At 42.0% G+C, this 72,089-nt stretch overlaps 2 protein-coding genes across 2 annotated transcripts; both read right to left on the bottom strand.

The window, feature by feature from the left end:
* Positions 1–28,664: 28,664 nt before the first annotated feature.
* On the bottom strand, positions 28,665–54,986 carry Tfap2b (transcription factor AP-2 beta). The gene is made up of 7 exons (XM_057751217.1): positions 54,880–54,986; positions 50,062–50,520; positions 45,335–45,395; positions 37,819–38,038; positions 35,836–35,954; positions 33,520–33,661; positions 28,665–30,691 (listed from the first exon to the last, which is right to left on the bottom strand). Exons 1-7 carry the CDS (start codon positions 54,958–54,960, stop codon positions 30,394–30,396), a joined length of 1,380 nt encoding a protein of 459 aa, XP_057607200.1. The 5' UTR covers positions 54,961–54,986; the 3' UTR covers positions 28,665–30,393.
* A 12,949-nt stretch (positions 54,987–67,935) lies between these two features.
* LOC130862048 (N-alpha-acetyltransferase 11-like) lies at positions 67,936–71,889 on the bottom strand. Its single transcript, XM_057751418.1, has 3 exons — positions 71,854–71,889; positions 71,216–71,329; positions 67,936–68,304 (listed from the first exon to the last, which is right to left on the bottom strand). Exons 1-3 carry the CDS (start codon positions 71,887–71,889, stop codon positions 67,936–67,938), a joined length of 519 nt encoding a protein of 172 aa, XP_057607401.1.
* Between the last annotated feature and the right edge of the window lie 200 nt (positions 71,890–72,089).

The following is a 72,089-nucleotide window of genomic DNA, read 5'->3' as shown; positions in this document are numbered from 1 at the left end:
AGAAGAAAGAAAAAGAGCCCAAGCCTGTGCAAGTCTACTCAGTACCACAGATGTCAACCATCCTTTGTCAACCATCCTTTGTTCAGTCTCAGAGCATCACCACCTGGGAAGCCCATGTCAGATTCACCATAGTCTTCCTAAAATAAAGGCTGAGGAGAAAGAAAAACTTCTAAAGAAGACAAGATATATCATTCGATGCTGCCAGTGAAGGTTTAGAATGCTTGTTCTTGACCTTCCTAATGCTGCAACCCTTTAACACAGTTCTTCATGTTATGGTAACACCTCAGCCATAAAATTAGCTATTTCGTAACTGTAATTTTGTTACTGTTATGAATTATGATGTAAATTTCTGTGTTTTCTGACAGTCTTAGGTGACCCCGTATAAGGGTTGTTCAACCCCAAAAGGGTCTCAACCCATAGCTTGAGGACAAACTGCTGATTTAGAAGATAAAGCTAAAGGGCTGCTTGTTAAACAAGTATAAAATGTACACAAACTTCAACACCAACCCTGCCCTTTAATCCAGAGAGTTACACTGCAGCTTTCAATGCAGAGCTGTCCTTCAGTTTTGAGTGTCCATTGCTACCCACTCCAGGGATGGCTACCCTAGAAGGTACCCCACTAGCTTTCCCGGCTGCTCTCAAACACGCTTCTTCTCCTAATTTCCAGTGTACTTATTCCATCTACAAGTAACATTGAACTAAAAAAAATCTATGGACCAGAGCTGTTCTAAATCCCTAAAGGATTGGGGGAGTTAGTGTCGCCTCCAAAAACACATTTGTACATTCTAGAAAAGACCCTCTGTGTCGGCTCCAGGTTCAAATTGCTAATTTAAGGAGTTTTGATTGTTCTGTAACAAAGAAGGGTAGAAACACCTCACAAGAAACTAATACAAGAAAACCATAGCAATACAGCTTCATTGAGGGTTTGTTTGCCAAAAGTTGGGGACGGAGTTTAGAACTGAAATTATCACCCTCCGGAGAATGAATGGACTAGTTAGCATGTATTTGGATGGCATTAACTCTCTGTGTGCTCTCTGTACTGGAGCTTGAAAACATGAAAAAATTTGTTCTTACAAACCTGCTCAACCTTATGGTGGAGCTTCAGACAGTCCATCATTTGCTCATATTTGAAATATTGTTATTTGTATATGTCGGTGTAGACAGAACTCATTATTGGCAGGAATTTTTTTCTTCTATAAAATTCATTTATACCTCTAGGATAAGAAGTGGAAAGTATTTTATGACCACCGCAGAAAAAAATAATAAAATTAAATTGGCATGTGGTAGAAATTGTATAAAAAAAACTCAAGAGAAAATAAGTAATGTCCAAAATTCCATCCGTTTCACTCAGGTATATATTTTTAGACAAAAAGTATCTATTTGCACACTCAAATAGTTCCTGAATTAACCTTTGATGACAGACTTCAGAGGTGGAACCAACTGACTTTTTGGAGCAGTCGGCACTGAGATGCCATTTAATATGAACAGTAAAGCAGTCCCTTTTTTTAACAACATCCTTTCCTTTTAACTTAGTGCCAAATAAACACAACTCCTGAGATGAAGATTTAATGGGGGGGGGGGGGGGAGAAACGTTTCTCAACAAATAGCAGAAGCATATAAGACCTGTCAGGAGTTAAGATACATCTCTCCCACCAGATCAGTAATAAATAAATGGGACCCTAGATTTTTACTGTGTGGCAGTAAAATGGGCCACACAGGCCTTCTCTCCTGGAACCTAAGTGGTACTTTAAAATCCATACGTGTCTTTAACACCTGTAATGGCTTTAGGATGCTCAGGGGTGTCTAGAGGAAACGGCTCTCAGGATTTTCTTACACACACTGTTGAAAATAATTTCCTGGCTGCTAGCTACCATGACCCAGAGGACTGCTTCAGGGCCAAACACCAGGGGTATTATTCTCTCCTCCTCTATTCTCTACATTGCCTTCTCTTTTTAATGTGTCTCATCAATTACCCCTATATAAATTCATCCTCCAGCCCTAATGATTGATATAAATGTTCCCGGTCCATGATAACATAATATACAGCACTAGCTTCATTTCATCTACAATTCTACATAGGTTTTGACTTGCATTAAGACCGCACATCACCTTAATTTTTCATATTAAATTCATTTCAAGAGCCGCACCCCAGGATCTCTGTCACATGACCTCTCATTTTCAGAACGATCTGTAAACACCGTGGCAATTGACAAACTGACCTGATAAGAAGTTGTTGTGGTTTGTGCCATTAATGCCAGCACTGTGGAGGCAGCTCCTGTGTCTGCAGAGACCACAAGAAACTGCTCATAGCACAGGAAGGGGACTCCTTCCCTCTGCTCCTGCTCCCATGCCTGTGAACGTTCCTCTGGATGGCTATGTTCTGATTATTACTGGCTCAGAGCAAACTGCCATGGAGCAGTACTCATTTCTTGGTGGGGGCATGGACAGAGAACAAGACAGGACCAGGATTTGTGTCTGGAAGCAGGAAAAGTCCATATTCCTTTTGAAGTCCCAATCTCCATTTCCACTGTGCTATCCAGTTATGTGGTTATTATGATGAAATTTAAAATACCTTATGGTTCTGCACCCTCATCACTATTAACCTGTAGCTCAATTCTATACTTTCCAATATTCACAACAATGGATAAGTCTAATGACTGCAAGTTGAGTGTATGATGTTCATTACAGTAACTTCCAATGAAATCACTGGGTGTTAAGTGTGTCTCACATATTTAAGTGGTCCTGAAGCAGCTAAGTAGGGAAAGACTCTCGGGACACCCAGTGAACAGCTTTTGATCAAGAGCTTCTGATGTCATGAGGGTTGTTGACAGTGCAATACAGGAAAAACAGGAAAGTAAATTACTTTGAGGTAGTGGAAGAGACATTCTTTAACTAGAACTCAGTCTGAAATTTGTTCTGTTTCTCACGCCTAAAACCCCTCAGAATGTTTAAAATCTCTCTTTTGCTACAGTAAAATAAACATATTTAGTTCTTAGCAACTATTCAATAACCAAGTGCAAAATGGTATCCAAACTACACTCCTAGGATTAGAGCGAATTCATATAGCATAAAAAAGAAAACAAATAGTTAAAGCCATAAAGACCACGAGGGAAGGGCTTTGTACTTCAAATGTAGACTCTGATGAAGAACCCAGAGGGACAAAGAATCCTATGGAATTCATGTGCAAATATGAAGAAAGGAAGTGATGAGATCTACATGGACCAATGTCATTTGGATGATATCAGTGTGGGCAGGGCCATGTAAATACCAGATAGTAACAGAACAAGCAAGCACCCAAACCCTAGTCCTGGGAGAAGCACCCTCCTAGACTCATCTGCTGCCTCCTCTAGATGATAGTCTAAATTGAAAAATAGAATAGACCAATATTTGGGTCACTGTACCCAAATATCTCTCAGAGTTTATCTACAGCTGATTTTGCAATACACGAGATTTTGCAATACACACGTGGATTTTTATTGTTCTTATCGTTTATCACCCACCTTTATTTTAAATAATTTCCATACATTTACTCCTTGATGTGTGGTGATACAGGGCCTTGAAGATGTTAGGTAAGCAGTCTAGCACTGAGGCCCATTGCCAATCCGTATGCTCATTTTCAGCAGTTCTGTTTGCTTAACATATAATAGACAGGATGCCACATAGCAAAGGCATGTATTTAATTTCCTTTGTGTTTACAATTTCATAGATGCAGTTTTCCATCACAGAAACCAGATATATTTATTTTATATGTATCAGACTGAAAGGGTTTAAACAGTAAATCAGGTACAATCTAATTATACACCATATAAAGACTTTAAATAGAAAAGGGATGTTGAACATTATTACTTCATCTTATAAAATGGTGAATTTTAAGCAAATTGACATTTCTACAATCATAATTATATTTCCTATACTCTTGAATCATCTAAGTTTAATAAGGAATATAGGACTTGATAGCATTCTTAACTAAATTCTAAACAAATTCTTATTTGTTAATAAATAGATTTATTTTTTGAAATTATTCTGTTCCTACCTCAGAATTAGTCCTTTTGGAAAAATTCATCATCCCACCATGAAAAAAAAAGGGGGGGGGTTAGAGATACAGGACTCAATTCTTCTGTAAAGATTTAAAATTTTAGAAAAACAAAAATCCATGCTGACAATGATACAAAAAGTATACATTTTATCTTGTTTTACAAATTATGGAATAATAGTATTATAAATAAAAGCTACAAATGTCCCCTTGTGCCTCCACTGCTTTAACCAAAAATTGTACTAAAAGGTAGCATGGTTGGGCTCATGAGCAGTTTTCCTGTGTCTTCAAGTACGAGGCACGAGTTCCCAATGGGGGAAAGATGAACAATCTACACCAATGAAACTCAGATAGTAGACAGGAGACATAAGGGATGGGCTGACTGTGACTTCTAAGAACCTCACGCTGACACTGAAAAGACAGATGGACAACCAAAGGTTGCAGTCATGAGTCACCACTTCACCGCCCACTCTATGTTCTGAAGCAGGCAATAGTTTAACTTCCGTCTTGCACTCAATATGGAACATCTTTTTGGTTGGCTGTTTCTTTTTCTCTAGGTGCCTGTGATAGTGTGATGGTTGCAGGCTTGCCTTCTGCATAGATCTTATGGGTAATCTCAGTCTTGGCTGTAGTCACAAATGCATAACTTCACCTGGATCCTTTACACCCTGTAAATCCACACTTTGATGAAATCCTTTTTTCCTTCCAAGACAATGTGCCCATTTCACAGTGTGCAACAGAATTCTGGTTGAATTCTGAAAGTGAACTTCAAGTGGATGCTGAAAGGGTGGATTCTTCTCCTGTCAAGCCAACATACATGCAATACTTCTTTTCATCCAAATGTCATTTTCAGTTCATAAATGCTTCCCTATTAAATAGCTCTTTTGAACTAATGCTGCATTAAAATTAGAGGGGAGGGGTTTACCCTATATCTGCTCCTCATAGAAAATGTTTACTCTGAAATCCTATGCAGAGACTTCTCTTACAGGTGGTGACTTTCACCAGTGCAGTTTATGAAGTGCTCTTATGTAAGTAAATATTTAAATCCCAAATGTGTTATTGGGTCATTTGAACCCAATCATTTTATTGCTCCTACTGACTTGGGGGCTTGAGTGATGTGCTCCTGAAGTCTTCCTTTCAATTCAGATAAGATTCTTTTGAGTAACCTTGCTGAAGGTTGACTGGCTTGGGTGGCTTCTCATGATCACGTTTACCTTTTGTTCAGCCTAAAACACTTCATAATCAGAAAACTCTGCTGTTCTTCTCCCATAGCAAGTTTAATCATTCGATAAACCTATATGGTGCTGGAAAACATCTTCGGATGTAAACTTGGTATCAAAATATACTACACAGCCATTTTTTCTTACCATTATAAGAATGGCCTAAACATGACCACAATAAAGCAAATTCCAATCCCATTTAATAATTTCTAAATTATTTATTTATTTAGAAATATTAATATTTCAAAATTAAAGAATGCTACACCAAATATTTCCAAATTATATATTTGTTTTAATTGGTAGGTTGATTTTTTTTTCCAGACAAGGTTTTTCTGTGTAGCCTTTGCAGGCCTAGAACTCATTCTGTAGAGCAGGCTGGCCTCTAATTTATAGATAATTGCCTATCTCTGTGTCTAGAATGATAAGATTAAAGACAGGTGCTACCACAGCCCACCCCCTCTCTGTTGTTGTTGTTGTTGTTGTTTGATTTTTGAGACAAGGTTTTTCTGCAGCTTTGGAGCCTGTCCTGGAGCTCAGTCTGTGTACCACGTTGTCCTTGAACTCACAGAGATCTGCCTGTTTCTGCCTCCCAAGTGCTGGGATTAAAGGTGTGTGCCACCACCGCCTAGCCTTTCTTAATTAGTGACTGATGTGTGAGGGCCCAGACCATTAGAGTTGGGGCAACCCTTGAGTGATGGCTCTGGGTTCTGTAAGAAGCAGAATGAGCACTCCACGAAACAGCACCCCTCGATGGCCTCTGCATCAACTCTTGCCTCCATGTCCTGTCCTGCTTGAGTTCCTATGCTGAGTTCTGTGGGTGATCAATGGTGATGTGGAAGAAGTCAAATAAACCCTTCCTTCCTCTTGCTGCTTCTGGTCATGATGCTTTATCAAAGCAATAGTAACCTTACCTAAGACAGTCATGTTTTAAATTCACCAATTTCCTTAATGAATCCATTGATCATAAATTAAACTTAGTTCCATTTCTGTTTCTGAATCTGTATCGGATCCTTGACTAATCTTTATTTTTCGGCATTGGTACTCTTTGGAAGGCATAAACAAGTTCTCCATAATGTTTCTAAATGTGGGTTCTTACAATGTTTCCTTGTGATTAACTTTGGAGGTATATGAGTTTCTCCATTGATAAAATTCCTGCTTTGGTAATTAAGTAATCAGTGGAGATGTGGCTTGAGCTGATAAAAATAACCTGCCTTTCATCTAGTCGAACTCAATAGTTTTAAGCTCCATTGATAACAATTATTTTAACAGTGTTTTTTAAACTCTCACATTATATATATATATACATATATATATGTATATATAGGCATCCTGCTATTAAGAAAAGTTTCATTCTAATATTTTTTATTGATTGATTTTTCAGTACAGAGTTATTTATTCTTTATTTGCCACCAGTTATAAGCAATTATTACTCTCCTGACTCATTTAGATTAGAAAAGTGTCTAAGATTTGGCCAGTGTGTATACCTTGAGTTAGTTATCTTTTTAACTAAGTCTCTTCTAACTGGGTGTGATGGCGCACGCATTAAACCCCTGATTTCAGCACTCAGAAAGCTGATATAAACAGGTCACTATGAGGTAAAAGCCAGTCTGGTCTACATAGCAGTCCCAGGCTACTCAGAGAGAGAGGCCCTTGATTAAACAAAAATTGTCAGTCTTTCTTATTGTAGTATTTTCTCAGAGCATTAAAATGCTAATGTGCCCCCTTGATTTTCCAAGAGAACATTTTATTAATGGCTTTAAGTAATGATTTTCCTTCTGAAGGAGCCTGTGGTGGGACCAGTTTTTGCAAGTAATTTTTTATGAATGATAAATCCATTGACTCTGAAAGAATATCTAATTTATAACTTAAACCAAGTTCTGACTTAGAGAATGAAGGAAAAATAAGAAATATTGACCAAAATCAAAGATGCTTCATTAGTCAGCTACTTTTTTAAAAGAGAGAAAGAAAGAAAACAACAACAAAAATCTTTCTAAATGGCTAGTCCTTAGCCTATTAATAATATCATCTAATTTCCAGAGATAATATCTCTGTAAAGACATTGTCATGAACGTTTCCTTGTCATTATCTTCAGTTGAGTATATATCAATTGTGTCTACAGATAAGATATTTGTTTTAATCAAATAACTAAGCAGATATTAAGTAGGGCAATGAGTTCTAGATGGTGAATTCTTTTTCCTGGGTACATGAACAGAGAGTCTGAAATATCCCTATGCAGTCAATTCCCTCGGGCTAAGTCTGACTCACATATTCTACATCAAGAGGTTTTAACTATATCTACTTAGAACGGGGCTCAGAAAACTGCATTTTTATTGGAAACCCAGTTGATTCCAATACAGGTGAGCCCTGCCCAACCCTTGGTAAAGAGTATTCTGCAGATGCATACCCTCTTCTTACAGAGTGTGGTGCTTTGATTTCCGGGAGCTGCTGTTCTAGGGAGCTTTAAACAACAAAATTTATTCCCGTGTAGCTCTAAAATTAGAGTCTTGGCAGGGTCCATTCCTTCTAGAAGTTCTAGGGAAGACTGAATTCACTGTGCAATTTTGTACTGATTGGCAGCAATCTCTGACACATGTCCTACTAAAGACACATCAGTTCAATCCCTGCCTGATTTTTTTAAATATCCATTTTATCTCTCTTGACTACTTCTTCCTTCTTTTATGATGTGTATTCATGTTTTGCCTGCATGAGTGGAGTACACTTCGTGCATGCCTACTTATCATGGAGAAGGCATTGGCTCCTCTGAAACTGGACTTATACATGGTGCAGGGAACCAAATCCAGGTCCTCTATAAGAGCAACAGATACTCTTAAACACTGAGTCATCTTTCCAGCCCCTTCTTGCCTATGTCTTATATGACTTCTCCATATCTTCTTGTGTTATTATATCTGTTCCTTATAACCATACACACGTTTGAGATTAGGGGAGCAGGAGTTGTTGGCAATTGAACTCAGGACCTCGCATATGCTAAGAGAATGTTTGATTCACCACAGAACCATAACACCAGGTTCCCACTGTTGAAGTTTAGGGCTCACTCTTATCCAGCATGATGAGCTCATCTTATATCAGATGTGTCTTCAATAACCTTTATACCAAATTAGAGCTCATTCAGGGCCACGAATTAACACACATCTTTCAACCCACAATTACACTAACATGGAAAGGTCATTTGTTTTCTTATATTTTCCTTCATATACAAACTTCACCAAATTATTTTCTCTTCCTCCTCTCTTACATACAAAACACAAAACTGGGTTCTTGATTGTTGGTTTCTTTATCCTGCCAGGGTCTCACTATGTAGCCCTGGTTACTCTGGAACGCTGTATGTAGACCAGGCTGGCCTTGAATTAATAGAGCTCCCCCTTCCTCTACTTCCTCAGTGCCTGGACTAAAAGTGTACACTATATGTCTGGCTACTTATTAGTTTTAATTTCACAGGAAGTGCTATTTAATGAGTGAAAAAAAATCCAGGTTGCAGTACGATCAAATCCTTTTCCATATATTAACTATATTTATCATCAATGCAACCCTAGAAGGCAAGTAAAATCTTATTTGAAGATTTATGCCTTAGTTTTGGCATATTTGAGAAATGCATAAGCCTAGCATGTAATGACTTTGTTTTCTTGATTTGAGATTAGCAACAGGCCCACCCTTTCTGAAATAACCATCACTGCTGAGCTGACTTGTTTTAGGGAAGAAGAAAGTAAAATAAATAAAATAAAAGCTTGTATCTGTGGAAACACGTATGTACAAAAAAATGTAAAGGATAGAGGAAGGAAAGGGTATAGGAGAGGAAGAAGAAGGGAAAAGGGAGAGGAAGGATAATAGAAAGGTAGAAGGGAAAAGAAAAAAAAACCTAACCAACCTAGCTCCAAACTGTACATTATTTTCAAATGTCTTGTCAACCTCCCCACCTAAGGACTAGCATAGCACTCCTTAGTTTGACTCTGTGATCCTCTGTCCCTCTGAACAAGGCAGGCTGTCTTTTTGTCTTTTCACTTTTTTTTTTACATGGAGTGTGTGTGTGTGTGTGTGATGTGCATGTTTCCATGTGTGGGTACACTGTATATCTAGGTATTCATGCGTCTGTGTGGAGACGCAATGTTGGTGTGAGATGGCTTCCTTGATCACTCTCCAAATAATATATTGACTCAGGGATTCTCATTTGAACCCAAAACTTACCCACTAAGCTAGTCTAGTTAGCCGGCTTTCTCTAGGGGCTAGCCATGGGCTTTCCTGTGACTGGAGTTTCATGTGGGCCACCACACCCACAAGGCTTCTACCTGGAGGCTAAGCTCTAATCCTTCAAACCTTGGGTTTTCAGTAGGTGCTTTACAGGGTGAGTCATCTCCTTAGCCTCTGTCTTCACCTATTGTAGCACTTACACTGGAGAGTTCATTGCTTTCTATATGGTAGAGATTATTAACTATGTTGAAAGCAATTAAATAGTTTTCTCAGAGTTCTAAAAAAATTCTTCAGCAAAATGTGAAGTATTTTGAATTTTACTCTTACCTTTAGAATTTTACTTTGGTTTTGGAAAGCCATTACCCTAAAATACACCATCTCCCTGTGTCTCTAGGATCTACATGTTTGACAAAGGTCACAAGAGCTACTTTGAAGTAGAATGTCTCTTATTCTGTACACACATTCAGTGAGATGTCCCTTATAATATTCTTTGTATTTATTTGTGATTATAGAGATGTCACCGGAAGCAAACTGTGAAAACAACAAAGTGTAGGTTTAGGTAGTTTTCTGACACCATCGCTATAAGCACAAAGAATAAGTTTTTAATTTTTTTAAGGTTTGTTTTTAAGTGTGTATGTGTGTGTGTGTGTGTGTATTCAACATGTATGATGAGGATGTATTCCACATGTGTGATGATGACGATGGCTTCAGAGGACAGAAGTGAACATCAGATCCCCTAGATCAAAATTACCAAATGGTTGTAGGATTCCCTGAAGTGGGGGCTGGAAATAATCTAAAGTCCTCTAGAAAAGCAAAAATTGCTCTTATCACCTGAGCCATCTCTGTAGTCCCTAGATTTTATTTTATTTATGTGTATAATTCTGTCTGTGTGTATATGTATGTATGTGTATATTCCATAAGAGTGCAGGGGCTCAAAGAAGTCAGAAGAGGGTGTTAGACCCTTGGAGCTAGGATTATAAGTGGTTGGGATCTGCCAATATGGGTGCTTGGAACTGAACTCAGGGCCTCTGGAGGACCTGATCTTAACCATTGAGCCACAACAAAAATTATATTTTACTTAGCCTGTATTCAAATGAACACTGAGCTTAAATCACCCTTTTCTCTATTTTAGTATGGTTGGTTTGGGGTTTTGTTTGTTTTCAGACAAGTCTCATGTCTCCCACGCTGGCCTCAAAGCTCACCATGTGTCTGTGGACAACCTTGAACTTGTGATGCTTCTACCTCGACTTTAGGAGTCCTGATATTGCATAGACAAGCAACATTTGTGGTTTTCTACAATGCCAGGGATTGAAACCAAAGAAGGTTTCATGCACAGGTGGCCAACCACCTAAGCTGTAGTCCCGGCCCTGATCACTTCTGAAAACCATTCACACTGTTCTGCTTTACCTGTGGACTTACGCTATGCAGCATTTAATTTGTGATAGAGAACTGGAAACCTTAGCCTCACTCAGGAAGTCGGGGGGCAAGAAGTAAAGCAGATACTTAGGAAGAAGAAAAAAAAAGCTCTCTTCCTCAAGATCTTATTAAATAACTGTTTGATTTCATTTAAATAAAATGATTTTAAAATCCCAAGTATTAAATTAGGTTTCCAACAGAAAGAGGTATTATTAATGTTTTTGTTTAAATGTTCATGCTTTAAACCGTGTATTCTTTAATTTCTTCCTTCTGCTCTCTTTTTTCTTTTCCTTTTCTTTCTTTTATTCCCTCCATTCTGATTTTTTTCTCAAAAATCATAAGTATTCTCCATCTTCCTATGCTAGATGACTAACTGCAAGAAAGAGTTACAGAGCATGGCTGCACATTCCATAACCCCAGCAGTTGGCAGGCAGATTTCTGTGAATTTGAGGTCAGTCTGGTCTCCATAGAAAGTTTGAGGCCAACCAGTGGGGAGACTCTCTTTCAGAAAAACCAACTGAATTAAAAATAAAAATAAAAAATAAGAAAAAAGCAAATGTTGTTTGTAACAGCACAGACCCCTTTGTCCTGAGTCCTCACCTTTGACCTGGATTCTCACACATTCCCACATATGTGCACACTCTCTCTCTCTCTCTTTCTCTCTCTCTCTCTCTCTCTCTCTCTCTCTCTCTCACGCACGCAGGCACGCACACACACACACACACACACACACTCCTCTATAATCTAATTGATTTCTTCTGTTTCCCACCTAGGTCACTGTAGTCAAATGGGTAAGTGCATTTTCTATTACAATTTAAAAGACTTTAGTCTAGTAAAATGCCTTTTGGCAATGAAAGGCCCTTCGGAGTGCCAGTTTAAAACCTTATTTAAATGTTTGTCCCTGAATTTTTCTCAACCTTTTTTTGTTCAATTGATCCTATGTACTTCGTAATATTTCAAAGAATTGGCTGTGAAGCATTAAGTGAGGGGAAAATATGGGAGGAAGGTCAGTGAGACGGCTCAGCATATAAAGGTGCTTGCCACCAAGCCTGAGCTCCCTCCATCACCAGGACCTACATGGTGAACAGAGTCCACTCGAGCCATTTATCCTTCGACTTCCACATGAACACTGTGGCAAATGTCTGTCCCCACCAACACACACATTGATTAATTAACTGATTAACTAATTAAAAAAAATACACCAAGGGGGCTGGAGAGATGGCTCAGCGGTTAAGAGCATTGCCTGCTCTTCCAAAGGTCCTGAGTTCAATTCCCAGCAACCACATGGTGGCTCACAACCATCTGTAATGAGGCCTGGTGCCCTCTTCTGGCCTGCAGACATACACACAGACAGAATATTGTATACATAATAAATTAATTAATTAATTAAAAAAAAATACACCAAGACACCCTCCTAAGCTGTTGAAAGTTAAAACAAATACAAACATTCTCGTCACTACATTTTTCCACAGAAGATTTTCCACTGAGTCCAAGTAAGGCCCAACCAAATGTGTGTGCTCACGCATGGACCATGAAAATTCTAATTAGAAGAAAAGGGCTGTCTCTCAACTGGAATAACAAAAGTTCAAATTACTAAAACGATACTGTACTCTCTCCTCTGCTGTATGTTTTAGGTGTCATGCATCTGAAAACTGAAGACTTGAGGACACCTTTAAAGACACAGAAAGGAATATGGATAATAAATAACACGCATGTGTATGTGTGTGCACACACAATCTTGATTTCAGCTATTAAGAATGAGTCCATAGGACTGTGAAACAGAGTACTGTGTGACATCTGGAAGTTGCTACCAGCAGCTATGAGCGTTAGTCACACAAAGGACTGTTCTAATGCCGCTTCTGGGTCTCCCTGCTGGCCCTGCTGTCTCTCAATGACTGGTGTTAAGCTGATTGTTTTTCTTTCCTAAACAAAGCCCAAACGCATCTCCTGTGCTTCGCTTTCTCTGATGAACTATTGTGCAGGGATTGACTGGATAGACAAGCTGTGGGAAAGACATGTGGGTGTTGAATACAAAGAGGCAGTCGGTCCACGTGTGAGTGGTGGAAGAGGGGCCGTCTCCCCACTCTGCAGGAGATGGAACAAAACTATGTTTTGTCCAAAATTTGAAAACCTGACCTGCAGGTCGTTCGATGAGGAAAGTATTTCCTGCAAAGGAGACATCTCGATTCTCTCCTTGCTTCTGCTACCACGGTGTTTAACCTCTCTTTGCTATATCCCTGTTTCTTTGCTGCAACTTGCTAAACAATTAAGTGTGGACAGTATTTTACCCTGCCTTTTTGTGATGAATAGTTTGAGGAGGAGGGAAGTTTATGATTTCCCAAGCTGATACAGTTATTTTATTTTCATAGGGTTTAAAGGTCCTCCATTTCTTCAAGAAATTTTAATAAGCATATAGAAATAGCCAGCTGGCTAATCCTAAGACTATCCCTTCTCCCTGTGCATTTCACAGAAGGATCCTGTGGTCAGGAAATATAAAGCGTCCTGTGCACTGGCCAGTTAGGATTATCGCCTCATATGGCAGAGTTTTCTCCGGCTGTCTTTCTTTTTTTTTTTTTTTGTGGTATTGTCAATATCCAGTCATCCCTCTTATGGGTGTTGAAGACACCTTCACCCATTTCACCAGGGAGAACTCCAAACCTTGCTGCACTAATGAGGGAATCTGGAATTGAGACATTACATGCAAATCCATCAGTGTGATTAAACCAAGCACCCTCAATATGCGTGCTCCGTCATTTCAAAGAGCCTGACTGCTAAAATGACTTCATATTTTTATTCCTCTTGGCACCCTCATAAAAAGACTGGAGGAAACAGAATTTTCTCTTCCACGGCTGCAGACAGACCAAGACAAAGCCATGTGAAACAGCTATAAAATAATTTGAAACCTCGTAAGTTCACGGATAAATCAACAGCTCTTTAGAATATTTGTAAACATACAAATACAGATTAATAAGGTTGTGTGCATATAGGAAGGAAGATAGAGGAAACAAAGCCTATTAAGTTGCAAATAAAGTAAAAGTTCATTAATTCCAACTCACTCAGACTGGAACTTCTGATCTTCCAACCGTGTGGCTGAAGTCTGGCTGTCCTCTATCAATGGAGAAGACCTGCTGAACAAGCCACCAGTGTCAATGAAAATGACAGGGAAAGGATGCAAACCGAGAAAACTCACCACTTCTTATGCCCTCAGACTTATGCCCTCAGCAGCACCCCATTACACACAAATATCTTCGGGTATACTTACAAAGTGTTTTCATGCATAGACACTTTAAGAAACTCAAGCAGGGGTCCTAGGTTATTGAAATGTACTTTATATTTTGTACTTTAAAAAGAAAAGTTGCATTTTTTAATACTCTACAGTTTAATTTCTTCACAAATGAATGCACGATTCTGTGTAGTTAATTCAGATTAACACAATATTGAAATGTATATCATGCTATCACGTGCTAATGTGTTCATCCTGTTTTTGATATTTGAGAACTCTGAAAAACTGTATGTGCATATTTTATTGATATGTGTAGACATATTCTAACAACCAAAATATAAGCACAGCGTTTTTGGCTAGATTGTGGCTGCGCATGTCGTTAATCCCAGTTCTGAGTTTGATACCTGTCTGGTCTACAGAGCAAGTTCCAGGACAGCCAGGGCTACACAGAGAAACCGCATCTTGAAACAAACAACATATAATAGTAATAAGTACAGCAGCTTAGAATTTATTTATTTATTTTTTTAATTAATTTATTTATTTAATTATTAAAGATTTCTGCCTCTTCCCCACCACCACCTCCCATTCCCCCCCCCCCAATCAAGTCTTCCTCCCTCCTCAGCCCAAAGAGCAAACAGGTTTCTCTGTCCTGTGAAACCTCCATCCAGGTCTATTAAGGTGAGCATCCAAACTACCTGGGCTCCCACAAAGCCATTACGTGCAATAGGATCAAGAACCCATTGCCATTGTTCTTGAGTTCTCAGTAGTCCTCATTGTCCGTTATGTTCAGCGAGACCGGTTTTGTCCCATGCTTTTTCAGACCCAGGCCAGCTGGCCTTGGTGAGTTCCCGATAGAACATCCCCATTGTCTCAGTGTGTGGGTGCACCCCTCGCGGTCCTGAGTTCCTTGCTCGTGCTCTCTCTCCTTCTGCTCCTCCTTTGGGATGTACTCACTCATATTTGGTTTCTAGCCATAAATAAAGGACATTGAGACTATAATTCGTGATTCTAGAGAAGCTAAATAAGAAGGTGAACCCAAAGAAAAACATATAAGCATCCTCCTGAATATTAACCTTCATCAGGCGATGAAAGAAGACAGAGACAGAGACCAACATTGGAGTACTGGACTGAAGTCTCACGATCCAAAGCAGCTTAGAATTTAAAAAAAAAAAATCAGCTCTGCCACTATTTCACATGTTGAAATAGGCTCAACTTCTAGCTTTTCCCACCTATAAAATCAAGAGGGATACATTTATACTCATCTGGCATGTCAGAGCTGTTGCAAAAAATAAAACCAAATGACCTTTAGGCTAATAAATGTGCTTTATAAAGTGGGATTAAAATATATAATTGTTTTCCTTTTGATGGATAGTTATCCTTAGGAAGGAAATGTTGATGAAGCATGTCCAGATACACATTTTAAGTTCATTATTAACTGAAGAATGTACTGTGTTCTAAGCAACGAAGGCAAGTTAAATTGAAGACATCTATAAATGCCTGTTCATTCTATTTACCATCTAGAGTTCAGAGCCGGAAATCAAAACCATAACATATGTTGTATATGTATAGGAATATAATAGACTTCAGTGCTTTCAAAGTTTTATTTTGTAGTCACTTGGTAAAGTTTCAGTAAAAATTTCACATCAGCAACAGTGGCGCATGCCTTTAATACCAGCACTCTGGAGACAGAGACAGGCTAATTTCTGTGAGTTTGAGGAAAATCTGGTCTACACGGAGAGTTCCAGGATAGCCAACATAATGGTGAGTCCCTATATCAATAACAACAACAAAATTCATGAAAGGGCAAAGTTTAGGAAACACGGGACAAAAGATTATCCAAACTTCACCTACAAACCCAAGAGGTAGCTACAGCATAACATGGTGGTGGAAAGGCTGGAGATACTCAATAATAGTTCTATGTTGATGCCTTTTGTTGAACTATTGACCAATCCTGACTAACATTACTAATATCGAACCATGTGGTGATGATGCGGTGGTGGTGGCAGCAGTAGCACATGCCTATAATACCAGGACTAGAGAGGCAAAGGTAGGGGAATAGTTAGAGGCTAGCATGATCTAAAGAGCTAGTTCCAGGACACCAGGGCTACACAGAGAAAACTTGTCAAGAAAGAAAGAAAGGGAGAGAGGGAGAGAGGAAGAGGGAGGAAAAAAGGAGGGAGGAAGGAAGGGAAGGAAGTGAAAACAGAGCCTATTCTTTTGATTTCTGGCTACCCAGACCAGAATAAACACACAGAAACTATATTAATTACAACACTGGCCTATTAGCTCAGGCTTCTTATTAACTAATTCTTACATCTTAACCCCTTTCTGTTATTCTATGTATCACCAAGAGGTTGTGGCCTACTGGTACAGTTTAAATGTCTTTTTCCTTTGGCAGCTCCATGGCGTCTCCCAGACTCTGCCTTCTTTCTCCCTGAATTCATTCAGTTTTCCTGCCTAGCTCTATTCTGCCCTGTCATAGGCCAAAGCAGCTTCTTTATTAACCAATGGTAATTAAACATATTCAAAGCATACAAAGGGAAATCCCACATCAAGGAAGGAAAGACCACAAATACTAGAACAGTATCTTTGCCCTCGAGATTAAAATTCTTGTTTAGTAGTGTATGCCTGTATTCCTGACTTTAGTGATTTCAAGAATTTAGGACAGACCAACTCTATTAAATAAACAAATATTTCATCTATGCTATCTTCAATGTAAATTAAGAAATAATCTTTATAATTCAAGTTTATAATATGAAATGGTTATAGAGATAAACTTGTATAAAATTATAGAAACAGTGGGGTACATGGGTGTTAAAGAATGAAATACTCCGAAAACATAGTGTTAATTTTGCCCTCTTGGTTGCTGAGGGGAATCACCTAGGAATTTTTTAAAGCATACTTGGGTCTCAGATCAAATAAGTCACAGGAAAGGACTTGAACACTAGTATTTTCAGAGTCCCCATAGGGGATTCTAATGTGTAGAAAAAGTTCAGATACTATGGGCAGAAAAGTTAAATAAATAACTATACCAGGAGGTAAAGAAGGTAGAAAAGAAAATTTTCTCTGATGAAAGAGACATTTACAACAGGAGCTATCAGCCCTTTGGAATCACTGAGACATGAAAATGTGCTCATTTTTCTGCGCCAAGTTTTCCAAAGACCATCCTTTCTCCAGAGACTGTGAGAGCTGAGAGTCGGCGCTTTCCAGCCTTTGGAGCTCCAAGTTCCAAGAGCTTAAACTGGTATTAGAGAGTCTTCAGAGTCTAGATCAGACTGCACTTGAGGAAAAGATTTCATGTCACAATCTAAAACCAGGCTGAGAGCAAAGGAAGACTCCGGCTTTGTGGTTCTCAAGTGGATGAACTGCAGGATGCCATCTACTCTTGTGCAATTCGGGAATCCTTCTCTTAGTCACACCAGGAGTGTGGAGTTTCAGAAGGACTCATAGGATTCAAGAACTCAAGGCATTACGTTTACCTGTCTGAAGTTTCTCACAGCATTATCATGTTCTTATTTTTATTTGTAATAATAACTAAATAATAAAAATAAATCAAATAGCATTAGGGAGGGCGACAATAGTGTTTACATCTTATTACCCTGACCCTTCGGATCCCAAAGGGGTTGGAGAAACAATTGTCATCCTCTTCTTCACCCAAAACTGTGGCACTGATACTATTCTTTTTATCCTACTGCGCTGATTTATGAGGTCAGCATTTTTAAAGTTTCATCATTTAAAGTACTGAAATATTTAAAAGAATGACACCTCTGTCTAAAATATAATCCAAGCCTAAGATCTACTGCAGAGAAAGCAACCCTTCAGAGTCGCTGATAGTTAACACTGAATGTCAACATGACAGGACATAAAATCAACCACAAGTGGGGCATCTGGGCACATCTCTAAGGGATTTTCTAGCTTAATTGATGTGGGAAGATCACCTTAGCTGTGGGCTGAGGTCCTGACTGGATGAAAGAAGAAAGCAAAGTAAGTACTGGCATTCATTCCGACTGTGAACTCAGTATGAGCAGCTGCCTCAAGTCCTTGTCACCATGAGGTCTACATCATGATGGAGCTGACTGTCAAACCCTTCCTGCCTTAAGTTGTTTCTGTCAATATTTTACACATCAAGGATACAAGAAATTAATACAGAACCAAACCCCAATTGCAGTTCTGCCAGGAGTAATGTATAAGAGGTTAGACATCTTTTCCTTACATATATACAAAATTAAGAGGTCAGACTGGCCTGTTGGTGGTGGCACATGCCTTTAAACCCAGCACTCTGGAGGCAGAGGCAGGCAGATCTCTTGAGTTCCAGGCCAGCCTGGTCTACAAAGGTATTTCAGGAAAGCCAGCGTTACACAGAGAAACCTTGTCTCAAAAAACAAAACAAAACAAAAATGAACAATAAAAGAGTTTCAAACTGGTTAATAGTAAATAAATGTTTTCCATGGGCACCTTAAAGTCAATAGTTAACAATAGTTCCATTCAAAACAAATAGAGAGCATCATAGGCTTAGAAGTTGAACATGTCCTTTGCATTTTCAAACTTTATCTACAGATACCAACACTTAGCTTCACTTTAAATGGGGCTGGGAATTGGGCAAGGTGTGGAAGTTCATGTACATGCTTAATCATCACCACAGAAAAAATAGTAAATAAAAGTCACTTGGAGTTTGATCTGTCACCCTCCCCTTTTAGATAGGGCCTTTTATGTGTCAATCATTTTATGTGTCACCATTCAACCTGGATACATTTTTCAGAATAATGGATGATTATTGATATTTGACTTTGAATTTTATTAGTTCCCAGAAACTTTCCCCTGCACTGCTATGACTGATGTGAAAAATAAGGAAATAGTTCCAGTTCCTCTTCCTGAATAAGCTATATAGATGTAAAAAGAACATTTTGGCAGGCAGTGCAAGGCAAAATAAAAGATATTGCATAAATTGCTGTTTTAGATTTAATTCTATATTCAAGTTTAATCAATGGATTTAAAAAGACACTCAGATGGAGGGTGAGAAAAGTTCAGTCTTAAAGACCACATAATTTCAAGCTCCCTATGAATGTGCCTAGCAAGCATATTCAACCACACATCTACAGGTTAGCTGAAGTCCAAGGGGGATTCTGGACCACACTTGCCTATGTAAATTCAGAAAAGGGACTACCGGAGGAGTGTGCACTGCTTCCTCCTTCCAGGTATTTTCCCATAAGCCCTTCCCTAAGATTAATGAGATTTTAACAATTATCAATGTCTTCATAAATCCCTGCTATGTTCTTTGTATGATCAGATACCTTTGGCCCCAAAGAATTTTCGGGAAATTGAAAGGCAATATAGCGTTTGATTGGCATCATGAATTATTTTATTAAACCAACCCAGGATATAGATGATGGCAGGTCCAAAAGAGAATTAAAATCATCCTCATCTTCCCCATAGCTGAAAAGGGCCACAAAGGACCTAACTGATTAGAAGGTTAGAAATTATGTTTTCAAGTTCCCGTCTGGAGGCATGTTTGTTTCTTGCTGTGTAAGTTTGCTCCTGAGTTCTTCAATGGCCTGTTTTGAAAGGGTGCCATTGAAACAAATGCCTCTGTCTTAAGGACTTAGAAAAAAAATAATTGGAAACAATGTAGGGCTATAAATGTCTGTGCCCACAGCCAAGATAAAAAATGCAAAGTCTGGGCCACCTTGCCTTTAATTTTCTAACTGCTGTTTTGTAAGGCTGTGTCATGCTTCTCAGTTCAAACACGCTTTGCCTCTTTATTATTCATGGACCTTTTTCTCAGTCAGTGGTGTTGAATAATAAAACAGCCCAGGATCAAATGGGCCAATTCTCCACGCCTGACACCAACTGCTACTGTTCACTGGGCTCTGCCAAGCGTTGCCTCTGATAATGAGTGGGATTTGGTTAAACAGTAAATTAATGAATAATGAAATATCCAGGTTGATCAGTTAGAGAGCACGCTTGCTTTGCCTTGGGCTAAATGCTTGGGGCAGAAATTACTCTCAAAAGGCACTTGCCTGGCTGCTGGTCTGGATAACTATTTTACAGCCTATTGCTTGACAGAATGCTGGGGGTGGGGGAGTCAGTGGGGAAGAGGAAAAGAAGGACAGAGTTATTAACAGGATGGGGGAGGGAAGAGGAAGAATAACCTAGTTATCACCTTGTAGGTTTCTAAACTGCATGTGTAAGAACAAAGTCACAAATATGATCTGGAGAAGTCAGAAGTCCAAAATTCCCAACACATGTTTAACATCCAGTGGGAACAGCCTTCTTTGTGTGCTTATGCACATATGTGATTAAAAGTAGAGCCATTCAACTACTGAAATGAAAATTCTTGTCCTTGTGTACACATCAGAGTGGTAACATGCAGAGCAGTCATCCACTCTCCAAGTGACAGGAAAACGAGATGCTCAAAAGATTCCACACTCCCCCAGTTAGACACACCCACTTCTACAAATTAACTTGGCTTTGCCAAATGTCCTTCATTAGGAAAGGTGTCTCGTTGCTACTGAGATTCTAGAGATTTATAAATACCGAAACGGATACTTTGTCCTCTTTCAGCTGCACTCATGAGTTTTGAACTCTAAAGTAATGGCACGCTTGCCTAACGAAGCAACTTGGCTCCATGGAGATCAGACATTTGCCCTTTACAAGAAACAAGCTTTCAATCATCAAAGGACCAGAGTCAAGTACTGAAAGAACAATGTGTACTGAGAAAACGTAGGACTTTGTCACTTTCAACATTTATTTTGGACATAAATTTTTCTAATTGGTTATCTCTGGAATATCTTATTCTTTCAGATCTCTGACCCTTTTAAATCAGTTCAAGATTAGTGGGCTTTTTCAGTTTTATATACTGAAAAGTTAAACACATTTCAAAAAATTGGTTAGCATGTAGTGAGTGCTTATATATTATCTAGGTAGTTAGTACTGGTTTGGTTTTGGGGGAGTGGAGGGGGGGGAGAAGGACGAGGTATGTCTATCACCAAGTTGTTGAGGAAATGGGAAAGTGTCTTTGGATGTTAATTGAGCAGCTCTCACAAGCAGAAGTAAACCCAGAACCAGTCAGGAAAGGGGTAGATGCTGTTTTCCTTCCTTCCCTGGCATAGAAGTAACAAATAAATGTTTTGAAAATAAATGACTACATCCACCAACTAATAAAAACAAGGAAAGGAGCAACAAGACCTGCATGAAGTTGAAGTCCATAAGCCCGTTCCTTCCATTCCTGCAGCAGTGAAGGGAAGTCACAGGGGATGATACTCCTCTAGATTCAGTCTGCAAAGCAGTGTCATCCACAGAGATTTAACCTCTGCACTAGCTACCCAACCCCCTTCCAAGAAAAACTAAAATGCTTTAATTGTCTTTATTGCTTTCAGACATTGGCCACCAAACACAGATGTTCAGTATTGAGAATTAAAGGAAGGGTAAAAGGTCACGAGGACCCTGATCAGTTTGATCCTTCTGTGGATCATGTAGCCCCATCCTTTGGATCATGTAGCCCCATCGTCTTGACTGGCATCTAACACTGAAAAAGAAAAGAGTATTTAGATAGACCATAAAAGCAAATGACTCACCCAGAGGGCCCATTGTGTTGGATGGGCTGATGCCTGTGGCTCCTTACCCTGCATCCCTAAAATCAGTGAAACTATATGAAACCAAGCACCAGCAAAGTCAGCCTTGCATCTGCTTCAGACCTTGAAAGTTCCCTATCCTTAGGAATCCGTAGCCACAAGAATTCTATCCAGAAAGAAAGAGGGTTAAAGTATAAGGAATTTAAACATGAAGTAAGCAGAGGCAGGTGAATCCCTCTGAGTTCGAAGCCAGCCTGGTCTACAGAGTAAATTCTGGGACAGCCAAGGTTAAACAGAGAAGCTTTGTCTCAAAAACTCAAAAAGAAGGAAGGGAGGGAGGGAGGGAGGGAGGGAGGGAGGGAGGGGAGGGAGGGAGGGAGGAAAAAATTTTAAAGGGCAAAATAAAAACAAGAGCTTTAACACATGGCACTGTGAGGACAAAGAAAATTCACTTGGGTAAACACTGCTTTGTTGTGTTTACTAGGGATCTTCAGTTCCAAGACTGAGCTCATGTGTAGCATACAGCAGCAGCCCCAAACAGCTTGATCTCCAAGGCATGCCGCTCATCTGGCCACCTGGCAAAACCACTTATCAGGGTGTACATGGAGTCTATTCTCGTCAAAGTTGATACTCTGCTCTCCAAGTGAGCTCAGTCACAAAGTGTTTCTTCTGTATTTGTTGATGACTATCAGCTCAAGGAGGACTGCAGCTTGGTTGGTTTTATGCTTCGGCCAATGACTTGGATCCCTTCACTCCCGCCCCAACTCCCAGACACATTACACTTCTACCTGCAAGAACTGGGCAATTTGCAATTTTTTTAATCCTTTGCTGTATATTCCATTTCTGTAGAAATTCAATTTCAGATTGCATTAGGCCCACCTGAAGAGCCATTAGACCTTTCGTGCACTGAGGTGGTAATGGAGAGTTGGGATGTTGGAATCCTGGGCTCTGAACCTCCAGGCCGGCAGGGCTTGATCACACAAGCCAGTAGTAGACCAGCTGGGGAGAGTTTCCACCCAGAAGAATAGTATGATTCTCTCTTCACTCCCAAAGAATGTCCTGTCCCCACTTCTCTGTATCGCACCGCTCACATGCCAGGGTGTTTTCGCCCAGATCAGTTGGGTCATTTGTCTGCTCAAGTGGAAAAATTCTGACATCCCACCACCACAACCGTCACATATTCTACACTTGTGCGCCAAGGCTATTTCCTCCTCCTTCTTAATCAAATGGCTAGTGAGCACGACTTGGCTAATGACATCTGACAACCACATCCTTGAAGTGTTTGTTAATATCTGAGAGCAGACACGCCTGGGATGTTAACTGGTAGGCCCGGGGAAGGTCACGCTTTGGTAAGGCCATCAACCATTATGTGGCTTTTCTAAAATTTAAAGAGCATTTTTTTTTTTTTATGCAGAGGCCTCTCTGGGCAGCAGGTGTGACTGTTCCCTCCCATGACCTCCCCACGCCTCTTGCTAGAGTAGTTCCAGACTGTGACTGTGGCCCTTCGGAGAGAATAAGCAGAAACCAATAATCTCTGAACAACTAGACGATCGCCTGGAACCAGCCAGCGTCAAAGACATTAAAGTTCTGTGACAAAACTACTCCCTCAATCTGTGAATAAGAAGCTTTGGGGAGAAAGAACGCAAGGAAAAGAAAGGATGTAGGGGTGCTGCCCACGCTGCAGCAGTTCGCTATGCCAGCGCCTATTGCTCCCCAGGGAGCGAAGGAGAAACCCTGGCAGAGGCACCGAGTCAGCCTGGCTCTGGCTGCTGGGGATCCGCCCTGGAGCGTTTCGGAGTCCGTGGCAGTGCGCGTGCGTAGGCGTCGGAGCGTGCGCGCTCCTGACACTCTGTCCAAAGTCCCGGAGTGTTCACAGATACTGGCTGCAGGAGCCCAGTGCGCTGGCTCCACGCGGTCTGGGGCACGCACACACGGTGCTCGCGCTTGCAGCCGCTTCCCAAGACGCATCACTTCTTTGGTACCCAGTCTCTAAATTGCAGTTCTCGATGCTGTGAAGGGAAAAAGCCGGTGGGACTGCACCAATCTGTGACCTTGGGGAGAGCCAGAGAGAGATCCAAACTAGAAAAGTGGACATTTGACGGATCTCATCTTAAGCGAGCCCTTCGGGTTATTTATGAGGCCTGATTTTAAAGTAGTGGCTGCCAGAGACGTGAAAAAAGAGCTCACCCCAAGCTATGAGAGGAAATACAGTCGCAAGAATGCTGTTTATGACGATATAAATCAACGTGAGGCTTGTGAAGGGGGATATGGAGAGGGCAAGTTTGGGATAGAAACAAGGAAACAAAGTCATGGAGGAGAAATGAATTTCTCCCTCCCAGTTCTACCCCTCTCCCAGCCTGCGTCTAAGGCATTGAGGGATGGGGAGAAGGAAAGGAAGAGATCACACAGTTCTGGGTGGGGGCGGCTAGAGTCTTCCCTGAGTTTACAGCGGGATCATTAAAGGGCCAGGAAATACATGTAAATAAGCAACTTGGAAGATTTATGGGGAAGACTTCAATTTTATAGGATCGTATCGATAGAGCTCCTCTGGCTCGATTATAAATAGATTAATTGGAAACTAAAATTAATGGACTTGGTGCCCTGCACGTTTAATTCCTTAGTCTTCAACAAGACAGACAACCACCCCCCCCCAAAAAAAGGCAGTTAGGGGGTCTGGGAGCTGTATGAGCTTTCTGAAAAGGAGGAGATCCACAAGAGCCATCAACCAGCTTGGTGGTCCCAGGGAAGGACGCAGGATCAGTTGTTTTCAAATAAAAGAAAAACATCTCAATTTTTTAAACTGTTAAGCTTCTACCTTATTCAGGACCTTAAACCAGTGGTGGGTTTCCGGATGGGTATGTAAGTTTTGCAGCTGTTCTGATGAGCTCCAGGCCGAGGGGAGAGGCAGTGACTCACTCCACCTCTGGAGCCACTTAAGATTCCCTTGCAGGGATGCTCTAAGTCTTAAGAGCTCCTCCACCTACAGTTCTTCTCTTACTTCCTCTAAGGTCTTGGACCACAGTGATGGTTTCAGCTTCCAACCGTCCCTTCTCTCTCTTCATCCTTTTCCCACAGTTATGGCCTCTCTAGATCTGGAGTTTTGCTTATAAAGGTCATTGACTTCTTACCAAAAAGTGATTGGAGAGTCATAATGGTCCAAGTTTACCTGTGGGGTTATAGATTACAGTAGTCTGTTTATCCAGGTCTGGTGTTCACCTGCTGCAGGAAAACTTGTCATAGGGTATGAGAATGGCCCACAACTCTCTATATAAGACGAGTGCTAGCCATCCTCACACTCTGTAAAGCAAATGAAAAGGATCTCCAATGTTAATACAACTGACCAAGAGATTAAGGCACATTCAAAAGTTTTCTTTCAATTTCTATAGATCACACATACCTATAATGACACTTCCTGTGGATTCCTGTTTTGTTTTCGTCCTTATTCCTTCCCTCTTCCCTTCTTTTCTTTTCTTTGAGTCTATTGTTTACAATTTAAGCCATAGAAACCCTCTTCCCTTAAATTAATAAATACTCCAAGGACTAGAAAACCTCACATAAAACAGATTGTACCATCTCTTCTGTACAAGACTGATTTGGAAAGTGGAAAACTTATGAAAGGTATACTATTTATTATTCAAACATCAAATATTTGTTAAACACTTATGTAATCTGAGTTCAGGATGTACCATTTTTGTATGTATGCACTGGCTGCTGTTTCTGCTTTTTATGGTTAAGTTAGACAATAATAGTGTTGGAAAGGAGAAATAAAGTCTGTGAAGCCCTTAAAGAGGCAGTGACTTATACAAACTGTAGACTATCTTGGATGACTTTGTTTTCCAGGCCTCCAGGAAGATACCCCTCCCTTGAGACAAAATACAGATTGAGAAATGTAGTCGCTGAAGCTTATGAAGCTAAGCCAAAGTCTATTAGTGCATATGAGACCAGCTGGCTGCTTTGAGGCAGCCTCAGAAGCCAAGAAAAGAAACAGCCAACTAAGTCATGTACAAGTCTTCGGAACTAAGGAAACTTGGGTATCATTTATTTGCAAAGCCCTTATACTGATGACGTGAGGAAGGAATACATCCTGAAATTGACCACTTAGTCCCTTCAGAGTCCAGGTATCCAAATGTAGGAACCAGCACCCAGTTTTGCAGTGTGTACCAATACCACCTGGGAACACATCCAACTTCCCACTGTTGCATCTTTGACCTGAACTCACAATCTTTTTGTCACCCAGAGAGTAAATAGAAAACTCCTTTTCTTTTAAGGGTAAAATAAACAATAAGATACAGGTAACATGAACTTTTATTACAAATATGATTGGAACTAGTATTCATTTGAAAATTTAAAAGTAAAAAAAAGCACCTCCTACTGGAAACAAAAGCGTTCATTTTCCTGATAAGCATAATTTATTGTATTTCTGTTGTAACAAAAACACTGTACTTCCGTTGGGGCGGCAAAAGGAAGAAATCATTTTGCTATATCTCTTTGCTGTCTGCAGAACAAAACACTGTCCATGTTTAAGAAACTGAAGATGAGAACACAACAAAAACACAACAATCTTTTTATTTATGTAAATCAGGTTAACACTGGACAATAAACCAATTTCTACCCAATACTATAACAGCTTGTCTATAAAGAACAGAAAAATTCTGATAGGATTCTACCTAGGGTCAAGCGGTTTTTCTTTTTTTTTTTTTAAACCACCCATTCACAGAGGTATAGATTCACAGATAAATAATCCCAAACTACTTGCCCATCATATTTACACATTCCCATTAAATTAAACATAAATAAATATATACAAACTTAACACGGATACCCTCCAGAGTGCTCTCAAGAAGAGGCCGTTAGTATTCCTTGACTGGGTGGTTAAAAACAATGATAGTGAGTTAGAGGCGAACTCAAAAAGGGAGTCGTTTGCCATTTAAAGAAGAAATGGTGTTCATTCCTTTTTTTTTCTCTTAAAGAAAATGGACGAATTTCAAGACTTCTCTTTTCTTTCACCAATAATTTAATATACATCAGCAAAGGAGGGAAACCTTGTCAGAACTCTTGAGGCAGTGCCGGATGGTTTAAGGTCATTTCCTTTCCACATAATGTACTGCAAGTACAGGCTATCAGGTGTGATGATTCAACGCAAGGGGAGAACTATGCAGATAAGTTAGGGGGTTGGGATTTTCCATTCGACCAGCGTTTTCATAGGATGTGAAAGAGAAAGTGGTTTCCTTGGTCAATGAAAACAAAAGTCGGATCTTTGAAAGCCCCCCCCCCAGGGGGGAGCTCTTCATATGGGGGTGGAGCAAGGCAAGGCTGAGGAGGTAGGGGAGAAGGAAGAAAATGCAAGATGAGTCGCTGAAAGCTGAGAGAAGAAAGTTGCTTCCTTGTTGGGATGGGAGTTAAATGTCCCTGGAGATGGACCCCTCACCTGGAAGCAAACTCCATGAAATCCAGGATGAAAGCAGAGTGGGAGAGATTGGCTAAGCAGAGCCTGGAAGCAGCTCCAGGGAACTAGGCTGCTGCAGGCTTACTCTTGGGTCTTCAGTTATTTTGGTTTGTCACCCCAGGACTTTAGTAGGGGCATAAAACGTCTACAGAGTGCAGGGGGAGAGGAGGGGACTGCAAGTCACCTGTTTGGTTTGAAAACAAAACTCAAAGGGTCTGGCCTTAAACGTTTTCCTTGACTTAAAAGGCAAACTCCTGTGTTAATCCTACTGTTTATTGATTTATAAGCCCAAGGAAACCAAATCTTTTAATAACTCAATTATCAGATAAACGTAGCTGGCCTGGCTAAGGAAAGCAAGGAGTTGGAGGTCCGACATGAAAAAAGAGGAAAGAAGGCCAAAAACTGACTACTCACTCGGAAGGTCGGAAGGCCGCCAGGGAGTGGGTGGGGGAGGTTGGGAGCCGAGTCCATATACCTGAACCTTCCCAGATGCTCACACAGAGAGCTGGGCATCTAAGAGAGCCTACCTACCCAAATATGACAGTTCTTATTTTGTGCCCACACTTCAGGAGAGGGAGGGTACAAACCAGTTTCCCTCCTGGCAGAAAAGAACACGTGGAAGTTTCAAATTCTGTGAAATTTTCCAGGCCACAATGTCTCTAGAGTGAGACCCGGAGTGACTCTTAGCGACAAAAGGACTTTACGGATCTCTGGGACCTCCACCCCTCCCCCGCAGCAGCCAGTAGGGCACCGACCCTTTACCTACTCGGGGGACTGGCTTTTCACGGTTGCCTTAGCCCTTAGGGTGAGACCGAGAGCAGGAAGGGCCCGTGTGACTGGCGACCCCAGCAGCTGCTGATTCTATGTCCTCTACACCACTGGGCTCCAGAGGCCCACAAGTTCCCGGGACCTGCACAGTAGTAAGAGCAAGGCGCATCCATCGCGTCTCTCGGTGTCACACGCGTGGGGCGCGTTGCCCTGCAAGGAAAGGAGACGATGTTTTTCAGTGTGTTTTCTGCTGGCCTTGGGCAATCAGAATTCAACTAAGGCAAGCATCAGGCCCTCGGACAAAAGGGGCCGGGCTTTTAAACTGGGGAAAGACTCGAGTCTACAGTTCACACAATGTCTTTTTCCTGCCCTCTATACTTCTTTCGGCTTGTCTAGGACTGTGTCCTGAGAACTCACAGGACAGAGAAGCAGCTAGAAATAGGAAATGAGATGTTGTCTGACTTCATTTGTTTCTTACAACCTCCAGTGACCTAAAACCCACTGCGTGACTTTCCTTTCCCTCAAACAAAACCCTCTGAGCCAAGCTCTCAGAGGGTCCCTAAAACTTTAGCCTCCTTCCCTTGCTTTAAGGTGGATTGGAGAGGGATGGTGAAACTGGCTGTCCAGGTCATTTGGGGTGGGGAGAGCTATCTGTAAATCACAGAAAGCAACTGAGCTTTTATCCCAATGGATTTTGCAAAGATCCCACCTAGGCTGTTGAAAAAGAAACAAGTGTACCCACACTAAACGAGTGTGTACCTATCTCACCAGCCACATGCTTAGAGGATTTCACTGCTCTTGCTAAAGGTACAGGCTTATTTCCTGGTAATGCTAAGATACAGTATGGGTGAAAAGTTGGGGTGAGTGAAGTGAGATACATTAAATGCTTGGATCCTCATTGACTGGGAATATTCCCAGTATATCCAGACAGGAATTTGAGGCTGAAATACAAGCTCTTTCTTTCACTTTGCGTGGTAGTGGTGTTTGGGGTGGTGTTTGTAGTTGGTAGTGTTTGTGGTGGTGGTTGGTGTGGTGGTGGGTGTTATGCATTTTGTGCCAAAATAAATGTATGTCTGAAAGGGGACACTTTTATTCAGAAAGCTCACGGTCATTTGTAGACTGTCTTCCCCAAATACAACCGTATAGCTGCTTCTTTCTCCATTAGAACAACGATCCCCAAAGAGCCCAAGAAAATGCAATTCGTTTTTCAGTGAAGACAATACTGTTGGAATACAGGTTCCCAAGAAGGCTTACTCCCTTACAAGGCATTCTGCAATGATCCACCCCTGAGGGAATTTCTGTGTTGAAGGGTGTTAGCAAGAAGACTCAACGCTGCCCCCCACCCTCCACGCTGTCCACTTCCTAGATGATTTCCTTTGAGCTTCTTTAAAGAAGTGAACCTGCCCAATTCTGACACACAGGCTTTGACTTTAAAAGGATCGTTTCTTTTTTTTTTTTCTTTTTTCTCAGTACCTTATAGATTGTGTAGGAAGCCCAAGTCTTCTTTGAAGAAGCTCATAAACCATGTGGGTAAAGCTTTGGGAAACAGAAGAAAATGAGATGGTACATACCCCTCCGAAGGAATTACATACTAATCAAAGTATTCGTGTTTTGTTTCCTTTCTTTCTTTTTAAACTCTACTTCTAGATGACACAAGTCTAACAAATGTGACATTCTCTGTGAACAGGTGCTGGCAAGTCTGGGAACTAGTAACGTTTTCTGAAAGGAACCATGATGAATCAACTTATCGGTCTGGTTTCCTCTGTCGCGGGAGTCTCGACTCTCAAGACCGGATCAAAAGCTATGGCCTTCCCCCCACACACACACACCCTCTGGGCCACCCCCACCCCCTCCACGCCTCCCTAATTAAACACACAGGGGGTGGGGAGTTGGGCACCGGGGAGTTAGGAACGAGGCGAGGTCTGGACACCAAAGGGACAACACAACTGCCAAAGAACTAATCACAGCGGGCATCCCCCAGCAGATCCCCGGAACCGACTGACGGGGGAGGGAGGGAAGCAGCCTTCAGAAGGGTGAGGAGGAGCGCGCGGACTGCGAGAGTTTCCTTTTTAAAAAAATTAAAAATTTAAAAGTTCGTGCGTCTCAGTCAACCAGCTCTCAAAGCATTGACACCAACGTTTCTCCAATTTTCTTCCAATAACTTAGCGTGTTCTCACGTTTAGTCTCATGTTTATTTTCCAAAAGGGGGGGGTTCATAGTTTTCTTTTATTATCTGTATTACTAAACTCGAAAGAACCGAAGTGGAAAATCCGGACGGTTGTCTCCATGTGTATCTTGAAATAGACACCGAGAGCCAGTTTGTCGCTCCGATGACGCCTCAGTTTTTTTTAAAGTTACTTAACTTTCTTTTTCTTTTAAATTTTGATTGTATGTGTATTCTACCTAATATAATTCTTCCAAAGCCAATCCAATATGTTAAAGCTAAAATTATTTTTTTTCTGTTTTCCTTTTGTATTTAAAACATTTTCCTTCTCTTTAATTTTTTTTTTTTTTCATTTCCTGTGTTTTTCCTCCTTGTCGCCAGTTTTACTACCTGGGCCTTCCCCAGACGTGTGCCTGTTAGTGGTGTTGTTCAAGAACATCTTGTCCATGCCTTTGAGCGCTTCGGTAAGATAGTTCTGCAGGGCCGTGAGCGCAGCGCAAATGGCCGGGGCGCCGAAGCCGTGCGTGATGAGACTGAAGTGCGTGAGGCAGCTTTGGATGCCCGGCTCCAGGATGGGGCTGGGCCGGCTGTTACCGATCGGTGTCCGGTCCTGCGCCAGCAGATCCGTGAACTCTTTACAAAGTTGCCTGCGGGCAATGAGGGAGGAAGAGAAAAAACACCCTCAGAGTCCTGGAACCCAGGCGTACTCTCACACAAGCCCAGAGGCTTTGGGTCTGTGGACAGCAAGGCTATTCGGCTGTTTCTTTCCCTAGAGCGCTCCCTCGACCCAGCATCTGGCTCTGCAAGGACCCGGTGAGAGGAATACACTCCTTCCACCACCCTCACGCCTTCCCTCTCCCTTCTCGGACCACCTGTATTCTGCTTTAGGAAATTCGCTAGGCATTTTGGCTTTTGATTTCGAATAGTCAATAACTTTTGGCTGATACGTGACATTTCCTTTAATTATTTCCCCTCCTTGCCTTTCCAACCTTTAGGGCACTCGCGCGCCACACACACACACACACACACACACACACACACACACACACACACACACACAAAACCTGAAAGATTTAAAACCCCTCAGCCACAAGCCTGTCCCTGGCACCGAAGCAGATTGCTGGAACCTTTCATGGCCCAGGGCAAAAACCTGTTTATTCTAGAAGAGAATGCTGATTCCATTCGAAGCAAAACCGCTTTACCTGCAGCATTTTGGAAGAGAGATATCTCTTCCCTTCTTTTAAAAAACAAAAAAAAGTCACCTTTTTTTTTGCAAATGTAAGCTACTAAAAATCTTTGTGTAACAGGATTGTTGTCAATATAAAAATATTTCTGCATAGTTTAAATAAAATAATAAAATTTAAAGGTAGATGGTTAAAAGACAAGGGAGGATAAAGTTTTATTTGTTGAAGGTTTTTAGGTTTTTATTTCCTCAAGGCACCTACAATTTAGAGAAATCTCCTTGCCTTAGGAACCCTGTGCACCCAACTATGGATTGGGATTATTTGAGAGAGTTTTAATATAGGAAATGGACAGGAGGCGTTTAGCCCCGAAGGCCAAATAGCTTGACTCTGCTGGCTAGCTGAAGCCTGGCATCCCAGAGGCCAAAGCCGTTCTCAGATTGGCATACTTCTCTTGACCACCTGCCTTCGCCCAGCCTGTAGTTCTGTGGGGTGTCAAGAGAAGCAGACCTCTATAGCATAGTGGGCTTAGACAGCCAGAAATGGTTGATAGGACACGAAGGCCTAACTATCAGGTAAACAGGGCAGATTTCTATGTTTGAAAGACCCTTGGGGCACCCTTCCCCAGGGTGCTGCTATGTTGCCCAGGGCCGGCAATAAACCTAATAGGGAATCCCTTTTCCAAACACTGACAGCCACGGAAAGATTGACAGACATTCTCAAGGAAGGCTTGGGGGGAATAGGGAGCACTGATAGAGACTCTGCCTACCCTCTAAGGTCTTCATTCAGAACACATCCACATATCCCCCACAGCAAGTGACTTTGCTCACCCAATAGGGCTGACCTCAGTGAGTTTCACATGCACGCTCCAGCCTCTGAATCACTTCCCTTCCATTTGGGTCCAGACACAAATAAAGTGGAAAAGCTCCCAAGGGGGTTCTGATACCCTAGGCTATAAAGGAGTGGCCTTAAAAATCTTAAGGCTTCCTGGTGGGTGGGTGGGAGGTGTCAAACCACCCCTTTAGGAAACTCGGAGGTTCTTTGGATCTTGTTACCTGCTTTAGACTTGTTAGGCTTTGTTGTTGTTGTTTGTTTTTTCCCTAAAGTTTTCTGTTTCATTTATAAAATACAACTGGTCCTTACTCTCAGGTCCCTGAGCAAGAGGGTAAGAGCATATACTCACGAATGAAACACTATTACAGGGCTAGATGGCACATTAGCAGAAATCCTTCTAGAACGAGGGCATGTGCCAGGTTTTGATCATTGGGAAAGATGATTAAAGTCGTTCCTTAAGTTTGTACTCATTTCCAAAGTGCCAAAAAAAAAAAAAAAAGAAAGAAATTTTGTAGTGCGGAGAACAAATGTTTTAAGAGTTGAGGATTTAAAAATCTACACAGCCCAAACCAGGCTCTGTAAGCAATTAAACTTCTGGGACATTAATATTTTTTGACCCTGCGGAAAGGGACAATCAAATTCCAATCACGTCTCAAAAACATCTGGACAAATTTGAGCAAATGATTTTTCAGCCTTCCATATATTTCTTTAAATTACGCTGTCAACGGAACAAACCGCGTCCTGGAACGCTAAATAAATGAGCTGAGTGCTGCTGTTTAGACCGCGCCTGCTAGAGAAACGTGCTGGTGCAAGCAGTGCCGCCCACTGCAGGCCTGAGCTGGTCATAAAACACCAACAATATGACACCGAAGCCAAAGACAGGAGTAAATCAAATAAATAGAAAACCCACTGTAAATGTTCAAATGAGCTCTAGACCTAAATTTAGCCAGAGATTTACTGTTTTCCCCTCTGGAGCTGCAGTAAATTTTACAAGTCCGTGGAAGATGACAAACAGCAACGTTGGAGATGGAGTAATTAGAGCTGTGGGTAGAGATGGGCACACGTGGGTGACATATAGACACCCTGAGCAAACACACATGGCTGTCCTTCCGATGGCAAGGGGGACCACTGCAAAGCCCAGACAGAAATATTCACCTAGGGGTCTGGGAAGAGATTGGGGAAAATCTGCCTGACACTCCGGGTGTCAGGAGGAAAAACAGTTAAAAGCCTGCTTTCTCTTTGTATACCGGGACTGGGACAAGCCTTAACCCTCAAGTCTACCTCATCACCACACACACACATACACACACAGGCACAGGCACAGGCACAGGCACCCTTCCTGACAAGGCATTTTGAACCCAAACCAGAGAGACTGCACGGCTCCCTGCTCCACAGTTTCCTTAGTGGAGTTGGGTCTGGGAGGGAGCCCAGGATCAGGGCCCAGGGACCTGGGAACTCACTTGGTGGCCAGAAGCATATTCTTTCTGGAGTGCAGGTCACTGGGGTCCGTGTGCTGTCTGTTCAAATACTCGGACACGGCTTTAGCAGGAAACTCTGTTTCGCAAATATACCCAAAGTCCCGAGCTAAGTGAACGGCTTCCCCTACGAGGAGAGCAGCAGAGCGTCAACACCCAGGTCATGAACACCTTAGGACAGATACAGAACAAACTCAAACCCAAGACCGATAAAGTACAATTAAAGAGAACAGGACAAGCCTTACTCAGTCAGCCTCTGCCTAAACCAGGCTCTAGACAGACACTGCACCCCACCCCTCCCCCTGAAGGTGCTCCTGCAACTCACTCACTTGGGGGCAGGGGCTCAAGAGTCACCTAACAGCTGAATCTAGACCTCTGGCAAGATATGCCAGCCAGTCTCCTCTGTTCTACTTAAATGTTCTTCTTAAAGCATCAGTTACACCTGCTTGAGACGAAATGTGGAAGTGGCACCATCTTCCTACAATTCTATTAGACAATTTGTCTCATATTTATAACTAACATACATAAATAAATCCATGCATATAAACCTTGATGAATATTAATAACTGCATGTAACTAACATGTGCTTGAAGAGTGTTTCTATTCAGCAGCAAAACTCTCCAATTCACCCTGCACTTTTCTGCCTGTGTCCAGGTTTTTCTCTTTCAGAGCTTGCTGTCATTCTACTCCTCTTTCAAAACCTGTTACTTCACAAATACATAAGTGTGGGCACCGGGGCACACCAGGCTTTCTGGAGCTTAGGAGGAAGACCCTTTTGAATAAAGCACTACTACCTCTTAGGGCACAGCCTTGGGGACTAAGGAAAGATCACAAACACAGAATTAGGGGGTGGGATGTTGAATTATCTCACAGATACATTATTTTGAGGGACTGTGACTTGCTTTTATTGATATCATAATAACAAAAGACTTCAAGCACAATGCTTACAAGGTTTCATGGTACCAAAACTGTGCACCAAATATTATCATTTTGGTGTGATTTCCAGTTTCTTCCCTTTCCATCCCAAAGTATCTATCTCGTATTAAGATCACCTTGACTGTTTCGAAAATGGGGATTGTGATATTAATAATATCCTAAAAGCAAAATGGGATATTCACAAACAGAGAAGTGTCAACCACTAACAAGTGGGATTTAAAAATGTGGTAACTTAAGGCCTCTGGTGGGTGAGTGTGAGCCAAAAACCCTTTGCCTTAAAGATAGTGATATGCAGTGCATGCAACTCTTTGAGCTCTTCATGGCCATTATTTTTGAGAACATAAGGTGAAATCCTGCAAGAACCAATTCCCTAAAAGAGCCCTAATATCATATCTACTAAAATATGGAAGAGAAACAAACAAAGAGAAACAGGACACAGGAAGACTCCAGAGAAAATGATCCACCGCCTTCCATGTGGACCCCTTGGCTGTGTTTCTTGTTGCCCCCTCTACACATTCAACCACAGACAGTCTTCTTCTAGGCAGCATAGATGATCTTAATTATTACTGGCCATAGATTCCAACTGAAAACCCAAACTGACAAGCAAATGAGAAGTTTCTTAGTAAAATTGTGACCATTTAACTCACAACCAATGAATTTGCCTTAATGATTCAACTTGCCTCTCAATACTTTCTCGCCTCCCCCCCCACACCCCATCTTTCTCATAAGCATTACTGGACTTGCTAAGGTATCAATATCTCATTAAGTCCTACCAGTCGGGTGACAGAACCCTGGAATGATCATGAGCTTTACAATAACCATTAACATTCATGAACTCTACATGTTTTCTTATGTCTTTTAATTTTTATTACATGTATTGGGGGTGTGAGTGTAGACATGGGAGGGAAACCAGGGAAGACCTCTCCTCCCATCTTGTGGGATATGGGGGTGGATACCAGGTGGTCAGGGTTGAAAGCAAGTGCCCTTCCCCTCACCAGCCTCACCTGCTTTTTATCAGCAAACACTTTTGCAGCTCACAGAGATGTTATAACAGGAGCTCAAGCAGAGGATGCTTCAGCCACTATGGCCAGGGAAATGACCCCTTCTCTGACTTGGAGATTGGGCCTGATCCCTGTTTGGAGCACAGAAACTTTTATATCCCTTGTTTTTCTGCTTCCCTGCCGCTGCTAGCCTCCTCTAAGTAAAAAGACCTCTGATTGTCTCTCCTGCAATCCCTTGACATCCAACTCATGAGGGCACAGCAATCACAATGATTTCCAGTTAATCATGAAACATGTAAAATGTCAGCCTCCAGCCGACAGTTAAGCTCAGCTACTTGGCGAAATGGCTCCGAGTCTTGCTTACCTTCCACCAGGGAGGTGAGTAGGGTGACATTTGCTGCTTTGCGCCTGCCCGCGGGTAAATTCAAACCGATTTTTTCTAGCCTTTCTCTCAAGGATCTCCCCCCATTTTTCGATTTGGCTCTGCAATTGCAAGAATTAACATTCTGATTAACCTCAGAGTGTTCCTGAAACAAAGTTTAGACTTAGCAATCTAGAGCCCAGTGGAGCTTGAAGGGGTTTTAACTTGAGGTTAGCACTGCTGCACCCCTTCCTTTCAGTTATTCGCTGAGAGTTTGCTGAGGCTTGCTTAATTTCTGCAATACAGAGCATAGAAAGTAAGTCTTTCTAAAAAAAAAAAAATACCTTGTGTGTGTGTGGGGGGGGAGATACCAGATGGGAATAATTAGAATGTAGAGTAGTAGGTGCAGAAAACGTAAATATTGGTCATGTGCATGCAGAGGTTCACTGGCCATGGAGCCCCTGAGGAGAGCAGAATCCAGGCACGCTTAAAAAAAAAAAGAAAAGAATAGAAAAGAAAGAAAGAAAGAAAGAAAGAAAGAAAGAAAGAAAGAAAGAAAAAAGGGCTAGTTTCCAGGAACAGGTAGGCTTCTAAAGGAGGAACCAAAAACCAACTGCATAATGGAGACATTTTAGAAGGGGAGAGAGGATTGATGTTTGTAATCATGTAATGTTTGTAATGTTTGTTACGATAGCAATAATACCAACACTTTCGAGCTTGCTAATATGATAAACACTTTGTCTTCACTATCACAATTCATAAATTGTATACACTCATGTTCAGGAATTGAATTAAGACATCCCCACTCTGGAAGCCGGGGTATACTGGTGCACACCAAGCACTTGGGAGGCAAAGACAGGCACATGCCTGAGTTCCAGGCTAACCTGGTCTACAGAGTGAGTTCTTGGTTCTAGGACTGCCAGGGATACACAGAGAAACCTTGTCTCAAAAATCAATAATAATAATAATAAACTATCATCATCCTGACTCTGAACTGAAAAGACTAACTTGAAAATGAACAAAGACAGAACAAGCAGATTCATAGTAAGACCTGTTCTGGGTCACAACAGCATTAGCTTCCCTCTAGGCTCCCATGTCCTCTAAGGACTGAATAAAAATAAAAGGAAAGTGGTTACCATGCATGAAGCATGTTGCTGTGCTTCTCACCCAGTCACTTTTAGGAAAGAATGGGACAGTAAACATCTCAAGTGGGTTGACTTCAGAAAGTTCTGTCTCATACAAAGTCACTTAACCAGGGCAGTGCCGAGGGTCCAGACATTGGCACAATAACCATTTCTTTCTCCACTTTCACCAGGAGCCTATCCATGGGTTGCAGTGTTGGAGAGCAATTGCATGGCCCCCAGAAAATGACTACTTTTCATTATAGAAGAGTATTAACGTTCTGAGATGTGATGCTACTGCAAGAAGGTCACTGAGTAGAAAAGGGCTTTACAAAATGGGAAGCACGATATACTAGGGCGTTGATCAGGAGACCAATGTAGCTACTCTCCATCTGTATTTTTAAACTAGTGAAATGGAGAGTATATGGAAAGCATGATGGAAGCCGACTTTTCTGTTTCAGGTGAGATGGGGAAGATAGGTTCAGGTTTGAACTCAGGCTAATGCCCCAGATATGAACTCACTTAGTTGGGAGAGTCTTGCTCTGGCAAGAAAGTGAAAGGTTTCTAAGGCTGAATTAGCTAGCAGGGCTGCGCATGCGCAAATAGGTCTGAGCTGGGTGGGGCTTGCGTTTGAGAACTTAGCTCTTGATGGCTGTACACCCGACTAGTAGCTTCTACAGCTTTCCAGTGGCGTCACACGGAGCTGGGCTTAGATTCCGGGTTGCTAGGCAACTGCATGGGACTTTCTCCCTCGGTCTCCACAGCACCCTTCTCCGTGTGTGTGTGTGTGTGTGTGTGTGTGTGTGTGTGTGTGTGTGTGTATGTGTGTGTGTGGTTTGTTGTTGTTTATTTTATTTTGTTTTACCTTCTGAGGACGCCGCCAAGGAGAGACGCGTTGAGGCATTCAGGGGGCGAGAGCCGTCTCTGAACTTCTCCCACAGTCACTTTGTATTTTGAAGTTGAGCTGAGCAGAGATAAACGGCCTGGAACCGAGCAAAATACCTCGCCGGTGTTGACTGACATTCCTCCCAAGAAGCCATCTTTATTCATCATTAGAGAAGTGACAGATTTGGGAGGGACAGGAACTAGGGAGAGATAGAGAGAGGGGGAAAATGTTGCCGTAAAGGTGACTGAGCTTCAACCCTCCTGACTGATAGGACGAGGCATCTGGGAAGGCCACGTGGCAGCCACCAAGTGGAAAGCGTACGGGGAGTCAGCTACTTCAGTTGTTCCCAGCTGCACTGCCTTCCCAGGGCTGGGAACCGACCCAAATGTCACCATTCCTGTGGAAACTTACCCCAGATGACAGTTCACATGAGTGTCGCTTGCCATAGCCCTGTTCACCACACATCAGGGAAACACTCAACCTCGACCTTAAATCACGCTGTGAATCTAGGCAAAGCCTATTCGGTCGCCTGCTTCTAGTGTGACCTTGGACACTTTGCAGACTCCTGAACTGTTTCCTCATCAGGCCTCCCAGGATAACACTGTCTCATTAGGTACTTGAGAGTGAAGATTAATTTCACCGTTCTCTGAGATCAAATGTTAATGTCCGTGATCTTTAGAGGAATTCCTCCTCTCTGACTGGACCCAAACCTGTGGCCATCACTAAAGATGGGGGTGGGAAGGTGAGGCGGGCAAAGAGCTGCTCCCCCCCCCCCCATAATGTAACTTATTTTTACCCCGGCATAAAAACCACTGCAAGATTCATTTAGAAACATACCCAAATGCTCATCTCCAGTGAGAGCAATTCAGCAGCGACCTGAGTTTTGTTTACAAATTAAAGCACCGGCTCGTGATTGTTTGAGCAGTTATGATTTACAACAGGTGCCCTGATCAATCAACCAATCACTGTAATTCGTGTGAGCGGTGGCGGTCTTGCCTTGCCCCAGTTGTTTCGTTTCAGCAAGTAATTGATAACAAACCACACTCCAGGTATGTTTTATGCAGCAGCTAATAAGAGCTGACAGCTGGTTGCCACTGCTACCCTGGTGCATTCAGCCTGTATTTAGGCTTAATTGTGTTTCCGTGTCATCTGCATGTCAGGAAGAGGCTGAGCCAGGTGGAAGGCTGGGGAACACTGTCCTGGCAGGCATGCCCTTTGGACTTCTCCTGATTTGTCCTACTTCTCCCATGTTCCTTTCTTACAAGGAGAATTCATGGAAACATATATCTAGTATCGAAAGAAAGGTAACCTGCCCCGCTTGTCTAATCACGTCCATGTCACACTCTATAAATCTGGCTGGAAAAGAGGCATGCTACCACGTGAGGTCTAGGAATATTATGAGAAAAGATGTCTAAATTCTCTTTTGCAGGACAGATAAGAGAAGGCTGTGTTTCTCTTTCAGCTGACTTTTTACATCACAGATTTCAGCATTCAGACTCCATGGTTATTGAGAGAGTTCCAAAAGTTAGGTGCTTATTAATTTAATTTGGTGTATTCCAAAACCTTGCGAAAAGCAGCTTCCTTAAGGGAATGGATTTAGACACTAAAGCACTCCCTTTGACACTTCTTGATTGACACATTGGAATTTCAGGACCTGTTGTGGATGCCCAAGACCTGGTCTAGTTGGAGGAATAAGGTTAGAAAACAGTTCATCTTCTGCGCTGTCATGGGGAGGAGAGGCAAAGTCCAAAGCAGTTTTGATTTTCTGGACACCCTCCCCATAGTTTCGCTGGGGACTGCTTCCCATTTGAGAATAAAGCAGGAAAATGTCAAAGCGTTTTCATCAAACCTGAGTAACCCTTAGAATTCATAAGTCTCTTTGTAATTGGGTGATTAGGATGGAGTCATTCTGCCACTTGATTTTTGTACACAGCATGCACCTATATTTGAATCTATTCTCATAGCATTCCTGATGCCTATATTTCAGATTCATATTCGAGTCATCATATGCAATTTTATACTGGTGCTCAGCAGCATGACATCAGTTTGGGAAAAGCTTCCCCTAAAAGTAGATAGCCTTTTGAAGTTTTAACAAGAGAACTCTTGCAATAAATTATGTCAAAGGTCTCACCGTTGATACTTGGTAGCATTTTTATCTTTGACATTGCTTAGAATCTTTTCATGACAAAACAAGCCCAGCAAACAGACAGCTGATGTTATACATAATGACCAGTATCTCTTCCACAGTAGTTTCCCTGGTTTCCTATTTCCCGGATACCAAATTTCTTGAAAACTTAGGCCTTCAGGAAGACGTTATACCCAGTTCTTTATCTGTCCTATTGCTGATTGCCTGAGTCAGCTGATAGGAGCTGTTTCCCTTAGAGACAGTCAGGGACTCCCTCCCCTGGACTGTACCTCTCTGCATATATACACATAAATATGGACATCTGCTTAGGCGGCACACATCCACCTTAGGAAGACCGCCTCCCCCATGAAGAAATCAAAGCTCACAAGGTAAACAGAAGTGTTTTCAATTATATTCCCATTTTCTATCAAAATCGTGGTCCTCCATTCTATCCTCAGTTTTTAACACCAACTCACGCCCCAACCCCGGCTCAGCATGGATGTCCTAGACCACACCCTAGATATTTCTCTTTCTGGCTTTCCTTCTCCATAGCTTCCAGCTCATCTCATTTTCCCCTTGGCCCTCACACCTGCTTAGCTCCGCTGATTAACCCTGTATTTTATTCCCTTCGTGATTCCCCTTCTGCTCTTCTCCAGCTTATCAATAAACCCAGAAAGCAACAGGGCCCAGTTGATTTGTTAGTAATTATGAGCACACTATTCCTGCTCAGGGAGCCCAGAGATGCCTGAGACAGGTTTAGAGCGACAGCAGGAAATGCTAAGGAAATGGGGCATAGAAAGACTCAGCATGAAGCTTTAGGTCCTGTGCATGTTTACAATTTTCTGTGCAAACATTAAAAAGTGGGTATTCCCTCTCTTCAGCTCTTAGTTTGATGGTAAGGTCTAGATCTCTCTCTCTCTCTCTCTCTCTCTCTCTCTCTCTCTCTCTCTCTCTCTCTCTCCTTTCCTTTCCCCAATGAATCATTCCAGAAAAGAAAAAAATACCATGAATTTATTAGTATTTCTTTGCCATGAGAGAAGTTCTAAGAAAAAGGAAGGAAAATTAGAGAAAACCTTGTTCAGTACTAGACTATATAGAGATTAGTGGGCTAGTACTTAATTTCTCTTAAAAAAAAAAAAAAAAGCAACTTCAGGATGAAATTGCAAATTGGAGAAACTGTATTTGGCAAGACCTGTGTTAGAAAGAGGGGAAGAAATGAACCTGCCTCACACATTAAAGGTGTGTGTCCCCCTCAGGAAAAAAAAAAAAACAACTGACAACTTTGAGAGCTACATTGGGAAGCAACCAAGAGATCGAGTACCCTAAAAGTAAAATCACTTCTCATGATCGGGGAAACTACTGCTCAAATTTGCATCCTCTTAAGTCTCCTTCTTGTGTACATTTTATTTAACAAGGTCAGCAGGTGTATACAGGTGGGCACCAAAATTGTGGTGAGAAACACACACACACACACACACACTCCCCAATATCCAATGTTGGCATTCCTTAATGGCAGAATCTAAGATCCTGAAATCTGAATGGATCTCATAGTGTTTTTAGAGCGTCATCCGACCTTGAGAAAGTCATTTATCTTCTCAGTCTGTGCACTTGCATATTCCCACACTTGGGGCAATGGAAAGGAATGTCTGACCTTTCCAATTTTGGAATTCTATGACTTCTGATCCTTCCTGCACTCCTCTCTCTCTCTCTCTCTCTCTCTCTCTCTCTCTCTCTCTCTCTCTCTCCCTCCTCACTCTCTTTCCCCTCCCTCCTCTTCTCTTTCTTCCCTTTCCTCTCTCTTTCCTCCTCTTTCTCAATCTCTCTCTCTCTCTCTCTCTCCTCACTCTCTTTCCCCTCCCTCCTCTTCTCTTTCTTCCCTTTCCTCTCTCTTTCCTCCTCTTTCTCAATCTCTCTCTCTCTCTCTGGAAAAGTGAAGTTCTTGAGAGGAAACACAACTTTCCTGGGCTCAGACTCTCTCTCTCAGATGCGGTGTTCCTTTTAGGCAATTAGGAAGAATTTCAAAGGAGTCTGCTAGAATTGAGATTTGGCAATTTTATATTTCCTCCTCTCCAAGAAAACCCACACCAAAGTGTTTGTGTGGGGAGGGGGCCAGAACTAATGGAGAAAACACGGGAGAGAGTGAAGGATGAACTAAAAGTAACCCAACAGGATATCCCTAAGACCAACAAAAATGGCCCACAGACACAGAATTTGAACCTTGGATTCAGGCCTCAATAACATTTCCAAGAAATTCTGACATATTTTCTGCTGTTTAATGTGTCAAACCGATTGCATGTTGGTCGCTGATTCCAAGTCCCCTTTCTTCAAACCTAGGTAACTCCTTTAAGTTAAGCCATAAGAAGATGGCAATGATCATTTATGTGAGCTGGGCACTCCCCCCACCCGTCCCCACCCAGATTCCTAATCTTAATGGAACTGAGAGTTCAGAATGATTTTTTAATGTCTCGTTGGATTTTTAGACTGTTAATGTACCGAATCCTTCTCATTATTACTTTATTGATTGCTCATTGACCAGCCCCCTTCAAATCGTATTAACCACCCTCTGCCGGTTTAGATTAGGAGAGTTTAAAAAGCACCTTTCATTACTCCCTCCCTCCCCAACTCCTGCCACAGAGTTGAGACTCGGCAGCTTAATGGGAGCTCTAATGGGGCAGCTAAGAAGAGAGGGGCCACGGTCCCTGCCGATTGCATTAATAGCTCAAAGGGGGCCAATACAGAAAATTAGCCGTAAACGAGCTCTGGAGATCTTCAAATGAAAGAGCCATTTATCACGCTGGCTACCTTCACTCCACTCGTTTGCTCTCTCTACTGGGAACAACTCATTTCCTCTTAACTAAATTACTTCAGAAACGTCAGCTAAGCCCACACAGCAAACATAACAAGAGAGGGAGTCTATAATGTATGAGGTGATGTCAACAGGGAAGAAAAATTAGATGGATTAAATTTTAGGAGTGGCCATGGCACAACTAAACAGAAAGACACAAAGATAGATAAATACATCTTTTATGCCTAGGTTGTTAGGCTCAATAAACATAGGAGCAAAGATGTCTAAATGTAGACCAGTTGCTGGCCTTTTACTAATGAAGCGTAATTTTCTAAAAACTGTCTAAATGCCCATTAGAAAACAAATTAAGCAACCAAGTCCCCTGCTAGTTGCTGAAATTTAGAATATTCAGTTCAGGAAACTTTCTCACCTCTCCACAGAATTAATCTCACAGAAGCATCCCTCATGGGGATGAGACTATGCAAAGACGAGAGATGAGAGGCTGGGAAGGAGCTAATGAACCCATAACTTTATTTTAAGTGGTTCCTGGTGAGTTAGAAAAATAAATCAAACATTTGTTCATTTTTTGCCCATGGCTTTAAAAAGATAAAAATGTGATATTAGGATCTCTTCTTCGTGTAATAAGGCAAACATTTCAAGTATCAAATAATAGAACCAACCTAACGGTCGTATTTATACTACTCACTCCAAATCAATTAGCATGAGTAGGGTGTTACCTTAGTGTTTTAAGCCGTGAATGCTTTTTAAAAAGCTTTGGGGGTAAAACATGCAGCAGTCTCAGAAAAACAGAGCATGCAACTTTAGTCACCAGTCTCCTTTATCTCTGGAAACAACCTCATGCATAAATATTCATGTTTCTCTGGCAAACATATTTAAACACTGCAACCAATGCTTCCCACATCTAAGAAAATTGTGAATCCCATTTTGCTGGGGCAAGCTAAGTTCCAAATATTTTTATTGGCCTGACTATTAATAACATTTCTGATTGGTCATCTGCTGGGCATGTCCCTCTGCCAGCAAATTGATGTTGCTAGGTTACGGAACCCTGAGCTGAGATGTTCTAGCTTTCCACCAGGAGGGAGGGGGATTAAAATAACAATGACAAAAGGGAACAGGAAAGCTCCTCCCTCACCCACCCCAATCAACCAGCAATTAACCAAAAGAGAAGACTCCAGAGGAACCAGAGAAAGTGAGCAGTCAGCAGAGCTGCCAGCCCGAGCTTGCACCCTGAGAGTACCAGCTGAAGGTGGCATTACCTAAAGAAGAGATGGAGAAATACTGGGCAACATTTTAAAGCCTATTTTAAAAATCATTCCAAACCCAAAAGGCAGCACTCAGCTACTGTTTTCCCTGTCTACCTCACAAAGCTACATATCCATGAATTTCTAGAGGGGGAAAAATTCAGCATCCTCTTAACCTTTTTGGGATCCTTACTCCACAAGCTGCCAACTGCTACTACTCCAATTTGAGGCTGGATGGATTGCTTTCTAAATTATCGTTTTCTTTAATTATTTTTGTGAGTGTTAAGTGGCTCAAGTGAATCACAACTGACTGAAGTTGGGGACTGTTGACTCCAAGCATAAGTACCATCTCCCTCTAACCTCAATAAGCAAGGACTACAGTCATTAAAGCTGTGTTTTACAATATCAATCCGTATGATAATTAAAGACCGCACTGTGTACACACATTCGAACTCTTAAATTTGTGGGCATGAGAGTGACATTCGGGCCTTGAAGCAGCTACTCTAATCGTCAGACATTCTCTCAGTGACTGTCAGAGAAGAGCAGGAAAAAAAAATTAAGCAGCTGCAATACGCCTGAAATGAGTTATTGTAATTACATTTAATTAGTTTAATTAGTTAATTATTTTGCTTACAGCTGTACAAGAGACTGCAAACATTTGTTAATATCACATGCCCTCTAACAGTATGGGGTGATGCCACAGTCATAGTCAATCATGAGTGCGTATGCAGGAAGATCTAGATGCATGCATAGTCTGTCTCAGCCTCTCAGGGGGAGCATATTTAGCAAAGCATTTGGCACAATTAAAAATAATAATAACAAAAAGAAACAACTCATAAGACATAGATAACTGGTATTACCACCAAAAAAAATTACCACCAAAAAAAAAAAAAATCAAACCAAAAACAACAAGGGGGGAAAAGCTACCCCCACAACACAGGCACTTTAACATAGATAAATCCAGTTATCAACCAAGTAACAATAGACCATTTTTGAAACCAGTGCTTCCCAGCTGTTTCTACACATCATAATGGCTCAGACATATAAGATGCATTTAGAATGGCTACCTGATGTATTATGAAAATAACTGGCAATTGTCAATATAGCTCTATTTCTCCAATCCTGGTTTCTAACTGAGTTTCCATTCTTCTTGGTCCCATTTCCTTTTTTTTCCCCAGCATACCCTTTTACTTAGTCTGATAGTCATCAAACTGATTACAACAGACATTGTTTTGTGATATAAAATGATGAATACCCCCAAAGTGAAAGCTCAGCATAAAGACATTGAAATCTTTGCTTACTTTTGGAAGGAACAATCCATACCTTTTTTAATGACTGACTGGTCCAATAGGTTCATGCCGCTGTTATTGGCATCTTCAACTGACTGTGAAGATAAAAACATCACCATTCAAATTGACTGGATATTAAAGAATTGCATACATAAATCATGTCATTCTAAACGGGAGTTTCTATTATTTCCATTTATATTAATTCGCAAAGGAGGTTTTATTATTATCCTTATTATCTCCAAATCGACATAGAAATGAAATTCACTGGAATGGTAAATTCTCCCAGTAGAAAAAAAAGGAAAGCAGAACATACGAGGGACAACTGGGATGCAGTATTGGTTTTGTTATTATCTGAAACACAGATATCACACAGGCATATAAACTTTTAGATTACTTGCCCATATGAATTGTGAAAAGTTGGCAACAACTGAAAGATTTTTCACCAATATAAGTTAAGAGCAATTTCAGTTTTTCATTCTATCCCAGTGTATTTAACCCCAGAGTCATTTTTACAAATACATAACAGCTTACATTATGGGATTTTAATTAAAGTCTGAGCAATTTGGAATGGAATGCAAACAGCAATACAAAACCCTCCAGGACCTCACACCCACTGCAGTCCACACACTGTGTTTCTGTGAGCTCTGAGCTTCTTGGTGCAAGATGATAGTCCCTGCATAGTCCATACACACCCTTCTATCATGCTGGTGAAGCCGCCCAGCAAGGTGCACATCTGTTAGGGAGGCAGTAACTACAGATACAGGCACACAGATACATATGCAGTCAAAAGTACTGCATCCTTCTAGTCAACACCTTGATAATCACAAGCAATATCAATCTTCAGTTTCATCCCAGAGAGGGGAAGTTTCAGCTCAGAATTGGCAGCACTTCTGAGAGAATAGTTGTTGGAGTGAGTTCCTAGCTGTCAGGATGCCTGGGAACCGGCCTTCCAGCTGTGCATCGCAGGGTGTCAAAAAGCAAAGATTCCATCCTCCCCACTTCCAAAGACAATACCCACTGTCTTTCCGAATCCCAGACTGCTTTGCTTGATCCTTTGGAACTTAAGTCTGTACCAATTTGTCACCCACTCTGTAAAGAAGTGTAAAAAAAAGATCTTGGGATTGAGGTGTTTCCCCAGCACTTCCTACCCATTCAGGATGCTTCCTTGAAGAAGGTGTGTGTCCATCACAAGAAAAAAAAAAGCCTGCTACGACTGAACAAGTGTGGCCTGAGAAGAGAGATGGACTAGCCAGCGGGTGGGGGAGGGTATGCTCATTTCTTTCTTTCCATTTTTACTAGACACCTTGCTGCTCTTAGAAAGCTAAGGGTGGGGTGTTTCTTGGTTCAAACTGTTTCCTACATTGTAGACCTCCATAAACACCTTAATAGTGAAGAGTCGCCTTAAAAATATTTCCTGAAACTTGTTCCTAAGTTTCCAGGGGACCTTGTCACACTCAGAGGCACGGTCACACTCACATTGCCCTTTTCTAAACTCGTGAGTGAGTCTGTTGCCAATGGCTCCGAGTCCATCCAGGCAGGACAAAAATATTTGCCTGTGTTTGTGGGAGCAAAACCCATCACATACGATCCTGGACCCATAAGCCCCCACACCTCTTGCTTATGTTGGTGCGCAAATATGTATCTCCGCCTCATCAGCGACGTGGGGTAGTTGTGGTAGTTAATGAGAAGGCTCTTGTCTGATTTTCTATCTAATTACGGCCGCCTGCTGGGTTTTTGTACAGGATATTCACGCAGCATGCTGGCGCTTAATCGTCACAGGGAGGATCGTAAAGATTTAATTAGGACTGCATGCGGAAGCGCAGAAAAACAACTCAGACTCATAATTACTAGACTTCTTTAGTTAAAAGTGATACCAGGGATTGCTTTAAGACACAAGGGTGTGTTTGAGCATAGTGTAGTGGTGTGTGTGTGTGTGTGTGTGTGTGTGTGTGTAGGGTTCACTTAAAAGCTTTATATGTTGATACTCATGGGTGGTAGAGGTGATAGGAGGTTAGAAAGCCAAGCTGTGAAGAACTAGACGCCCACACGGCAACTAAACAAATCCACAACTAGATGTCCCTTCGTTCTCTTTTTCTGTAGTGATTTCCCCCTGAGTTTTTAACACTGCCCCCCCCCTTCCCAATGGGTGAAATGTAGCATACCCGGAACCCAGACAGCGATCTGCTAGTTTAATAGCCCCTGTGAGTAAATTGAAATAGAAATTGACAGGGTTTTATAGTTTCATTTAAAAAAATATTAGAAGCATTTGGTTAATTAGCTCCCCCTCTTTTCTCTCACAGGGCGGCGGCCTTGTGAGTGTGCCCTTAGGTCACAAGAAATGCCCCCAATGCTAGACCTGTACACAGGACCCATGTAGCGCCCTCTGGCTCTGTCTGGTCCCTGGCTTCCAGTGTCCTCAGTGCACATATTCCAGACCCTTGAGACAGAACAAGTGACTTGGAGGGCCAGGCAAAACTACTCTGCTCTCACTTCTCGGGGGTCCAGAAGGGTCCAGTTACCCCCTTGGGTCTATTGCTTGGTGTCTGAAGACCTAGCAGCTTCCATAACTTTTAGCCTCTGCACTCTAGACCCTAAGCTTGGCAGTAAACCCTTTTCCGGGGGAGGGGAAGCTGATCTACAGCATTTCTGTATCTAAAGCACAAACCTTCTCATTGCTTCCCTTTACCCTAGACTCAGGAGGCCTGCCACCGGGACCATACTGGACCAGGGCCACTGAGGGACCAGCCTCACACAGTTCACTACTGAGACTCGCATAGGTTGTATTCCCCCATCCTTTTCATTCTTAGGGTTGTGAAGGTCCCACAGGCCTCTCCACAATGCCAGGCTATCAGCTGGAGGAAGGACAGGGGAGCCAGGCGCACTTTCTATCCCCACAGTCTCTGAGCAAACTGCATCAACTCAGGCTGGTGCTGGGCTCACTTAAACACTTTACATCTATCCAGTTGCTTTGATTAAGTTATTCCCCCCAAAAGCACTTCCCTGACCTTGTTTGTCCCCTCCCTTTGCATTTTGCTAGACACTCAAAACCCTTTAAAGTTCTGACTTAAAGAAAGCATTCTAACCCCCCCCCCCATTTTGGAGAGATATTTCAGGGTCCAGTCGCCTGAGTCCCTTGGCTTGCAGGGTAGTGGTAGTAGGTGATATTCTCATCCACAGTTACAGTAATGGGGATGGGTAGTGTAGTGGGTGATGTTAGCATCCCCAGGGGAATAAGGGTGTGAGGTTGATCTACCTTCATTATCCAGGACTTTGAACCATACTCAGAAAGGTTAATTTAAAAACTCCCCCATGCCTATTACGCCAAAGCATTAAAAAAAAAAAACAATTCAATATTTCTTTTCTTACATGGTATTCTAAAATGAGCAATACTTCCAGACAGGCACAGCTCAGTAAAACCAACAAAACCATCAGTTGTGGTACTGCGGTTGAATCCAGCCACAGACCAGGTGGTTTCTTCCTTTTTAATAACAAGGTTTCTCTGAAACAATGAGCCATCACAGACCACACAGAGATGCTGTTTGATTCTGTCTCCACATTTTGACTATACATATGTGTATATGTATACATACATACGTACATACATATATACATACATATTCACAGCAAAGTAAAGAGGAAGGACTTGGCTACCTTCTATTTCCCATTTCGCTTTTTTCTTTGCCTCAGAAATAAGTCTACAGTGATGCATAACAAATTCAACTATGCCAATAAGATCCAAACATCAATTAAATGCCTTATGACAATATTTACCTTTTCTGGAGACCCTTTAAATTGGGGGAGAGTGTGTGTGAAGCAGAACTGTTCAGAATCACCCTGACAGTATTTAGGAATCTTTTCTTTGATGTTTCTTTGTTTAGTTTAACCAAGGGTTCTCATCCAAGTCGGCCTCCATTGTGTAGGCTGCAGATGGGATACTCCGTGGCTGGGGGTTTGTTCTGAACCTTTTGTTTTAAGAAATAAACACATGCTGCCTCTTCAGAGGGGACAGTAGCATTGGGGAGGGGTGACAAGTGTCAGAAGAGGGCTGAAGGGGAAGGTGGGAAACACTGCTTTACAGTTAATCAAGTGGCCTTCAGATGATAGTTCCAAAAACGCTAACAATCCTCAAGGACTCCCAGAACTCAGTCGCAACTTTCTGAGCTTGTCCCGGCAAAGATCCTATTGCTGGCTCTAGAATTCGTCTGGAGAGAAGGGCTCTGAAGCTTTTGGAAATTTAAAGCAAGCAAAGGGGTCTTAAACAAACACAACTAACGACCCTCTCCAAAGCAACATCGTTCCTAGCAGGCTTTGCAAAAGGGGAGAACACCTGGAGCCTTCGGAGGCCCTTGAGCCTTCTTGCTTAAAGCTCTGTTCTCTAGACAGCCAGTACTACGAAGCCACCGGGACAGGCTCACTCTGGGGTAAACCTAGTGCCAACTTCTTCACACAAAGCAACAGAGAATGCACACGTCCAGTAGCTGAGTCAAGATGAAAACATTAGCCTTGATAGCAATGGCTGTAAACTATCACGAACATATTTCCTCCTTCAAGATTTAATTTCCAGCCGTCCTGTCATTCACAAATGGATCTCTAGAAACTGCCACCTGGTAGTCACACACTCAAACACACACTTTTGTCCTGTCCGGTCAGTCCGGTTCTAAAGATGACAACCCCCACCTCCAGAAGACCAGGCCGCTCTCCCCCGTCCCGCATTCTTATTTTATTATCTTTTATGATTGTTTTTTGTTTGTTTGGAATTACCTGCACATCTTCCATGCCGGGATGCCCAAGACCGTGCAACGAGAGGCTGTCGCCCATGCCGGCGTCCAGGCCGTGGTGTGCCGAATGTAGCAGCACGTCCGGCCGCCGGACAGAGTGGTAGTCCCTTCGGGGGTCAAGGCCCGAGAGCTGAGGCAAGGCTGCCCGGGGCTGGGGCAGTAGAGAGCCGGCTTCTGAACCCACTTCTTGTCGCTGTCGCTGCCCCCAGGGATGCTGCTGGGGCTGATGGAGAGGGTTCAGGGAGTAGGGGTCGTTGACGTGGGAGTAGGGGTCTTGACTCTGGTGGTAAGGTAGTGGCTGGTAGGGGGGTGGGAAGTAGGGTGGCTGGAAGTCCGATGATGGCGTGTGGGACAGCGGCGGGGCGCTCGAGTAGGGGCCTTGGGACACAGAGCCCAGCTGAGAGAGTCTCGAGCTATGGCTTGGAACGCCATCGTGTCGGTCCTGAGAGTAGAGAAGAGAGGAGGAGGAGAAGGAGAAGAAGGAGGGAGGAGGGAGACAGAGAGAGAGAGAGAGAGAGAGAGAGAGAGAGAGAGAGAGAGAGAGAGAGAGAGAGAGAGAGAGAATTCAGTTTCTGTACAACTTTCCCCGGATAAGGGAAGGGAAGCAAGAGGCTAAACCTTAGACCCAAGCTGACTCAGGGCCACATGGTAAAATGTCAACAGTCCCACCCGGGAAGCTCCAGGGGAATTAAGTACAACAGAAATCAGAAGCTCACCCACTACCAGGCCTACGAGCCATCTTTGGAGAGAGCAAAGCAGGCAAAAAGGGAGAGGAGAAGGAACGGTGTGGACAGAGATAGCTCAAAGCCTTGAGTTAAGAATGTAGGACCCAAGGGTGATGTTTGCTCTCCTAAGTGTTTCTTGCTCCCACCTCTTCAAGAAATCCAAAGTCCACCAAGCGAACCTTTCTAATAGCTGTGGTACTGCTCTGGTTGAAAAAAAAAAAAACAACAACCCACTTCTGCCTTCACAGGCAGGTAGTTGGCAGGCCCCGGGGCTCACACAAGCAGGAGATTCCCAGAGCGGGGAGGCATCTGCCTGATCAGAGTTTCCAGCCACCCCTCCCTCCCCAAGAGGAATTAAATAACTTAGAGTTTGATTGAAACGGATCTCCTCTGCAATCACACCCTAAGCCCACGTTAAATTGAGTTGTGGTTTGCAGGAGTTATTTCTGAGCTTGCTCGCTGTATCGCACGCTATTATACTCAGGGTGTTAAAATAAGGAACTGAAGTTGGGAAGTGAAGAGATAACCCCCACATCTTTTTTTCCCCTCCTCTCCAGAGTGGAAGCCAAGTGCGAGGAGGAAGTGCAGGACGCTTTAAGTTTCTCCCCATCCTTTGTGGTAAAAAGTCCCCCTGGTCCTTTCTGTAGAAGCAGCCACCTAAAATTTCCAAACTGCCTTGACAAATAAAAAGTTTTTCGGCTCAGCCTCACCCCCTCCCAGCTGACTCTCAGACAAGGAACACACAATGCAGAGGGAAGCAGCTGCAGCCTCGTCCAATTATGGTTCTAAATTACCAAGCCAAAGGCACTCAAAGGAAGACAGAGAGACAGAGGGAGACAAACACACAGATGCAGAGACGGAGAGATAGTGAGAGGAGAAGGCATGCACTTCTGGTACAACGGGAATCCGAACTCACCATGGATGAATAGGTGTGGACTAACATCTGGAAAAAAAAGCCTGGTTACTGCTCAAAATCAAACAATGAAATTTCAAAAATCAAAATGTCCAGCAGAGAAGCAAGCTGGACACAGGAGCTGAGCTTGAAGTGTTTCCAGGACAAGCCATCAAAAAAAAAAAAAAAAAAAAGTCCCCCTCCAAGAAGATTGGAGGTGCCTGTCACAGACAGGCAGAGCTGTTCATCTGTCTCTCACCGTCTTTTTGGCCTCTTTTCTTCTGCGGGTTCTTTGGGGCTCCAGAAACAGTCCTCTTCCACCCGAAGCTGGGCTCAGACTGCTCCGGCGCCCCTTCCTCCCTCCGCTTGCCTACACCGCCTCATAATAATTGATATTCATGACTATTAATATTACACGAGTACTTTAAAGGGAGAATGGAGGACAAATGGAGCGTGAAGCAGCAGCGAGCTCAGAGCTCCTCCACTATTGTAAATGACGTTCATTCAGTGGAGAATTACTAGATGTAATCAGACGAGGGGGCTGGCGGAGGCAGACTGGGGGAAAAGTTTAGCAGGAAAGAGGCAGAACTTCAATTAACTGAGCTGGGACGCTCGCTCGCTCTTGTCAGGCAACCTCTGCTCTTTGGATTCGGCAGTGTGGGGGAGCAGGGCTGGGGGGCTCCCAGAGAATGTAGGTGTTCTCGTATACAGAGGGAGACTTTCCCAAGAGGGAGGAGGTGGCCCTAAGTGCTTGGTGTGAAGATGAGAACGCAAACTAGAAAGGCTTTGCCTGGTCATCTGGAGGGAAAAGAAAAGTAAATAGGTGGGCCTGTTTGTTTACTGGGAGCTACACACAGACTTTTTCTGAATGTAGATTTAGCTCCCCCCCCTCCCCAAGACCTAGGAGAGATGGGGACGGTGTTGAACACAGTGCTGTTGCCTTTTCCTTTTCGGTGCTTACAGCCTGCATTTTTTTTTTTTAAACTGAGATTTAAAATATCTGCAGTCGGTCTCTTCAAGCACACTAAACGCATCCTTTCTAGGCAAAGCCAGGGGCAACAGAAAATCTTTTGGGATGTTTCAGGAACCCGTTCAACTGGCCTGACTGTCGTTTCGGTTAAATTTCAACCGTAGCCCAGACTGAAATAGGCGCCTTCTCCCAAGCTGTGTGCCCGTTCTCCCGGCTTTTCAGCTGAAAATTTAGACAGCCGAGAGTAATGCACTCTCTCCTCCCTCCCTCCAGTCTTCTCTCCTCTCCTTCCCCGTTTTGTCTTTTCCCTCACCCTCCCTCCTTTTCTCTCCCTCACCCCCTCTCCTCTCTTCTCTCCCTCCCCTTTCTCTTCTTCCTTCCCACTTTTACTCAACCCCACTCCTTCCCCTCTCCCCCTCCTTTCCATTTAGTCGTTTATTTTTCATAAGCAAGGAACCAGCATCCCTCTGATGACTTTAATTCCTCTGTCTATACCCAGAGCTGCTTCCACTGCAACCCCAGCTCCGACAGCGGCACGTTTGCCGTGGGTGATGTGTTTTTTTAGAATAGTTTAGCGACCTGAACTAGCATAATCCCGCCTGTTAGGAAAGAAAGGCAGGCCAGAGTAAAGCAAACCCTGCCAGGTCGGGCAGACACGGCCCCTCAGTACAGTCAGTACACAACTACAAATGGGAGACGAAACCTGGAGTCACCCAGAGAAAGAATCTCAATCTCTCTCTCTCTCTCTCTCTCTCTCTCTCTCTCTCTCTCTCTCTCTCTCTCTCTCTCTCTCTCTCTCATTTCCTGTCCTTCTTTTTTTCCCCTCTCTGTTTTTCCTCTTTCTCTCTCACTTTCTCATTGACCTTCAAAAGTGGTCTTAGAAATGGTGGGACTGGGACACACTGGACACTGACTCTAGGCGCTTTTTCCTGGTTCCCTAAGGAGTCGCGGTCACTCGGGCGGGCCCGACCAGCGGGATGGGGAAGAAGCTGGCGACTGCTTCCAGACTCCCCTTAGTTGGGCAAGGCCAACCGCTGCCGAGCTGTTGCTCCTAGTTCCCACAGGGCTCCCGGCTCCGGGCCCCGGTTTCTTTCCTGAGGGTTCGTGAGCCTGAGTTGCCCACCTCCGTCCGGTGGTCCAGCCCAGTGCTGCCGGTGCCGGGGGACCGGGTTTCATCGCCTCTGCCTTCTGCTCTCCAACTTTTCCTGGTTGTCTCCCGCTTCTGCCTCCCCGCTTCGCTAACTCCCTTTCGCTTTTCGTTTTCGGATCTCAAAAGCTTTTCTCGAAGCTCCAGAACCGTTCTTCCCTCCCTCGACGCCCACTTTGAGTTTTACTTCCCTTTCCTCTTTTTCTTGAGCTCAACTGGGGGGGATATCCCCAGCTCCGGAACTGTGGCATTTCCTCCAGCATCCGTCCCCGTCCCCTGCCTCCTCGCCTCGCCCGCGAGCTGCGGGGGCGCCCGGGGACGTGACAACCTCGCTCGACGCGGACTCCAGAAGCGAACGGTGGAGTCCGGGGAGGAGGAAGTCGAAGTCCCGGAGGGACGCGCTCTCCCGGGCACTGGTAGCCGGATGCACGAAGTGCAGGCGACTTCGTTAAAAAATGCCCGCACGCTGGCGGCTGCCATCTCTGCTTGGACCCACTGACCCGCAAAGAAGCAAAACACAAGAAAACAAGAATAGCAAACGGTGCCCTCTCCCCGTACTGTACTCTATATTTTCGTACACCCGTTCTTCCCCCTCTTGCCCTAGGTGTTTACTCTGTACCTGTATCCGTTAGTTACCGATTTTAGAAAATTTATTAAAAAAAAAAATCCAAAGCCCGAGTTGGAGTGAAGCTTGAAAACCCGCTTCTCTCCAGAACTCAAAATGAGGGGAGAATGTTTTTCTCTGTCTACTTAAGTTCAGTGGCTCCACGTTCCCCACCAGAGCCTACAGGGTGGGGGGGGGGGGGGGGAGGAGAGAACCGGAGAGAAAGAAAAAGAAGAAAAGAAAAATAGCTCTTAAATTAAAGTTGCCAGATTCCAACCTTAAAAGTCCCCCCGTCAGGAGAGCCAAGTCTACTAGAGGCAGCCTTAGAAAACTTAAAGAAACCTCAGAAACCCGGCCGGAAATCTGCTAGGAAATAGCTTAAAAATATGTCAAACTAGGATGTCAAGAAGCTCCAGTTTTCTATGTAGGAAGCTCTAAAATGAATCTGGGGGTGTCCGCTCACCTCATAGATGTCTTCGTACTTGACATTCTCCACGAGTTTCCAGAGCATGATGGCAGCCTGGTCTCTAGGAGGTGAGTGCATTCATGTGAGGAGCAGATGTCTGGCTTCTCAGGACGCCGCTGTCTGTAATGATCCATCTATAATTGGAAATGGGGGATACACACCAAATCCGACGCTCCTCTCCCATCGCAACTTATATCTGTTGTCTCAAACAATAGGCTGGAGAAGTAAGCCTCAGCAGACAGAAAAACATTATTGCACACAGGACTTAGATACAACGCGCGCGCACACACACACATACACACACACGCATACACACACACATACATATTATAAAAATCATAAACATGAATTTACACGCAGATACCCACATTTAGTTACATAAACACCTCTGGGTCGCAGAATTCATAGACTAAAGGCGTATTTAACGGGAAGATAGCTTCCAAAGCAAATAATATAAGTAGATACATTAAAAAAATCTCTATTTTGAAAATGGTGAATCATCGAAGCTACCAACTAAAGTCTTATAACAACTGATAATGAGAAAGTAGGGATATAAGCCCCCTCATTTTCTACATAGTTTTTCTTTTTTTAAAGGGGACCATTATTGAGATTTTAAAACACAAATGTCCTATTCCTGTGTGCTCAGTAGAGTAATAGAAAAAAACTAGATTCTTTGATTTTAAGAGCTATTTTTCCCATATGATAGCAGTGCAAATTTTATAACCTACAGCATCATTGTAGAACAATAACAGCAACAAAAACTATTTGCCACAATGATTTCTGATATTTTTGTTCATTTTGCCTAACACATTTGGTAGCTTGACTATCTTGTGGACCCTGCAGTCTATATGGCTTGTAGCTCTGGAATGGTTGTGTGTTTTCATTGGATCCTATGTGTCTTTCTGTTTGCCTGGGGTTTGCATTTTATCAAGTTTTCTTTTTTCTTTTCTTTTCTTTTTTTCTCACATGTTGGAAACAACAAAGCCCACAATGCTAATTCTGAGACTTTCAACAGAGGTGTAGGACGTTTTATGTTTGTTTCTGTTGTCTGTAATTTGTGATTTTAACCTGATAGATTAAAAAACTGGAGAAGCAGAATCTTCCAGAAGGTTTAAGCTTTATACTCTTTAAGGAAATAGTGGGAAATGTTCAAGTGTTAATTTGATTTTGTCAAGTTGGTTTGGGGGTAGATGTTCTTTTGGATATGTGATTTGTGCAGCTTAGTTTATTTCTTAAGTGTAAATAATAGCAAGAACAAAATTAAGCTAGCCTCAAAGGAATGCCTTGTAAGAATCGGAGTTTTTTGTTTGTTGGTTTGTTTACACTACAAATTCTATATTCACTAGCTCTCTCCCTCAACCCCACCTTCCCAACCCCTCTGTTGTTTTCCTTCTCTCTTTCTGGGTGCAGAAGGTTCCCTGGAGCCAGAAGGGAGGCATTGAAGAAGATCTTGGCCCCTAGGGCAGAAAATAGATGACAGAAGGGAATGAGGAGGGTTGCGGTAATTTGGGGTGGAAGTTATTAAACCTGATGAGAGTGAATCTGTAAAGGGCGTTCGTTTGTCTTTAAACCCAGGTATCCTATGCACTTTAGGGCTCCAGGCAGGGTCCGAGGCTCCGCGAACAGAGGGCTCCAAGCTGCCTAGGAAGACAGCGATTTTTTAATAGACAAATTGAGGACTCCTACCTCGCACACGGAACAGTTCTGCAAATCTATTATCGTCATTACTGTTGTTATCATCATTATTAGTTTGCCGTAAGGTTAATGAAGGAAACGCAGGGTGCTTCAGATAGACCTTGACAAACACGTCCTTTTCCTATTCCCTGTTGGATTTTTTCCGCCTTCTTCCTTTCCTCCTTCTTCCCCTTCTCCCTTTCTCTCCCCCCTTTTTCTTCTTTCTCTTTCGCTTTTCCCTTTTATTATTTCCTTCCTTCTCCTTCTCCTTAAAAAAATTAGCATCTTAAACCACAAAACCAGGCTAGTCTTCCAGCGTCAGCAGACACATCCACCTTTCACCGCCAGAGTTGGTTAGGAGAGAGGAAATAGGTCTTGATGTCATTGTGTGGCTCCCACACCCCTCTAGAACTGAAATCAGTCTTTGGTTGATACTTTGAAAAATGGGTATTATAGATTTGGAAATGAAGATTCTCAAGACACAAACTTATTAACAATAATGTTCAGATCCCTTTCAAATCATCAAAAACTCTTCATTATGGACATCCCCCCCGAAAACCAAAAAATATTTGGAAAAACGCCTTTTTTTCTTCTAAATATGTTGATGCTTTAAATCACTTCCTGACATATCTTTGATTAATTTTAAATAAAATCGAAGGTTTAATAAAATAGAAACCAAACTAAAGGTATAATTTTATATGTGAAACTATTTAAATAGATAATGTGGTGTGCTAGTTTGATTATTTTGTAGCCTCATTTAGGTAGAATCGCAAATCTTCATTTGCGTTTTATTTTATCTTAATATTAGATATTTTTTAAAGTAGGAATGTACTTAGTATTTGTTAAAAATTATCAAAGTTCTTTACAGAACATTCAAAATAAATCTGATTTTATTAAGAATAAAACAAACTTAAAATGTTTACACGCATGCATACATACGTGATAACTACCCAAAGAAATATATAATGCTAGTAGAAACCCTTGTTAATTTGCAATGTGGCATTTTGTAAAAGAAAAAAAAATCCCAACAATTTCACGGGAAACCTTGAAACCTCTGGGAGCAGTCCCTCTTTTATTGAACGGGCAACAGCGCCCTCTGTAGGAATTTTGAAGACTCAAACGCCGAATAGCAGCTTAATTTCTTTTTCCTTTCTTTCTTTCTTTCTTTCTTTCTTTCTTCTTTCTTTCTTTCTTTCTTTCTTTCTTTCTTCTTTCTTCCTTCCTTCCTTCCTTCCTTCCTTCCTTCCTTCCTTCCTTCCTTTCTTTCTTCCTTTCTTTCTTTTTTAGTTTTTAAAAGTAATCCCCCCTTTCTTGGTTCTTGAAAACGTGTTAGCACTAAGAGCATTTTGAAAATCCAACTCTTAGGAATCCGATAGCTTTAGAAATACTCTAAAAAGTTTGAGCATTCCAAAAATGTACAAATTAAAAACTGAACATCTGAGAAAATTTTCATAAATGGAGACCTTTCTCTTGTCTACATTCTATTAATTTCGCGTCATCTCTATTCATACCTCTCAGAGAAAGATTCTGTCACAAATTCAACCAAATGCAAAGGCGAGGCAGGGTTTTGAATTTCTAAGGGACATTGGGTAAAATAGGCATTTTCAACATTTTATTTCTTTTTCTGGACACAAGCTCTCAACTGGGTAGGAGCGCTCTGGAGACAACCTGCGAAGGCACACCCACACCTTCCCACCTACGCATATTAAGTGCAGTTTATTACTTCCAAGAGGTGCGCTATTAACCCCACCCCCTTTCAGCCACAGATAAAGGAAATGTTGTCCAATAAGCCTTAAGAGCCAGGACTGCTAAACAGACTCACCTAGCATGGCGACCCCTGCTGGCAGTTGTTGGAATAGATTTGAGACTTAAAAATGAATGTTAAAATGATTACCAACTTTTAGCACTCTCGCTCCTTTTTTCCTTCGGCAAATCTGATTGCTGTTTATATGAGTCCCTTTTACTACAACCAATCCTTGCATTGGTCTTTTGTAGGATGCCTACTGGACCTTTTGATTTCTTTTTTCATTGGGTTTTTCTTTCTCATCTTCCCCAAGTATAGTAAAAGAAGAAAATTTACCACTTTAAGACTAGGACAATTGGGATAAGATTAATCCCTGACATCTCTCATTCCAGAATAAAGCATATTCAATATCCTGAAGTCCCGTGTGTTAAGCTATGACTTGGGGATTGTTGCAGTTCAATTGATGAACAATGCCAAAATTTACCTGTAAAAAACTTTGCACACAGTTTAATTTCTTGTTATAGCCTCAAAATACTGATATGAGTCTCAGGAAAGTTTTTCAGAATTATTTTTGCCCTGGATTTACAAGTAGGCAAAGGAACAAAATACAAAACAAGAGAGAGAGAGAGAGAGAGAGAGAGAGGGAGGGAGGGAGGGAGGGAGGGAGGGAGGAAGGAAGGAAGGAAGGAAGGAAGGAAGGAAGGAAGGAAGGAAGGAAGGAAGGAAGGAAAAGAAGGGAGGAAATAAGAGAGGATAGAATGGAGGGAGGGAGGGAGGGAGGGAAGGAGGAAAGAAACAGAAAAGAAAGAGCCAGGTGTGTTGAAGTATAGCTTCAATCTGAACACTCAGGAGGCAGAGGCAGGCAGAAATCTATGAGTTTGAGTTCAACTTGGTCTACATACAGGACAGTAAAGGGAAAGAGAGAGAGAGAGAGAGAGAGAGAGAGAGAGAGAGAGAGAGAGAGAGAGAGAGAGAGAGAGAGAGGCTTTCTCATGAGTCAACGTGGTCCAATCCTGTTGAACCATTTTACTCATCACAAACTTTATTGTTTATGAAACCTTACACAGGACAGGATGATACATTGGTTTTACTAGATGACATGACTCTTTATCATTCTATCATATTCTGTCATGAAATCTTTAATGATCACATCTTTTGGATGGTCTTTATTGCAGATTTTAAAAACCAGTTTTGGAAAATTATTGTTGAGTAGGAGAAAACACAATTCAAACACTTGCCCCAAGTTCCACAGGACTTTGATATCACATTGCTTTCTGTGATTTGGATATGAGGACGCAAGATGGAAGGCAAATATTGGAACAAGATTGTTCCTAAAAATTAAAGGCCAGTCAAGGTTATATAGTGAGTGAGACCCTTTCTCCATAAAATAAAATATAGAATACAAGATGGGCAGAATTATCTCTAGATTGATATTTTATAGTAATACTGTAAAGAAACTATTTCCTATTTTATTCATAATAATTAATTAATATTTCCTTTGTGAACTTTTTTTTCTAAGACAGGTTCTAGTTACATAGTCCATGCTTTCCTTAAAGTAGATATCCTATTACCTCTCCTGTTGAGAGCTGGAATCTCCAACTGTATGCCATCAGGCCCCGCACATCTGTGAAGTTTTAAATAAATAAATATTTGCTAGAAATCCTTTCTAAAATTAAAAATAAGTGTAACTAAAAGTTCATACTTTCTTTGGACCCTCAAAGAGCAATGGTGACTTTATTAAACATTTTAGATATTTTGAAATCCTGGTCAACTGTGGGATTTGCAAACTGGTCAATGGAATAGTTTTCACGCGTCTGTCTCTAGAGATACAGGGCCTACGGAATATAAATGGGAGGCTGGATAAGTGATGCAAACCTAGAGTTACGGTTGATGACACCAATGATATTTCACGTAAAATGTGAATCGGTTTCCCTCTCTGCTATCCCTAACGCAGAAGGACAGGTGTCTCTACCACCATGGATATTTTCTATACTATTGCTTTAAAAAGGAGCTCTCTTGAAGGGTAAAAACACTAAACAATTTTGTTTCAAAATGCAACCAATAGACCAATACATATCTGTGAGGAAAAAAATTTGCAAATAAAGCCTAGGAAAGATGTAGAGCAGAAATATAACCTTTAAAGCATGAATAAACACATACGAGGAATACCATCAAGTCTGAAGGACCTCATAAGTACAAGAGACATTTGGGAGAAATTAATCTTATATGGGAAACATGTTCTAAAATTCACATTTATGATTTTGATAAAAACAGAGAAGGATGTTTATGTTGTGACTTTTGACTTTATTGAAATAATTTTTATAAAAAATATCCTGATCAAGGTTTCCTCTCCCCACCTCACCATTCTTTTAACTCCATGCCTTCTCTATTTTTCTTTTTAGAAAATGCTGAAGAATAAAAAACAATAAAACAAAACAAACAAATAAAATTGAATATACACGAACACAATCCATAAAAACACAACTATGATACAGACGCAAAAGATCAGTGAGATAAATCTCCAGAAATCTTTTTGAGTTCATTTTGTGTTGGTCATCTACTGCTGGGCATGGGGCCTGCTTAAGCATGGCTATAGCCCCAATGAGACTACACTGGAGAAATGAATTTCTCCTCTGTAGCTGTTAACTGGAGACAGGTTCTTGGGTAGGCCTCGGGGCTTGTGTTCACTTTCCCTCTGAGCACCAGGACCCTGGCTGAACCTGTGCAGACCCTGTGCGTGCAGACACTTGCTGTGAGTTCATACGTGCATCCGTCCTGGTGTGCTGAAGAACGGTTTCCTTGGTGTCCCCCAGCACCCCTGCCCCAGCTCTTGCAAGCTTTCTGCCTCCTCTTCTGCATAGATCCCTGAACCCTGAGGAATTTGATAAAGACATTCCGTGGGTCAAATCCATGCCTGACACGACTCAGATAGCTAAGCCCTAGTTAGGTCATGGACCTAGGGGAAAACCAAATACTATTGTTCTGCTAAAGGAGCCTAGCAATAAACATGTCTCCTAAGAACATTCTGCTATACCCACAGATTGATGTCTAGCTCAGGCATCATCAGAGAAGCTTCCTCCTGCTGTAGATGGGAACTAATACAGAGACGCACAGCTGGACCATGTGCAGAGGGGTTTGACTTTTTAGCATCATAAAGTATTTCCTTCCTTCTCTCCTTTGTCTTTCTTTCTGCCTCTTTTTCCTTTATAATCTATGTTCCCTTGGGCAAGTCCTTCAACTGTTCTGGGTATCAGTTTTCTTGCCTATAAGATGAGGAGTTACTGGGGAGTTTCCAAGCTTCTTCCTTAGAAAACAAGATTTTCATGAGTGTTTTATAAATGACACTTAAGAAAGTTCCAAGTCGTTATTAATAAAAAATAGTAAATATAAGTGTTCATTTATAGGCCTGGTGGTAATAATATCCCAGCTCTTTGAGACATGAAGAAGAGTTTAAAAGATCAAGGCTCAAGATCAATTAAACAAGTGACAGCTCATCCTGGCTACAAGGCACAGTAAGTGAAGGGAGGTAAACTTATGCAGCCACTATGAAAATCAATGTGGGGTTTCTCAGGAAGATGGGAATCAATGTACATCAAGATCCAGCTACACCACTCTTGGACATATACTCAAAAGTCACATAAACCTACCATAGAGACCCTTGCTCAACTGTGTTCATTGCTGTTCTGATTATAATAGCCAGAGATTGGAAACAACCTAGATGTCCAGGAGCAGATGAATGGATTAAAAAAAAAGCGATACATTTACACAATGGAGTATTATTCAGCCCATAAAAAAAAAAGCACTTCATGAAATTTACAGGTAATTAAATGGTACTAGAAAAATCACCCTTAGTGAGGTAACCCAAACTCAGAAAGACAACTCTGTTATGAATTTCCTTATTTGAAGATATTAACTGTTCAGCCAATAATAACAAAACCATGATCACTAGGACCACAGAGGTTATGTGTAGAGTAAGGACTGGGGAGATACTTAACTCTCTTTAGGAAAGGGACATAGGATAGAGAGTTATGGGTAGATGGGAAATTGGAATGAGAGGGTCAATCACAGAGGAGGATGACAGAGAATATGGGGAGAGACTGCTAAAAGAAATGGCCATTGGAAAGATAATAGTAGAAGCTTCCTAAAATATACACATATGTAAAGATGAGCTAAATGAAGTCACCAAATATTGGGGGAAGACAGGGTCCCAACTGGCCATCTTTTGCCACCATATGAAGCTTCCAAACTAGACAATGTCCCAGAAGGCAGAGTAAGGAACAAAAAGTGAACACAAGTGGCATGTAGACTTGGGCACATGAATGCTGACTTCTAAATGCTGAAGGATGACCTTGCAACAGGAAACTAGGGGGTCAGTGTTGATACTGGTCCTGCTCACCGCTATGTTGCCAGCAAACAGTGAAGTATGTTAAGACTGTTTTTTGATGAAAAAAAATTTTATTTAAAGTCAGACACTGGAATCAAGGCAGAGATGTTTTTAGGAGGCAAATTTAGCGCATTGTAAGAAAAAAATAAAGTAAAAAAATCTGAAAAAACTCAAAAAGCAGGCTCGATTGTGACAAACTTCTAGTCCTTATAGGATATAAGAAGAGAATGGACAATTTCACCATGAGGCAGGGGCCAGTGCTGGACAGAAAGTCTACCTACAGAACACTTGGTAGGTGATCTTTTGCCACACTGGAGCCTTAGGGTTCTACTAGAAGATCTCAGTGTGGTTCTTCATGTGAATTCATCAGACGAGTACACCATTGAGAGACACATGTAGAAGATTCAATTGAGGCTGCATCTGAAGTGCATCTGACCAGAAAATGGTATACCCTCAGTACATCCCTGTTTCCATGTAATGCATGTATTCCATGTTATCTAATTTCTATTATTGGCAAAATCATAGTAACTACACTCAGCAGTTCTTTTGGTCTCTTACTCTCTGTCTGTTTTGCTTCTATATTGTTCCCTTTTAATATTTAATATAATTTCTGTGGGTACCTTTTCACTTATAGAATACAAAAACGGACATTTATTTACTTGGACTATAGATGAAGAAGCTTCAAGTTTTTCATATGTAGTTGTTCTTGAGGGACATTTTTGGATTCCTGAGGGGAAAAGTAAATCTTTTACAGGAGACTTATCCAACAATCACACTCAGAATTAGACTTATTTTGAGAGAGTTCAACAATCACTATGTGACTTCAATGAGGACACACTTAACTGAGAAGCAATATGTGGTAATTTGAATGAAAATGGACCCCATAAGCCATAGGGCATAACACTATTAGGATATATGGCCTTGTTGGGGTACCTGGGGACTTGTTGGAGGAAGTGTGTCACTGGGAGTGGGCTTTGAGGTTTAAAAACTCAAGCCAGGCCCAGTGCCACTCTCAGCTCCTCTCTAGAAGCATGTCTGCCTGCATGCTGCCATGCTTCCTTCCATGATGATATTGGACTAAGCCTCTGAACCTATAAGCCAGCCCCAATTAAATATTTTCCGTTATAAGAGTGGCTGTGGCTGGGCGGTGGTGGCGCACGCCTTTAATCCCAGCACTTGGGAGGCAGAGGCAGGCGGATCTCTGTGAGTTCGAGACCAGCCTGGTCTACAAGAGCTAGTTCCAGGACAGGCTCCAAAACCACAGAGAAACCCTGTCTCGAAAAACCAAAAAAAAAAAAAAAAAAGAGTGGCTGTGGTCATGACAGCTCTTCACAGCAACAGAAACCCTAACTAAGACACAATCCTTTCTGAGTTTTCTTTCAGTGTAGATGAATGCAAAGTTTCCTTACACAACTTTCAGTGATATTTATAAATAAATTGTATAAATTTCCTCCTGTGTTAAAATATTTTTCTAATTCTATTCTCATGGCATAAACAAAATAGTATAAAATACTGTAGGACCCAACTAAGACTAGAGAGACAGTTTTTCATGTCCTCGTTCTGGCATTCTTGAGACTCAGAAACTATAAATGAAATATGAAGCTTTCAGGAAGCAAGCTGTATGAGAGGAAAATGATGAAATTGCTGCTTGAGTTGGGTCATACCTCAAGCTCTTAATGTACAATTGAGATCCATTCTTTAAATAATTCTCAAGTGCCTTTTGTTTTTGTAGTGAATTGATCATCATGTAAAGATGAATCAGAGAAAGACTGTTCAAACTATTCCTATGTATTAGAATACAGCATTCATATTTGTGAGTTTACATTCTATCTTTCTCTACACTCTTTCTTGGAATAACTCCCAGGACACACACACTCATGCACACACACACACACACACCCTACACACACATGAATATGAATATATGAATATGCTGGAGCACCCACCTATGTGCAGGAGTGTGGAGGCCAGAAAGGGATGCTAGATTCCTGCTCGATTACTCTTAGCTGTATTCCCTTGAAGCAAAATCTCCCACTGAACCTGCTAGGCTAGCAAACTCATCTGTCTTCCTGTCATCATCACTTACAGAACTGGAGTTATAGGTGCAAGCAGCCATATTCACTTTTTATGTGGATGTTAAGGATTTCAAAACAGGTCCTCATGTTTACTCAGCAAATACTCTTACCTGGTGAGGCAACACCCCAAAACCAAGACTTTCTTTGATTTGATTATTTTCTTTTGGAGACCTTTGTTTTCTCAATATTCACTTTAATCAAGACAACTTGAGTGATCAAAAGAAAGATTGTAAGTGGTCTATGAAATGAAGCATCCATCGCACGATGAAGAGAGCCTTTGCTCTAGGGAACATTGTGGTCTTCTTGGTGATGAGCCTAGGCTTTAAAGGTGAAGCCAGTTCTTAAGCCCTTTAGGTGACACTCTATGTTTGGCTTAGATGTTCTAAATCTGAAAAATTATTTTTCTCTTTGCTTATGAGTTGTTTTCTTAAATAAAAATTACTAATTTGTTATGCATTTACTAGTGCAGCATTATTATTAGTTTATTGTGTTGTTAGGAAATTGTCAAAAATTATGCATTTGTCCATGCAACATATTGTCTGTTCTAGGTGAAGCTCAGGCATTGCAAATTTTACATCTTTGAGGGGATTTGTGCACTCGTGCTATTCATGTCTTCTTCAAGTCTTACCTCGATTGTGTTTAAGTCTTGATGTATACACTTACTATTTGAGGTTTGACTATGAGATTCTACCACAGGCACACATGTATTTAAACCCTTGGTCCTCAGCTGGTGGCACTGTTTTGGGTTGGAGAACATGAGGAGCTTTGCTGGAGGAAGTGGGTCCTCAGGCCTTGAGTGAGAACACAGCTCCATTTCTTACCTTCTCTCTGCTTCTTGACTTGTAGATACATCATGACCAGCCACCTCATCCTCCTGCCTCCTTACTTCTCTTAACACAAGATACTTAATCCTCGTATAGTCATTCTCCTTTAAAATACTTCCTGCCTGGGATTCAGTAGCAGTGACATTGAAGTAACTAATGCAGTGGTGCATGCATAACTTCAAGGCCATATCCTTGGCCATCTCCTTCATTTGGTGATTTTCATCTGAAGAAATCAAGGGTTTTAAACTGATGAGAACGCCAAGCACCATTGCCTGGACTCAAACATGCTGATCCTTTTAGCATCCTGGCTCTTGAATTCCAGAAGCCTTTCTTTTTCTCCCTTCCTCCCTCCCTGTCTCCCTCCCTCCCTTCTATTTTCCCTTCTTCCTTCCCTCCCTTCTTTCCTTCTTTTCTTGAAATAATTCTGATGCTGACACACTCCAGTTCTGCCAACTTACATTTGAAAACACACACATTTGTTTACATGTAAAATGGTTGCAGTGTATCACTTTAATTAAAACAGTAATTTGTGAATTTAACTGGGCAGAATGCTGTGAAGAAAGACTGTCATCAGCTCTCTCTTTTATTCTGTATTCACTTTCTTTAAAAAAATATTATTTTTGAGACTTTTATACATTGTACTATATTTAAACCATTTCCTTCTCCTCCCTCACCCCCTGTAACCTGTCTCATGTTCCCCCTACTCCCTTTCAACTTCATGACATCTTTATTATTGTCACAGATATGTGCGTGCATACACACACAACCTGTTGAGTCGATCTAGTTCTGCTCATATATATATGTGTTTAGTGGTGACCCCTTGGGAATGAATAACCTATCAAGACACTCATCTCAGGAGAAGCCAGATTCTCTTCTTTTAGAGGCCATTACTTATCTCTACCTTATCATGGAGGGATAAAGCCTTATGAGATGTCTGTCACCCACACTGGCATGCTAACTAGTGTTGTCGTATTTACTTTCTCTAGGTTGATTAGACCACTTGCTTTATGTAGTAGAGAATGATTTTGAACCTCTGGTTTGTCCATCTCTGCCTCTGCAATGCTGGGAGTCTAGGCATGTTTCAGCTCTCCTGGTCTAATTGGTGATATGGGCCAAACCTGACCTAACTCCATCCCTGGCCCATCTGTCTGCTTGTCATTGTTATTGACCAATGACAATACTTTCAAAGGAGGCCATTTATTTCTTTGTGACATGAACGTCCATAAGTCAGCAGTACAGCGCTACTCTTTTCCATGAAGTCTTTATTTCTAGAAACCTAGCATTATTAACCAATAACTATCACCTTTTGATATCGGATCCTGGAACGAAAGCTAGCAGCAAATATTTTACCTCATACTTGGATTTGTGTGTGTGGTGTTGGAGGCTGAAATCAACTCAAAGCTTGATATGTGCTAAGCAAGTAGTTTCCCAGTAAGATACATCTCATTTCTATTCTTAATAATAGAACTCTGTAGACCAGGCTGGCCTTGAACTCACAGAGATCCACATGCCTCTGTCTTCCCAGTGCTAGGATTAAAGGTTTGTACCACTACTGCTTGCATGCCAGAAGAGGGCGCCAGATCTCATTACAGATGGTTGTGAGCCACCATGTGGTTGCTGTGAATTGAACTCAGGTCCTCTTGGAAGAGCAGTCAGTGCTCTTAACCACTGAGCCATCTCTCCAGCCTCCAGATTTTTTTTTTTAATATTTTTATTTCTTGGGGGAAAGTTAGAGATTACAATTTGATTTCTGTTTGTCCTTTCCTTAAGATCTATAAATTCTGCTTGTTCAGAAGTCCGACACCTGTCTCCTCCTCGCCCCCTCCACTCCTAAAGGGAATATTCTTCTTCAAAGAGGGAGGGCAGGACACGGGCAGTTTCCAAAGAAGGCAAGAGTAGGTAACTTCCATTAGGCAGAGGCAGAGGGTATAAGGGCTAAGTTGATGGTCCTGCCTACTCAGAAATAAAAACCCAGAGATAATGGCAAACGCTGAAAGCTGGGGAGCTTCCAGTTGTCCCCACTTCCTGTTTGACATTCTAGGCAAAATTCTACAGGATACACACAATCAGTACAGGACAGCTGTAGACAGAATACAGTGGCAGCAGCATGGGAGAAGCCAAGGAAGGCACCGCCATGGCAGTCCTCAGGATTCCTTGGCTCCTGCACAGCAGCTTCTGTGTCCTGGAATGCCTTTATGAGTAGGTAATGTGGAAGGCTGCTGCTAAGCACTGACAAAGAGCAGTCATTTGGATCGCTGTGGGATGACTCCCAAGTTGATACTATAGAGTACAACCAGGGTTCCCAAGAAATAGTGACTAAAACCGCAAGAACCTACAGTGCTCTAGCAGGCTCTAGGATGTGGAACCCAAGTCTTGCAAACTGTCTTGGACATCAGAGCTGTCTTTGCTGTCACTGCCACTGTCATCTTCAGCCAGGTTCTGCTGACAGGCCTCTTCAGAACCAGGAAGTGTGCTGCCCTGATTCTCCTTGGAACCCAGAACCATGTATCTGCCCTTCTTCAGCACCAGCTGCGGTCTCGGCTCATCTGCCGTCTGTGAGAGATCTCGTTTCATAGCGTTTGCATCTTCTTCATCTGCGTAGTACTTGGGCTCCACCTCACTAACCTGGAAGTTCAGGGTGTTGGAATAAAGGTGCAGGGCCTCTCTGTTGTGCAGGGATTCATACTTAGTACTGAAGTTCTCGACCATGGCCTTTGAAGCCTGGGCCAGGCCGAAGCATTGGTGGGAGCTGCCTCGTGAGAGCCCTTGAGGCTCCACCACCTGCTACTCCTCCCCTTAACAGCTTGTTAACACCCTCAATGAAACAAAGAAACAACACTCTATCTTACATAATTACTTCAGTTTTTCAGACGAGACAATGAAGGTTCAAATAAACTAAGCAAATTTTCTAAGTTGTCCTAGAACTGGTAATGACAGAAATATGATTTCAGGCTGATTTGAACTTCACTCTGTTTTCTCAGTCTCCTTGCCAAGTTAGTTTCTCTAATTCCTATAAGTGAGTGGTTCAGACAATGTCCACACTAACTGACAGGTAGTAGAGACAGAAGGAAAACCTAGAATAATACAAGAGGGAATAAAAACGATTAAAGGAGCCAAGCATGGTGGTGCATGTCTTTAATCCCAGCATTCGGGAGGCAGAGGCAGGTGGATCTCTGTGAGTTCAAGACCAGCCTGGTCTACAAAGTGATTTCCAGGACAGCCAGGACTGATACACAGAGAAAACCTGTCTCACCCCTAGTGCCTCCCCACTGCAAAAACAAAACAAAAACAGATTTAAAAAAAAAGGAAAGAGAGATTAACAGGAAGGTAACATACAAGAAAGGAAGGAATGTTATATAGCCAATACAGGATAATCTGTTAACCTCAACGATCTTCAATATGGGGATTTTGGTCGCTAAAGGATATTGGGAAATAGATGAAGCATTTTATTGTGTGTTTTCTTGTGGCGCTGGGAAATCAAATGCAGGATCTCATGTATGTGAAACAAGCATTAAGGAGTCTAATTTTTTTTTTTTTAATCCAGTAGAGCTCAGGTTTTTTTTTTTTTTTTTTTGGTTTTCCCAGACAGGGTTTCTCTGTGGCTTTGGAGCCTGTCCTGGAACTAGCTCTTGTAGACCAGGCTGGTCTCGAACTCACAGAGATCCACCTACCTCTGCCTCCCAAGTGCTGGGATTAAAGGCGTGCGCCACCACCGCCCGGCTGAAACAAGCATCAGGAGAAACGGAGCTGCACTTCCAGCCCCTACTGAAGACACCCTCAGCTGTCACAGGGAGGAAGAGGGAGCAGCGGTCCTGGCAAGGAGAGGTCTAGCATGCTGATACTTTTCGAACAAGGTTTAGCAATACCGGCCTCAACAAAGAATCGTCAGCGTATGTACAGTGCTGAGTTTGGGAAACCCTGGTTCAGCCTTCCCTGAACCACTCAAAAAGAGGAGGCATTCAGAGTAACTCTATAATCACCTAGTGATCTTATGAAACTGTAATCCTCCAACACATCCAGAGTACATAAGAACATGAGGGAAGACTTAGGACTCTTAAAAAGCCTTTTCCTCTGCCATTCTATAATGCCGGAGAGAGAAATTGAGCATAAAATAGTTATTGGATATAAACTACAACTCAGTTCAGTCATTTCTTATGAAACAGAATGGGAATGATAAAAAAAATATATAACTGTCCTGTGTGAGGGTTTCAGAAATCCAGCAGTATAAGGAAGGCATAGGGCTGGAGAGTTTGTTCAGTGGAGAAGAACACTGGCTGTTCTTACAGAGGACCTAGGTTCAAGTCCCAGCACCCTCCTGATGCCTCATAGCTGTCTGTGATATTAGTCCCAGGAGATCTGAATATCTCCTCTGATTTTCTAGGGCACCAAGCACACATGTAGAACACATACATACATGCAGGCTAAACACTTATACACATTAGAAATTAGTGAAATAAATAAATCTGAAAACTGCAGGCATATAAGCAAGCATCATACCAGGGCCATGCTTTGATGGAGAAGGAAGTTAGGTCATGAAATGAGATGACCAACGTCATGTACTGGTGGAGGTTTTACAATCAAACTTCAGTCTTCTAAGTTTTAGATCTCCCGCCATCAAATTCACTTCTGCAAATAGTTATCAACCATCACCATCAAGAATGATTTAGATATATTTCTCTTTAATTTCTGAGGTCTATCAGTTAAAAAGCATACAGATACAAACACATCTCCTGATCTACGGATACTAAATTTGCTGGTTCAAGTCAGTCACAATGGCACAGGTCTACAGTCCCAGCACCCAAAAGGCTGAAGTAAGAGAATAATCTAAGCTTAATGGTTTGAGAATAGTTTTGGAAACATAGTGTGACCCCCATATTGAGTTTTTAAAAATCTCTTCAAAAGTTTTTTAATTAGGGCTGGGAATTGTAGATCAAGGGCAGAGTGCTTATGTAGCATGTATGGGGTTTATACTCGACACTTCAGGAAAAAATATAATTTTGTGATGATTGAAAAAATGCCAATATTATGACATTGTACAGTACTGAGTAGCATGTTTTATTGAGTCAGCTTGTAATTTTGCATGATATTAGTTTGTGAGTTTTTTTAATGGTTTGTTTTTATTTTACATGCATTGGTGTTTGGCTTGCATATGTATCTGTGTGAGAGTGTTAGATCCTCCAAATTCTGTTCCTTTTTATTTAATGTATTTTCACATATATCTAACTGTCTCATCAATGTAACTAAAACATAATGGCAGCCTAATATCAGCCATTAAGATCAAATAATGAATGAATTGTGCACCAACACTTTATTAAATGTCCATTGTGTATATTAAGTTCTGTTGGTTATGACAGCAATAGCTGACACTTATTATCTGTGCCAGGCAGTGGTTAAGTGCATGTGTTCCATTAACTCATACATTGCACCAGTCAGACTGGGACCAGGAGGTGAGAATAGTCAAACCATATTTCTTCATTTATTAACTGGAGATGCTGAAAACAGGGACGAAGCCTAGTTGCACATCGTAGTACCAGATCTAGTATTAAAGCAGATGAGAAAATACCAGTATGCATTAGGGTGTGTTTGAAGGATGAGTTTACAACCAATACTTCCTAGGGCACATCCATGGTACCTGGCCCTGGAGTCTGAAGGCTGAGATGAGGTCCAAGCTCTGTGGGGAAGAGTAAATGGGTAGACTTGGATCTTCCGATCTCTGCACAGCTTCTGTGCTCTGGCTTTCAAAGCACTAGGTAAGTGGAAAGCACAGATTGGAGTTATCCCAACAGTTTTTGGAGTTCCTGGTCCCTCCCACACTTGCTTCTCTTCCCTTCTGGTGGGATTTGGACTCATTCTTTCAGTGATTGGGTGGGATCCCTGAGATTATCTACCTCTACCACCACCTGCTCCACTGATGGCCCAGGTGACCATTGTTGTGCCCCCACCTCAAGAGTGCTCTCCTGCTAAGGAATGGCTAGAGCCCAACATTCCCAGCAACTATTTCTAGAATCTATTTTAGAGACTGTTTCTAAAAGAAAGTAGATTTAAAAGTGAAAAGAAACTGAGAAAACACAAAGAGAGACAGAGGGCGAAGTTGGGTGTTGGCTGCTGAGAGTATCAAGAAACACCCCTCCCCCTAGCTGCCACAGAGAAGCCATTATAAGGTTATTGCAATGCATATTTGATTAACAGATGCTTTCCTGTGGTTATATTTAACAACAAAACTCTAAAAATAATTAAATAAATGTAACTTGACTTACCTTAACATGGAACCTGAAACTTTTGTGTGCGAAGACTTCGGATCTTCATGGATGCGGAAATAAATGTGACTTTTCCTCCCAGTGTATTTCTAAGGACTGAGCCTGTACCACTAATGTATACCTAGGAGGCATTTTTTTTTCTGCCCACCAATAGTCTCACTCACTGTGCAGTTAAAACCTGAAAAATGCATCAAACAGCATTAGTCATTCGTTTCTATTGCTATGACAAACTACCTGAGAGAAACAACC

The sequence above is a fragment of the Chionomys nivalis genome, chromosome 19, assembly GCF_950005125.1.
Source record: "Chionomys nivalis chromosome 19, mChiNiv1.1, whole genome shotgun sequence".
NCBI lineage: Eukaryota > Metazoa > Chordata > Mammalia > Rodentia > Cricetidae > Chionomys > Chionomys nivalis.
Note: the sequence above shows the minus strand (reverse complement) of the source record. Positions and strands in the feature narration are given on the sequence as shown.

Excerpts from the sequence above, each read along its gene's own strand:
- Tfap2b (XM_057751217.1), bottom strand. The coding sequence starts at position 54,960 with ATGCACTCACCTCCTAGAGACCAGGCTGCCATCATGCTCTGGAAACTC. Across the intron at positions 45,396-50,061 it reads CCGGCATGGAAGATGTGCAG|TCAGTTGAAGATGCCAATAA; the intron begins GTAATTCCAAAC and ends TTATCTTCACAG. Across the intron at positions 35,955-37,818 it reads CTTGGCGGCGTCCTCAGAAG|AGCCAAATCGAAAAATGGGG; the intron begins GTAAAACAAAAT and ends TTGCAATTGCAG.
- LOC130862048 (XM_057751418.1), bottom strand. The coding sequence starts at position 71,889 with ATGAAGATCCGAAGTCTTCGCACACAAAAGTTTCAG. Across the intron at positions 71,330-71,853 it reads TTCGCACACAAAAGTTTCAG|TGCTTTGAAAGCCAGAGCAC; the intron begins GTTCCATGTTAA and ends CCACTTACCTAG. Across the intron at positions 68,305-71,215 it reads CCTTCAGACTCCAGGGCCAG|GCTTCAAAGGCCATGGTCGA; the intron begins GTACCATGGATG and ends GGCCTGGCCCAG.